This window comes from Zingiber officinale, chromosome 3A, assembly GCF_018446385.1.
Source record: "Zingiber officinale cultivar Zhangliang chromosome 3A, Zo_v1.1, whole genome shotgun sequence".
Taxonomy (NCBI): Eukaryota; Viridiplantae; Streptophyta; class Magnoliopsida; order Zingiberales; family Zingiberaceae; genus Zingiber; species Zingiber officinale.
Genome location: NC_055990.1, coordinates 105425098 through 105497186, shown reverse-complemented (window position 1 = coordinate 105497186; position 72089 = coordinate 105425098). Strand labels below are relative to the sequence as shown.

The 72089-nt window shown below is 39.5% G+C and overlaps 3 protein-coding genes and 1 non-coding gene across 5 annotated transcripts; 3 read left to right on the top strand and 1 right to left on the bottom strand.

Moving 5' to 3' along the window:
* Positions 1-22521: 22521 nt before the first annotated feature.
* LOC122052230 (protein NRT1/ PTR FAMILY 8.3-like) lies at positions 22522-26395 on the top strand. 2 transcript variants are annotated; one of them, XM_042613664.1, is made up of 5 exons: positions 22522-22635; positions 23518-23599; positions 23824-24041; positions 24137-24675; positions 25363-26395. In XM_042613664.1, the coding sequence occupies exons 1-5, from the start codon at positions 22576-22578 to the stop codon at positions 26168-26170; spliced, it is 1707 nt and encodes a 568-aa protein (XP_042469598.1). In that variant the 5' UTR covers positions 22522-22575; the 3' UTR covers positions 26171-26395. The 2 variants fall into 2 exon arrangements, with proteins under 2 accessions (XP_042469598.1, XP_042469599.1); XM_042613665.1 differs by lacking the exons at positions 23518-23599; positions 23824-24041 and having other exon boundaries at positions 22538-22635.
* A 1746-nt stretch (positions 26396-28141) lies between these two features.
* On the top strand, positions 28142-30832 carry LOC122052229. The gene is made up of 5 exons (XM_042613662.1): positions 28142-28328; positions 28417-29038; positions 29131-29307; positions 29413-29823; positions 29882-30832. Exons 1-5 carry the CDS (start codon positions 28215-28217, stop codon positions 30688-30690), a joined length of 2133 nt encoding a protein of 710 aa, XP_042469596.1. The 5' UTR covers positions 28142-28214; the 3' UTR covers positions 30691-30832.
* A 7281-nt stretch (positions 30833-38113) lies between these two features.
* TRNAW-CCA lies at positions 38114-38185 on the bottom strand. Its single transcript has one exon. It is a non-coding gene; the product is annotated as a tRNA-Trp (tRNA).
* An 84-nt stretch (positions 38186-38269) lies between these two features.
* On the top strand, positions 38270-40785 carry LOC122052228 (putative pentatricopeptide repeat-containing protein At1g31840). The gene has a single exon (XM_042613661.1). It carries the CDS (start codon positions 38292-38294, stop codon positions 40728-40730), a length of 2439 nt encoding a protein of 812 aa, XP_042469595.1. The 5' UTR covers positions 38270-38291; the 3' UTR covers positions 40731-40785.
* The last annotated feature ends 31304 nt before the right edge of the window (positions 40786-72089 follow it).

The window sequence follows — 72089 nt, the reverse complement described above, 5'->3', positions numbered from 1 at the left end:
GTGCTGCTGGGTACACCTTATGCACTGGGAGCACAGGTGCCGCTGGTGTCGGGTACCCTATAGGCCCAGGTGGCGGTGGTGCTGAGTACGCCATAGGCTAGGCTGGAGCTGGTGTCGGGTATGTCAATGGTACCCCTGGTGGTACCGGAAATACAGTAGGAGTGGATACTGTCGGTGCAGCTGAGGTAGGTACCTCTAAGGGAGTCATCGGGGTCTGAGAGCCCGACGCGCCCGCAGTACCCTGAGTCTATCCCTGACTGACAGGCTCATCAACAGTAGGCATCTCTGGCATATCCAGAGATCCCGCGGTCCTCGTACATGGTCGTCCAGCACCACGTCTCGCAGCAATACGTGTAGATCTCCTCATATCTGTTAAATTATATCACAGATATTACTACAAGTATCAACAATTACCAAAATAATTTCATACCTAATTGCTGTCTGGAGATGTTCCGTCGCTGTCCAGTCCCTAAATTGATCTCGAAATTCCGTACAAGAAAATCACCGGAAATCCGTATAAATCTGAAACGAAAGTCCAAAACATATACGAATGGAAAACCCGTGCAACCAAAATAACTACCCAGTTTGACTCGCAAACTAGGGCTAGCATAACATATCCAGAATACTAAAAGCAAGTATCACACCCTGCTCTGATACCAATAAATTGGTATCAGATAAATCTCGAAAATCCAACACACGGAAACCAAACAAGTATCGCCAAACTTTGGCGCACTGATACCATATAAATTGGTATCAGGTTATCCCAAATATCCCAAAATACGAAAATAAAGATTGTAAAACTTAAGCTCTGATACCAAATAAATTGTCACGCCCCGGAGGAGTCCCTGTCCGAAGAAATTTCGGCAGCATCTCCCCTGTACGGCGGACAATATGAACTTTCTACAATCACCATATACCTCAGCCACATGCGGCTGGAATAATAACAACAATAGACAAACAATCACACATACATCCACGCAGTTTATATAATAATCAAACTGAACAGTAGTACGATGACTCGAAAACAACCCTACTCAACTACACTCATAAAGCTCAAAACCGATATCCTACTCCACTACACTCGTAAAACTCAAATCCAACAATAAGATCAACTCACCTCTTCTTCCATCCAGACAGGCATGTAGTAAAAAATATCCAAACACCAAAACCATCGACACATACATTCATACCAGATCCATAGTATCAAAACCAGAATAGGTCGGACATAGTCAAAACAATAAAACTAAAAGATCATCCAGCATTTTCGTTGTCTGCAGGGGACTAGCAACTAGAACTCTCTCCTGACAACATCAACCTGAAAAATATCAACAATGGAGGCGGGGTGAGTCCAACGCTCAGCAGGTACAACTGATATACATAGTAAGGAATTAACATCTAGCGCTAATCATGTGTACAGTCTCCTGATATAAGAAGGATAAAATGCAACTGAAGTAAACAGGAGAAAACTGTACTAACCAGGACCTGGGTATAAGGACAAACAGTCCGAGAGGTATAGAAATCCTGTATGCATGTCAATCATAGGCACCCAAACAATATGCAACATATAAATGCAGCAAACACAAACACAAGCAATAAATGCATCATGCATATGATGCCAATGTCATGGTCACCCCTGACGTCAGTCAGCCAACTCACAACAAAAGTGGGACCGAGTGGGTAGGGCTGTGACGACCGTGCACTCTGCATCACTACTCCTGATGAGTGACCGAGTGGACGGGATGCTGTCGGAGTACACACATACTCCTACCCCAAATCATAAATGGGGAAGCGCAATGCTCTCAACTCCCGGTACACGATGACGGGGAGAGGTCCCTAACGTGCTACACGCTGCGTCACACTACCCATGAGCGGACCAACGGAGCACCGGAAGAGCAAACTGACGTGCTACCACGCTGCGTCACGCTATCCATAAGCGTCACAACGGAGCACCGAACAGTGATGAAACTGGCGAGGTGCTCGACAATAATGGAGCAATCCTATCACACAGCAAGCAATCATACGAATGGTGCATGACACTAAGCATGGTAATATACTGAATCAATCTATATACATATATGATGTGCACCATAGCAAATAAATCATATCAAGGGTACACAGATCAAGTAAGGTATCAGATCTAGGTCCTGAACATGGTGAAACATGGTATATCACTACCCCTATAAGCATGTATAAGCAGGTAAGGAATAGTATGAGATGCAAAATAAGCAATCAACTAAGCATATAACAGGTATTGGGTAGTGATTAACCGAAACAAATAAGAAACATAATCTTTGCTATTTGTTAAATTCATTACTGTGCATATCAAATGACATAAGTCAAAAGTACCCGCCTCCGATAGGAAAAATCCAATCGTCCAAGTCCGACGTCGAGATACTCGTCTCGCGTCAAAGTCCTGTGTCACCAATATACATACATTTATTTAGCTAGAACTCAACGAATAGCTAAATAAAATCTCAACGACAAATAGGACAAGATCCTAATCAACCTATACATGATCAACAGCATAAATCCAATCCCTTATGATCTACAACTAAGCAAATGCTTAATCCATAGACCACATCATCTCAATACGTATCCGAATTCCTAATCACATTAAGAAATTCCAAATTATTACACCTTACCTCAAAATCACAGTCGTGATCACTGATCCAACGCCAAGCGATAGTTACTGCTGGAATTAGAACAAGCAAACCAAATCAACAATTCATCAAGATCCTTGAACCTACGGAATTTCCAACCAAAACTAAACCTCTTTGTTGAAAATTTTCCCCAAAGTGCACAACACTTGACTGGGATCCCCCTTACTGCTCCAATTAAGAACAGAAAATACAGATTCATCAAGACAACATCAAGAAAAACCAAATTTGAGAAACTTACTAGTAGCACTAACCTTGGCACCTTCTCCTTAAAAAAAAACCCTCAGCTTTAACAAGATTAGCCACAGTAAAGAGCAAAACTAGGGCACAGTGGCTGGAGGCTAGGAGAGGGGCCGACGGTAATGAACTAGGGCACGGCTCAAGAACAAGGAGTAGGCGGCGATCAACCAAGCAGCGCACAAGGGAGGGCTGCAGTGGCCGATTGCTGATCCAGGGCACGGCTTGGAGGTGACCTCCAGCCGAGAGGTGTGGCGGCGCATGCAGAGGCGCTTGGCGTCGCTAGCGGTAGTGGGCATCGCTAGCGCAGGTAAGGAGAAGGGTTCAGCTCTCGTCGCCGGTGGCAGAGGGGGTCAGCGTCGCCTGTGCTGGATGACTCCGGCAGCAAAAGGGAAGAAAGGCTCGGATGGCAGTGTCGGGGATGGCTAGGGCACTCGCGACGACGGCCAACGCTGGGGTTCCTAGCAGCTAGGGCACAAAATCTGTGAGGAAGAAGATGAGAAGAGGGCGGTTAGGGCACAGGTGGTTCGGCGGCTCGGCGCGAGGAGGAAGAGAAATCGTTGCGCGTGTGAGGCTCGGTGAGGGCACAGGAGGAGAAGAAAATAAATAAGAAAAAGAAAGGAAAAGAAAATAAATAAATAACTAAATCTTTTCCTCGCTTAAATGGGTAACCTAAATAGGCCTTCCCGAGGTCCTGTTTTTATCCCCGTAAACTCGTTCATACGAGCTCCGAAAAATTCCTGAAATTTTCAAAAATTTCGAAAAATTCCCTTATTAATATTCGCCTATTTCCTGTATTTTACAGCTGCGATGGAGCGGTGCTGACATGCAATCGATTGGGGATGAATTCGATCGATTGGGAGCACTGTTTAATGCCTGGACGGAGTGTTTTCTTCACCAGATCTTTGCGATTTCTTTCCTGCGAGCTTACAGCAATCTTCAGCGACTTTCTCCGATCTTCACCGCCAGTTCTTGAAGGCTATTGGGAGTGTTCTCTCAAGGTTCAAGAGGCAACAACAAGCAACAAGTAAGCAAGAAGAAGTAATGTTTTCATTTGTATCTTGTACTCTCTTCTTGTATTTTTGTTTGTGTTGTTGTATGAGTTTGTATGAGACTTCTCTGCCTCTGGCTGCGACCGAGAAGGAGTGTTTCATTAGTGGAGATAGCGTCGTGTGTGGATCCTTGGATTAGTCACCTCATTTTGAGGTGAATACCAAGTAAACCCTAGGTGTTAGCATTGTGAGTGTTTGTCTTCGAGTATTCTGCTGCACAACAAAACGACGAAGCAAACCGACGCAAGCATGATGAAATGCTATTCACCCCCCCCCCCCCTCTAGCAAGCACATCGGTCCCAACATTCTTTGTCGTACGGAGGTGAAATTCAGATATCCCATCCGAGCGGTCCGTCGGACTCCATCTTCTTCCTCCTCTAGCTTCTTGCTCTCTTGGCGGTTAGTCCGTAAAAGAGCGACCTCACTCTAATACCAATTGTTGGGACCAATGTGCCCGCTAGAGGGGGGTGAATAGCAGTTCATCGCGCTTGCGTCGGTTTGCTTCGTCTTGTTGTTGTGCAGCGGAATACTCGAAGACAAACACTCACAATGCTAATACCTAGGGTTTACTTGGTATCCATCTCAAGATGAGGTGACTAATCCAATGATTCACACGGCGCTATCTCCACTAATTAAACACTCCTTCTCGATCGCAGCTGGAGGCTGAGAAGTCTCGTACAAACTCACACAACAACACAAACAAAAATACAAGAAGAGAGTACAAGATATAAATGAAAACACTACTTCTTCTTGCTTACTTGTTGATTGTTGTTGCCTCTTGTGTTAGTTAGAGCCCTATAGCCAATCATTTGATGATTGTTGTATGGACTCATTGTATCATATTCTTGTATATAAATAAAGGCATTTGTTTTTGGTTATTATACTTATTTGTATTGGTGCCAAATAACTAAGTATAATAGCGTCTTTAAATAGAAGGTTCTTGCCTATATCAATCGATTGGTTGAATCGATAGTGAGATGATATAGGGAACACTACTCTTAATCATTCCTAGTCAAGTATTAACATTCAGGGACAATGTTAATGCGACGAGACTAGCATGTAGGTCAACTCGATGACTTGATCTCACAAGTCATGGATATGGAGATATCAAGTTGACACATGGGTATGCATTGGAGAATGTATACTGAATGACCCGCCATGAGAAAGTATCATGGATCGTTATATGAGTGTCATATACTTTCCCATGTAGCTATTAGTATGACTATTAGTCCTTGGACCTGAAGTCACCATGGTTCCCTACATAAGGAGTTGCATACTTTGGTTTCGTCAAACGTCACCCGTAACTGGGTGGACTATAAAGGAGATTACTGGGTATGTAACAAATTATGCGGAGGGATGTGAGTGATGTAGATGGGATCTATCCCTCCTATATGACGGGAGTGACATCGATATTCTTGATAGAGTGAGACCACTAAGTGCATGGACATGCCCAAATGAGTCAATATGAGATGTTGAGCTCATTTGATTGAGTGAGTCTACTTGGGATTCAAGATTCAGATTGATTAGAGGATGACACGGTCTATGTCTCACATTGATCAATCTAGATGTCAAGGATAGAAGGACACTTGTCATATATTGTGAAGAGTCACAATTAGTGTCACAAGGTGATGTTAGATCTCAACATTCTTATAACTTGGGTAGTAATGATGTGTTGCTAGATACCGCTCATTACTTATGCTTCTAAATGGGTTTAGGAGCATTGCCAACGTTATAAGAACCTATAGGGTCAAACACAAAGGGCAATTAGATAGAGATTAGGTTCATTTGATGAACCCAAAGGATTAGGTTCATGTGATGAACCAAATTGGATTAAGAGTAATCCAAATTAGGCTAATTGAGTTGGACTCAAGTTGGTTCATGTGTTAGATGAGTCTAATTTAGACTTAGACTCATTGTGTCAATTTAATTCAATGAATAGAGATTCATTAAATTAAAATTGACTTGAACCAATGGTTAGATTTGATCAACAATGAGAGAGAAGTGGTCAAGTTTGACTTGACTTGAGAGGAAGATGAAGGGTCAAGTTTGACTTGACCATTTGCCACCTCATTGGTGAGTTGGCGTCAAGTGGACTAATGATAATGCTCCACATCATCATGGTTGCTTAAGTGGGATACCACCTCATGGGAGTTACCAAGAGTTGTGACTCTTGGTATCCCATGGAGTTAAAACTCCTCCATGAAGTGGCCGGCCACATTCATTCTTGTGTGGGAGTTTTTCATTTTATGGAGTATCTCTCATCTTCTTCCTCAATCTCTCTCTTCTCTCCCTCTCCTCCACCTTGGCCGAACCTCTCAAAGGTGCTAGCACACCTTTTGTTTGGTTTCTCCATCTCTTGCTTGTGTGGATACACATAGAGGAGTATCTACTTTGATACTGTCGAGATCCGGCGAACCTTAGACGAGCGGGATTAAGCGAAGGGCTTCGCACCAAGGGTAAATTCTTATCTTGTAGATCTAAAGTAGATCTAGGCTTAGAAAACTCGTGCGTGAAAGTTTTACGAAATTTTTATTTCTTCGCACGGATCCGGTGGCAGGGTTTCGGGGTTTCCGCAATGCAAAAAGCAATTTTTGCGGCCCGAAAAACCCAACATCTTGAACCTTGAGAGAACACTCCCAAGAGCCTTCAAGAACTGGCGGTGAAGATCGGAGAAAGTCGCTGAAGATCGCTGTAAGTTTGCAGGAAAGAAATTGCAAAGATCTAGCGAAGAAAACGCTCCACCCAGGCTTTAAACATTGCTCCCAATCGATCGAATTCATCCCCAATTGATTGCCACGTCAGCACTGCTCCATCGCAGCCATCCATCACCTGCATCCTACGCAATGGTCACTTCCCAATCGATCGACCGATCGATTGGGACTTCCTGAATCGATCCCCCGATCAATTCAGAATCTTTCTGTGCTCTCGCATCCGCGTGAGAGCTTCTCCTGCCCTATCGATCGACCGATTGATTGGCAGCTCCCAATCGATCGCTCGATCGATTGGGAAAACCTCTGTGCTCGCGATTCCATATCCCAGTCGATCGACCGATCGATTGGGCCTTCCCATAATCGTAGCACACTCCAATCGATCAGTCGATCGATTGGACCCTGGTTTAATCGATCGCCTGCGATTGACCAGCTTGGACTTGACTCAAACTCAAGTCCAAAAGTCCCAAACCCAACTTCTGGTCAACCGTGACCTGTTGGGTCTCCATGCCTAGCATTTGGCCACACCCAACCAACCTCGAACTAGCCTTCTAGCCTCCTCCATCAGTCTTGCGTCCCTCGGATATCTCCCTATCCTTCACACCTTGCCTTCAGGAGCTTCCTTCGGCCTCATCTTAGTTGTCGGGTCTTCCTTGCCAAGTCATACCAGTGTTGGTGCTGGAAGCATCCGACGATCGAACTTGTGTTTTGATAATGACACAGGGTTCAAAGTTAAGCTGCTTTGTGATCTAACAGTTTGAATAAGATTGCAGGAAAGTTCTAAGTATACTTAGGCAAAAGTCCTAGCTGCGGTTAGGCAGGTGGAAAACCCTAGGGGGTGGTAACCCTAGGTCATAGGGGGTGATAACCCTATGTGGAAAGTCTTGGCGAGTCGAGGGCTTCAAGCAAAAAGTCCTAGGGGGTGGTAACCCTAGGTGAAAAGTCCTTGTGTCGCAGACCAGGTGAAAGACTGGACGGGTCGAGAAGCGGACATCCAGCAGAAAGTCCGAAAGTATCGAGCGTCGAGCAAAAGTCCAGTTGATCTGGAGGATCGTGCTGGTATCAGGTAAATCTCCTGAGAGGAGTAGGTGAGGACGTGTTCCCCAGAAGAGGGAACAGTAGGCGTCAGTTCGACCTAGGGTTTCCGATCGAAAATTCAAAGTCAGAACAGGACAATCCGGAGACTATCAGAATATTCTATTGTCATATTTGTACTACTGTTATGTGCTAACTTTGTGTTGCAGGGTATTTTTGGGACTAACGTATCTTGCAGGTATAAAGAAGCAACCTTAAGCCTCAGATGAACAGTACCCGAGGTGCCTCCATGGAGCTTGGAGGCGCCTCAGGTACAAGGCTAAAGCAGGTTGTGAAGCAGGTCTGGAGGCGCCTTGGATGAAACTGGAGGCACCTTGGACCAGAGCTTGGAGGCACCTTGGAGTGGCTTGGAGGTGCTTTGGAGTGGATGAGGTGCGACCAGTTCTGTGCTGATCCATGCGGGCGACTCGAGAGGCCTCACCTTCTAAGTGACCCTTTTGCGACAAGCTGCCAACGAGAAGCTCCCGAAGTGCTGTAGCAACATCCCGACGACCTGGAGCTCTAGATTTGATATTCTTGTTGTTGGTATTGCTTTCTTTACAGTTCAAATTGTAATTCGTTTGTAATAACTTTTCGAGCTTATAGTTGTTGCCCACCGGAAGCGATCAACGATCGTGGGCCTTGGAGTAGGAGTCGCCACAGGCTCCGAACCAAGTAACTCCTCGTGTCTTTGTGTGTGATTATGCTTTTAATTTCCGTTGCGTTTATCACTTGAGTTTTACGAATCGAATGAAATAGACACGAGCGCTATTCACCCCCCCCCCCCCTCTAGCGTTTTCGATCCAACAATTGGTATCAGAGCGGGATAGCTTCGATTTGGTGCAACCACCAATCAAGTAATTTTTCGTGGTATTTTCAGTTTTTTCAGAGTCGACCGGAATTAGTATAATTACTATATTCCGATCTATTTCTCACTCGAATCGATTTTAGCTCAAAGTTGGTGCAACACCACTCGAGTTCGTTTTCTTTATACATCCCGCACTACTAATCCAAGGCCCAGTCTTAGAACAGATTTTTTATTTTTTTGTGTGCAGGTTTTAAAATGGCACTTCAAGAAGGTTATAGCACTGCTCGACCACCGCTCTTCACCGGAGACGATTTTGGGTACTGGAAGGGTCGGATGGAGGTGTACTTGCAAACCCAGTTCGAAGTCTGGATGATCACCAAGATAGGCCTCGAACTCCCACTTGACAGCTCAGGCAAATTAGTATCATACCAGAACTATGACGTATCCTTAATAAAGAAAGTAGAGGCGAACACAAAGGCAACCTGTATACTCTAGTGTGGTCTAACAAAGGAGGAACTCAACAGAGTAGGACCATTCTCAAGTGCAAAGGAGCTATGGGAAAAGCTAATCGAACTACATGAGGGTACATCAGAAACCAAGGCAAGCAAGCGAGATCTGTTTTTCAATAAATTATATAATATCAAGCTGCAGGAAGGCGAGATAGCTACCTAACTCCACGCCCGGATACATGACCTACTCAACGGTCTACACGCAATCGGACAAAAGATAGAGAACCGAGATATTGTGAGGTATGCATTGAACGCCTTCCCAATGAATACCTTGTGGGCATCCATGGTAGATGCCTACAAGGTTTCTAAGGACCTCTCTTCTATAAAATTAGATGAGCTATTTGCCGAGTTTGAATTACATGAACAGGTTAACTCACGTTCGGCCGAGAAAGGTTTGGCTTTGGTTGCAGGTGCAGGTAGAGCGCGCGAGACTAAATCAAAGCGCAGAACCGAACCAAAGCCAGAAGAAGAAGAATCAGTTTCGGACGACGATGACAACGAAATCACAACCAAGCTCGTCAACCTGGTAAAGAATCTGTACAAGAAAAAGAAAGGTTTCAACAAGAAGGACCTAAAGAAGGCAATTCAAACCAAGGAAGCTCAACCAAAGGTGAAGTTCGAGGTAAAGTGTTATGGGTGCAATCAGAAGGGGCACATGAAGGCGAACTGTCCAAACCAGAAAGATCCGAAGAAACCAAGAAGAAAGAAGGCCCTAAAGGCGACATGGGACAAGTCTTTTTAAAGGAGTCCGACGACGAAGAGCTCGAACAAACGAGTTTTCTCACGATGATGGCCCAGGACAACACCAACGAATCCGAAAGCGAGGACGAATCGGAAGCCGAGTCTGAGAGAAGCCACAGATTCGTATCCGTTTCCGAAGGGCCTAACTCCACTGTAAGTATCCCGCGTTTAAATAATCTAGTAAATTATTTAATTCAAAAAATAGCAAAGTCTAATATTAGGGTCAAGTCACTTCTAAAAGAGGTAGTAGCCCTTAAAGAAGTGACTATCTCCAAACCCTTGCCTGATCCAGTTTAGACTGGAAATTCAACTTAAGTCCAAAAGCTTGAGAAAGAAAATTCTAGTATGAAAACTCAGGTCAAGGATTTGAAAAAGACATTAGAACGGTTTTCTTTGGGCTCCAAGAACCTTGACCTAATTCTTGGGACACAAAGAACCGTTTACAACAGATCTGGATTAGGTTTTAAAACCAAAAATAAATATCGATCCTATCTAACCTTAGTCAACAGAACAAATAGAAAAGTGGTCCAAGCATGGGTACCCAAGTCCAACTTGGTCAATCAAGTTGGACTTGGTCAATATTGGGTTCCCAAGGATCAAGTACATTACCTTGATAGACCATATCGAGGCTATGATCCACGGGGAGCCAAAAGGAAAATCGTATTAATAAACAAATAAATAATTAAAAGAACATAATTAAAATATAAGTAAATTAAAAGTAAAAACTTAAATCTAATCTATAAAAATATATATATAATTATCAATAATTTAGGTGGAGGCTCCAGAATAGCTGGCACCTCCAAAACTAACCTACCTGATAGGGTAACCCAAACCAAGCTACCCGGCAGGGTAATTAAAACTAATTAGAAAGGGAACAAGTTTAACTTGACCTATGGTACTGGTGAAATTTTGGATGCTATTACGTTAGGGAAACTTAGTCTATGCATGTCTAGGAAGATATGACTTTGACCTGGTGTATTTGGGTAAGTAGAACTAACCGAAGCTACCCTTTATGGATCCTAACCAGTTAGACTAAGGTTTTGTGTTAAGTTCAGTGGATAGGACTATTTAGAAAACTTCGAAGGCATGATTACTTTAATGATGTCCAAGTGACTCACCATAGCCCAGAAGTTTATCCAAAGAATGTCTATTTGTTAAGTCCAAAGTTAAACCTGAATCTAACATAAAATTAAACCAAACCCTATAACTGAACCCAATTCATCTCGCGAAAATTATAAGATACCCTGATTGAAAATTTTAGATTGGGTGAGATGACTAAGGATAAAATTGAATTATTAAAATCAAATTAAATTAATCAAATTAAATTAAAATCAAATTAAATTATTAAAATTAAATTAAAATCAAATTTAATTATTAAAATCAAATTAAATTATTAATCAAATTAAATTAAAGTCAAATTAAATTATTAAAATCAAATTAAATTAATCAAATTAAATTGAAATCAAATTATATTATTAAAATCAAATTAAATTATTAAAATCAAAATAAATTATTAATCAAATTAAATTAAAATCAAATTAAATTATTAAAAATAAATTAAATTAATCAAATTAAATTAATAAAAACAAATTAAATCAAATTTTAAAAAATGTTAAAAACTTATTTAAAATGTTTTAAAAACTTCTTTAAAAACTTATTAGGTTTACAAATTAACTTAACCAAAACCTAAATCCAATTAGATTTAATCACTAAATCATCTCACAATCAATCATTAGGGAGCTAACTTCAATCAAACTATCATTTCATCAAAATGATTCCAATTCAGATACTTTATGTGCAGGAATTGGATCAATGGATGTTGGATAGTGGATACTCCAGACATATGACTGGAGATAGATTGAAGTTCACAAAGCTCAATTTAAAGAATCTAGGCTCAGTTGCATTCGGCAACGACGATAAACTTAAGGTAATCGGAAGAGGAAACATCGAACTCAATTCAGACTTCATTTTTCAAAAAGTTTTATTAGTTGAAAATTTTAACTTTATTTACTCAACATCAGTCAATTATGTGATAGTGGTTACTTAGTTAAATTTACCAAATTTGGGTGCACAATTAAAAATGCTCATAACCCTGAAATTATACTTAAGGGCATTAGGAGAAATAATGTATACACAATTAACCTACCAACATCCTCAACAAAGTGTCTCCTGACACAACAAGAGGAAATTAAGCTGTGGCACAGGAGACTGTGTCACACTCACACCAGACTTATTTCAAAAATAAGTCAAAATGGTCTAGTTAAAGGACTACCCAAATTAAAATTTGTTGAAAATTCATTTGGTAATGCTTGTCAACAGGGTAAACAAACCAAATCAACCCACAAATTAACCAACTTAAATAGAACAACATCTATATAGACTTGTTTGATTCGCATGGAGTCAAGTCACTAAGCAAAAACCAATATTGCTTAGTAATAATCGATGACTACTCAAGATTTACCTGGGTAAAATTTATAAAAACTAAGGATGAAACTTTTAAAGTATTTAAAATCTTTTGTAAATTAATAGAAAATGAAAAAGATACTCAAATAAAAAGAATTAGAGACCATGAGGGGGGGGGGATTTGAGAATCATAACTTTACTGAATTTTGTGAAATTAATGGGTACAAACATGAATATTCTTGCCCTAGGACCCTTTAACAAAATGGTCTAGTAGAACGAAAAAACAGAACCCTACAAGAAGCTGCTAGGACCATGTTAAATGAATATAAACTATCTAGTCAATTCTGGGCTGAAGCAATCAATACAGCTTGTTACATACAAAACAGAATTTTAATTAACAAATTTCAGAATAAAACACCATGTGAAATATACTATAATAAGTTGCCTAATGTGAACTATTTAAAAGTATTTGGATGTAAGTATTTATTTTAAACACTAAAGATTACTTAGGGAAGTTCTCATCAAAAACAACCCCAGGAATATTTTTAGGGTATTCAACAACTAGTAGGGCTTATAGAGTTTATAACAAAAATACCTTAAAAGTTGAAGAAACAACAAATATAATATTTGATGAAGATAGTAATTTACCCAAACTAATAAAAGAAAATGATAATCCAGAAAATTTTGACTCAATAAACATAAAAGATGATGACGAAATTCAACCTGAACCTAATGAATCTGAAGAACCCACTACTAGTCCAAGTATAAAACCAACAAGAACAAGCACCGATCACCCATCTGACCAAATTTTGGGTGACCCAACTCTAGGGGTCAAAACTATGTCATCTTATAGGAACCTAAGCCAAATAGCCCTAATTTCGAAGATTGAACCCAAAACTATAGATGAAGCTCTACCAGACCCAGACTGGACTTTAGCAATGCAAAAAGAATTAGCTCAATTTGAAAGAAACCAAATCTGGGAACTAGTACCTAAACCAATTGATAAAACGATAATTGATACTAAATGGGTGTTTAGAGACAAATTAAATGATCAAGGTGAAATAGTTAGAAACAAAGCTAGGCTAGTAGCCAAAGGGTTCAATCAAGTAGAAGGGTTAAATTATGATGAGACATATGCCCCTGTAGCTAGACTTGAATCTATTAGGATGTTGCTGGCCTATGCAGCACATAAAGGATTCAAACTCTATCAAATGGACGTAAAATCTACTTTCTTAAACGGATTCATTAAAGAAGAAGTATCTTAGTCAACCCCCAGGATTTGAAGACCTAGAACATCCGAATCATGTCCTTAGGTTGAAAAAGGCCTTATACGAATTAAAACAAGCCCCTAGGGCTTGGTATGAACGATTATCTAACTACTTGATATCAAAAGGATTTGGCCAAGGTCAAATAGATCCAACCCTCTTTGTAAAGTCCTTAGAAAATGACATTTTTATTGCACAAATTTATGTAGATGATATAATATTTGGGTCAACCAACTCAAGATTTTTAAAAGAATTTGTAAAACTAATAGAAAGTGAATTTGAAATGAGTCTAGTAGGGGAACTTAACTTTTTCTTAGGTTTACAAATTAAACAAACAAAAGATGGAATTTACATCTTCCAAACAAAATATGCTAAAGAACTAGTTAAAAAATTTGGAATGGAAAACTCAAAACTTATCAATACACCAATGGCTACCAATATTAAAATTGACTCAGACTTAGATGGAAAACTAGTAGACTTGAAATACTATCGAAGTGCGATAGGAAGTCTACTGTACCTAACTGCTAGTCGACTAGACATTCTCTTTACAGTAGGTATGTGCACAAGATACCAATCTTGTGCAAAAGAGTCACATCTAACTCACGTTAAAAGAATACTTAGGTGTATTAAGGGAACCCTAAATGTAGGACTTTGGTACCCTAGAACTTGCACCCTTGATTTAACTGGCTATTCTGACTTAGACTATGCCGGGTGCAAGCTAGATAGAAAAAGCACAAGTGGTAGTTATCAATTTCTAGGTCAGTGCCTAATAAGTTGGTCAAGCAGAAAGCAACACTGAAGCTGAATACATAGCCCTAGGAGAATGTGCATCCCAATTATTATGGATGATGTATACCCTAAAAGACTACCAGCTAGAATATCAGAAAACTAAAATATCAATTGACAACATAAGTTCAATCAACCTGACAAAGAACCCAATTCACCACTCAAGAACTAAACACATAAAAGTAAAACATCATTTTGTAAGGGATCACGTAGCTAGGGATGATATCGTACTTAACTATGTTGAGTCCAAATCAAACCTAGCTGATATATTCACAAAGCCCTTACCTGAACTCGAGTTCAGTGCACTTAGAAGACAAATAGGAATATGCTTAGTAGAATATAATTTATTTGCTCATCTTGCTTTTACTTATTTTTCAAACTTCTAGGAAAATGTCTTCAAAATCCCAACTTTATTAGACTTTCAAAATTTGGATTTAGACAAGGCATCTACCTTTAGATATCATGTTCCTCTAGATTTCAGCAAGAGCATCTCACAAGCACACTATGCATAACTTGTTTGTGTATGAAAAACTTAGAACGACGTGAGATGCATAGGGTACAGCCTAGACTTCAGAATGCTTATTTTTATGCATCACAGTAAGTCTAGGCGTTAAATACCAAAAATACAGTAATCAAGTTAAGTGATCCTGACCTAGTCAAATATAACTGGATTTTCAACTTAACTTGACTAACCAAGTGAAAGTTGTTACCTTCTAGGTAAGAAGTTAGTAACTAATGGTTAGACACTTGGCCCAGAGGATTAAGTGATTAATTTTAAATTTTTCAAAGTTACTCATGCTTGGACTTTAGGACTACTTGAATAACAACCTTAATTAGAGTTTTTACGAGTTAAGCTCCTCCCTCTTAGCAGCTAAAATTTAACTAAGTCTTTTAAACCAAAATTATTTAAATATTTTCAAGTTCAAAATCAAGCTAAGTACTTTTCAACTTCAGTTATATTTTCTAATAACATTCTCAAAGCTATTTTTTTTAAAGGCTTATTAAAAAAAATTTTGTATAGCCGTTTTCAAATATTTTTTATCAAATACTTTCAAACTTAGCTAATTTTTGAGAAAAATTCTATAAAGTCTTTCAAATTTAACTTTTCTCAAAAATGTTTTGCTTTCAAAAGTTACCCAAGTAATTTCTCGAATTTTGTTTTTCAATATAACTATCTTAAAAAGGATCCTCTCTGAACCCTTAACATTTACTTAGCTTATTGGTTTACAACAAAAAATATCTTAGTTTAAATAGGTATTTTTTTCAAAATATTTTGATATCACAAAATTAGCTAAGTTATTTAAGACTTAGTTAAAAGTCTTACAAGACCATTTCTTCTAAGCTAAGTTCTTCTTCTCTTCAAGGTATAACTAAACATTACTTCTTAAAATCTTTTCAAATATACCTAAACATTATAGTTTTTCTTTCTTACTGATCTTATATTTTTTATATATGGAAAAGGGGGAGAGTAGGCATAAAATTAAAAAATTCAATTCAAGAGAAAGCCTTAATTAAGGGGGAGCCTTAAACTTTAAAAGTTTTAGCTTAAAAGTTTTGGTTGCATCTAAAATTGTTCACTTATGCTTGCTTATACTAAAACTTTAAAAAAAATTGTTACCTATGCATCTATCTTTACTTAACTTTGAATTTCAGTTGTCATAATCAAAACGAAGGAGATTGTTGGTGCTGGAAGCATCCGACGATCGAACCTATGTTTTGATAATGGTAAAGGGTTCAAAGTTAAGCTGTTTTGTGATCTAACAGTTTGAATAAGATTGCAGGAAAATCATAAGTATACTTAGGTAAAAGTCCTAGCTGCGGTTAGGCAGGTGGAAAATCCTAGGGGGTGGTAACCTTAGGTCATAGGGGGTGGTAACCTTATGCAGAAAGTCTTGGCGGGTTGAGGGCTTCAGGCAAAAAGTCCTAGGTGGTGGTAACCCAAGGTGAAAAGTCGTTGTGTCACGAACCAGGTGAAAGACTGGACGGGTCGGGAAGCGGGCGTCCAGCAGAAAGTCCGGAAGCATCGAGCATCGAGCAAAAGTCCAGTCGATCTGGAGGATTGTGTTGGCATCAGGTAAATCTCTTTAGAGGAGTAGGTGAGGGCGCGTTCCCTGGAAGAGTGAACAGTAAGCGTCGGTTCGACCTAGGGTTTTCGATCGGAAATCCAAAGTCGGAACCAGACAGTCCGGAGACTGTTAGAATATTCTATTATCATATTTGTACTACTGTTATGTGCTAACTTTGTATTGTAGGATATTTTTGGGACTAACGTATCTTGCAGGTACAAAGAAGCAACCTTAAGCCTCGGATGAATAGTACCCGAGGCACCTCCATGGAGCTTGGAGGCGCCTCAGGTACAAGGCTGAAGCAGGCTACGAAGTAGGTATGGAGGCGCCTTGGATGAAGCTGGAGGCGCCTTGGAGTGGCTTGGAGGCGCCTTCAAGTAGATGAGGTGCGACCAGTTCTGTGCTGATCTACGCGGGCGACTCGGGAGGCCTGGAGGTGCCTCGGACAGGCTTAGAGGCGCCTCCAACAATGTATAAAAGGGGACCTCGAGGCAGCAGTTAAGAAATCACCTTCTAAGCGACCCTTTTGCGACAAGCTGCCAATGAGAAGTTCCCGAAGTGCTGTAGCAACATCCCGTCGACCTAGAGCTCCAGATTTGATATTCTTGTTGTCGGTATTGCTTTCTTTATAGTTCAAATTGTAATTAGTTTGTAATAGCTTTTTGAGCTTATAGTTGTTGCCCACCGGAAGCGATCAACGTTCGCGGGCCTTGGAGTAGGAGTCACCACAGGCTCCGAACCAAGTAACTCCTCGTGTCATTGTGTGTGATTGTCCTTTTAATTTCCACTGCGTTTATCACTCGAGTTTTACGAATCGAACGAAATAGCCACGAACGCTATTCACCCCCCCCCCTAGCGCTTTCGATCCAACAACCAGGACTTACCTTGCCAAGACCACATGCTTGGACTTACACCCTTTGTCAAGATCACACTTGGACTTTCCAATTGCCTGGCTCCTCACTAGGACTTTCTCCTTTGCCAAGATCACACTTGGACTTTTCAACTGTCTAGCTCCTCACCAGGACTTTCCACTTGCCTGGCTCCTCACCAGGACTTTCTCCTGCCTAGCTCCTCACTAGAACTTTCCCGTTGCCTGGCTCCTCACCAGGACTTTCCCTTGCCTAGCTCCTCACTAGGACTTTCCCGTTGCCTGGCTCCTCACCAGGACTTTCTCCTGCCTAGCTCCTCACTAGTACTTTCCAAATGCCTAACATCCAGTTAGGACTTTGCCAGTCAAGTCTCTTATCAACCTTGACCTACTTGACTTGTATTCTCATCAACCTGGTCAATCCTTTGACCATCTCAATAACCGAACGATTGCTCCAGCAATCTCCTTATATTGTCAAACATCAAAACTCAAATCCTGACTCAAGCTTGACTCAACTCAAGCTTAGTCAAACTGGTCAACCTTGACCTAGGGAAATTGCCCCAATAACAGGTGGTTGGGTCGCCTAGGCGTTCCTCAGCGGTCCTCGTCGGGCTTCGGCGAACTTCGGCGGGCTCGGCGGGTTAGGTATTTTTGGCATATAAAATCAATTTTTAGGTATATGTCGAGGGCTCGAGGCTTCGTTTCTTTCATCGCGACTCTTCGCCGACTCTTTGTCTTCTCCGATCGCGGCTTCTGGTAAGTTTTTTTTTGTTTATGTTAATGTATGTTTTTTTTGTTTCTCGATTCTTCGTTGCGACAACGCCGAACGCATCGCAAGGCGTCAGACGCCGTCTGAAGCGTCACCGTACGCGTCCGATGAAGTCCGGCGTTGCTTCGAGCAACGCCAGTAGAGTCGCGATGCCTCTGGCTACGCCAAAAGCTTTGCGCAACGCTACCGGCGCCGCTGGAAGCAACGCCGGACTTCGCCGGATGCACTAGACTCGTCCGGCGAAGCTTCCGGCGGCGCCGGAAGCCTCCCGCGAGGCGCCGGTGGCGTCTGCACCGTCGTGCGAGTCGCGACTCGCGATAGAGAGACGGCATTTTCTCTTTTTTATTATTTTTTTAGATTTAATAAATTAAAACAATTCCTAAAGAGATCATTTCAATAATAGGGTTAATTCATAAAGCCTAATAAAATTATAATCCCAACAAATTTTATAATTTATATAATATTATAATAAGATTTAAATATATAAATAATATATTTTTTTAAATAAATAATATTAAATATTAATTTATATATTAACAGATTTAAAAATTATAATAAATATTATCTTTATCAGATTTAAAAATATAAAAAATATTTTACATTTAAAAAAATATAATACATATTATTAATTATATAAATCATATTTATAAATTTTATATAGTATTAATTTACATCAATCGGATTTATAAATATTAAAATTATATTAAAATTTTAAAAATTCTAATAAGTATTATTAATTTTATATAAATCAGTTTTAAAATATGAAAAATTAAATTAAAATTTTAAAAATTCCAATAAATATTATTAATTTATATATAAAAGTATAAAACAGATTTAAAAATATAAAAAATATATTTAAAATTTAATTTATTTAACCAAATATCTTATAAATTTTATTAATTAGATTAAGATATATAAAAAAATATTTTCAGACTTGTTAATGACTTAATGTTATATTTCATTATTTTGTATTGTATGCATGTATGTTGTATGGTATAATTAAATTTTATTATCATGTTATGTCTTATTATATATATTTTTTCAGATTATCTGTTATTAATAGCAAGCAATCCATCTTCGACAGCATTTGTCACTCAACCCGAATCCGGGATTCTTAGAAGAAAGTCAAATGACATCGGATGGCAGTTTGGGATATTAATTGATCCTAAGAACTTCGACAAAATTAAATGTAAGTTATGTGGAAAAGCAATGTCAGGGGGGGAGTGTATAGGATAAAGGAGCACATTGGAAATATACTTGGAAATGTATCTGGTTGTCGAAAAGCATCTCAAGAAGACAAAAATAAGTATAAACATGCTATTTTAGAAGGGAGGAACATAAAGAAGATCAAAATAATGGAAGAACAAAGTTGTAGAGCAGAGGTGGCTATTTCTCTAGACAAAGAAGAAGGTCTTGAAATTGAAGGGATGGATGGAATTAAAAAACCTCTTCCATTTGGCCCCATGGATAGATATGCATTAGCAATTGCTCTAGAAAATGCAGGCTCCAGTGGAAGTAAAGCGCTTTGCAAAAAAGATATAAATGAGGCTCTTTTCAAAGAGAGAACTCAACAAGTTCAATAATATGTTGGGAGATGGGTTTATGAAAATGGAATCTCATTCAATGTTATTGATAATGATAGCTTCAAACAACTAATGGAGGTAGTGGGTCAATTTGGATCAGGATTCAAGCCTCCAACTCAATATCAACTTAGGGAGCCACTATTGAAAGCCGAAGTTGAAAGAACAAAACAATTGATGAAGAAACATGAAGAAGAATGGGCAAAGAATGGATGCTCGATCATGACAGATGCATGGAGTGATAGAAAAAGAAGAAGCATCTTAAATTTGTGTGTTAATTGCAAGGAGGGTACTACATTTTTAGAGTCTAAGGAGTCTTCAGACGAGGTGCATACAGATGAAATTATTTTTGAGTATGTTGACAAGTGTGTTGAACAAGTAGGAGCTCAGAATATTGTTCAGATTGTAACAGACAATGCCACCAACAATATGGCTGCAGCTATATTGATGAGAGAAAAGCGACCTGGGATTTTTTGGAATTCATGTGCAACTCACACGGTTAATCTTATGCTTGAAAATATTGGCAAACTTCCACGATATAAAAAGGTTATTGAGCAATCCAAGTCTTTTACCATTTTCATTTATGCTCACCATAAGGCTTTGTTGTTGATAAGAAGTTTTACGAAGAAGAGAGACATAGTCCGACCAGGAGTTACCAGATTTGCATCAAATTTCCTCACATTGCAAAGTTTGATTGAAAAAAAAAGATAGTTTAAGGGCTATGTTTACAAGTGATATGTGGGAGAAATGTAAATGGTCAAAAACAAACAAAGGAAAATTGGCTTACTCTACAGTGATGAGCATGCGTTTTTGGAATGGTGTGATACTTTGTTTGAAAATATTTACTCCTTTGGTAAGAGTTCTTCGATTGGTAGATAGAGATAGAAAGCCATCGATGGGGTTTCTATATGGGGAGCTTCTTCAAGCTAAAGAAGATATCAAGGTAGCTCTGAACAAGTGGAATCAAATTATCAGCCTATTATAGCTATTATTGAGTCAAAAATGAAGGATAGAGTTGATACATCATTGCATACCACTGCTTTTTTGTTGAATCCTTATTTTTACTATAAAGATAGTTCTATTGCTCTTTATGAGGAGGTCGCGATGGGGATTTTTGAATGCATGGAAACATTGCATGCCAATGAGTTAGATCTACAAGATACAATTATTAACAAATAATTTCCAAAATATAGAGATAAGACAAGGTTATTTGGAAAAATATTGGCAGTAAAAGCATGTGAAAAAAATGATGATACATTTGATCCATATGCATGGTGGAGTACATACGGTGCTCACACACCTAACTTGCTAAGGGTGGCATTGAGGATACTTTCATTAACTATAAGTTCATCTGGGTGTGAAAGAAATTGGAGTACATTTGAATGAGTAAGTTTTAAACTTTCATTCTTTAATTAAATTAGCTATAATTTTTAACGTCTATACTCTATATTCAGGTACTAACCATAATATTTACTTTCTCTGTTTTTTTAGATTCATTCAAAGAAAAGAAATAGGTTGGATGCCAGCAGGTTGAACAATCTAGTATTTGTCCAATTTAATGCTAGATTGTTGAACAAACAAAAAAGAGAAAAAGAAAGGAATGTCGATATCCTTCTTGCAAAAGACACTTCAAATGCACAAGGTTGGATTGTGGATTGTGGGGAAGATGATGAAGTTGAACTAGGTTCCGGGCTCACTTGGCAAATAGTTGATGAAGCAAGTGGAGCAGATGAAAATCTACAACCCCGAAGAAGCTCTGGAGTGAGAGAACTTCATGAAGATGATTTTGAATCCGAAGAAGAAGACGAGGATCACAATAATGATATTGAGTTTGTGCCCGATAAAGAACAAGTTATTGAAAATTATGGAGAAAAAGAAGTAGAATAAATATGAGTCTATGAGATATTATTAGTTGTGTAATCTTAAACTCATTTTGTTAAGACATGATTTATATTATTCAACAATTATATTTTGCTTAGTGGTTACTGGTTCACAATGCATTGTAATCTTGAATTGAACTTTGCTACTATTTTCTAATGTTTTCCACCACTAAAGTTGTTTTAGCTTATAGCAAGGTTTTAAAATTTGAGTTGGATATATGTTCTACTGTTTACTACATGATTATGATAACTTACTCCATGTTCTACTGTTCAACTGCCCACAGTCTACATGAAACAAGTGTGATACCGAGGAATCTGTCTAGCGGCACCTAGTCCCCGCCTAGTCGGCCTAAGTGCTAGGCACTGGTCTGTCGCTCGACTAGCGCCTAGTGAATTTTAGAATCGTGATATATTGATAATTACTTGTTATTATCATTGAGTTAATATTGTGATAAATTATGACGAGATAAAAAAGAAATATATGATATGCATATTAAAATAAAATTTTAATTAATTATGTAAATCATACAATATACGATTAATTAATTAAGAGAAAAGATTCTATATAAATAAATAAAATATTTATAAATATATGACATATTTATATTCATGATAAAACATTTCCAACATAGTAAAGATCAAATATCTGGGAAAGAATAAAATTACTCATATTTTAAGAGATACTTTGTCACCATTATTTACCTCCCTTTCAAATACCCTAGGAAAAATAAGTATTTAATCATGAAAATATAAATAATGGGATACATGTATTAAATTTGGAATATTTTTATTTTTCTAATAAATTTTTATAGGAAGGATATTTTTATTAAAAATGGCTTGTTTTATTCAATCCTAAGCACAGCTGATCCGCTTCTCAACCATCCGATGGCTCTTCGCCCATTGGGCGGACGAGATAGAAATCTCCATTACCAACCCACTGTTGGCAAGTGAGTTTTACCGCATATAGCTTTGTCTGAGTACCATATTTCATAGCGTTGGATATTCGGGTGTGTTTTGATCAGACGGTTATTATTTCGACCGCATGTGTGATAATCTGTGGTGACTCCTATCGTGTTACGTAATAACAATGAGAACGCTATTTATATCGAGTCGAGCGCTGCGAAAGAGGGCGCTTCATCCTCTCGCGCTTGCTTCAACACTCGCGGTTTGGCATGGCGATGGAGGGAGATGATGAATTGGAGAATGGCGAACTGAGTCCTTTGAAGCCTCTGGTAATCAGCTTCATCTTTAGGGATGCTACATTTTTCTGTTTTTCGTTTTGGTTCTACTTTATGGAGAAGAAAGTTGTTCAATCTTGGCTGGAAACTGGAGAGGAGAGGTTTAGGGGTTTTGTTTTATTTTTATCTAGATATCATGAATTTGTGGGTGTTTGAATTTATACTGAAAGTTCAGAAATGAGTGATTTGGGGAACCCTAGAATGTTATTTGGCCTGTGAATCAGTTCAGTGACAAGAGAATCTCCGACATCCTCTACCTGGTGAGTTCCTTGTTGAGATATAGTGAATAAAACACGCAAGTGATGCTCCTTGAAGATTTTGGGGATTGAGGATGCTTGTGTTTTTTACTCTGATACGGATTCCTGCAAAACTCATGTCTTTAATATATTTCAGTAGAAGTTTTTGTTTTTGATTAGAACATATCTACTTTGGACCAAATAAGTAGGAGATCAATAGTAGATGTTGTAACTTGGTACTCAAGAAGTCACATTCATAGTTGCTCTGATATAACGTGACAGATAGTTTCTGCCTATGAGAATGAATTTCCTCTATCTTTTCCTCTGCAAAGAAATCAAATTTAGCTAAAAAGAAAGATTTTAATTGCTTCTGGAAACGTTGGCGTCTTCTAGTTTGCTAGCTCATACAGTTGAGAATTCATTTTTCTATATCTACTCGTCTTCAAGAGAACCAACATTATGATAAATCATCTGTTTATTTTTGTGTTTATTGTTTTAGTTTTTCTCACTATCTATTGGAGCCTTTAAATTCTGACAAATAAAAGGTTTTAATCTTGCACCATTCACTGACCTTAAGGAGAAATGATTCAGTAATCTTTTCAGCGAAGAAGATGCTTTATTAATTTAGCTATTATTTCAGAGTTTGGAGAATGAATCTAGCCTCCATGGTCCTCACTTGAATCATAAGCCTAGCAACTCAAAAGCACTAGCTACCATTTTGGGTAAGGTTTCAAGTCGAGTTATTGTCTTTGTCATTTTTAATCATCGCTTGATTTTTCCATTTTTTCCATGATAATTTTCAATTTCGCAACATTCATGTAGTACTAGAAGCATATGATCAATTGGCATTATCAACTGAAGTTTTTGTTAGATGTATATGTCAAAGTCATAGATAAATATGCACAGAGAACAAACATTTTCCCATTATGCAAATGCCGTCATGCAGGATTCCAGTACTTGGATGGTGTTGCCTTTAATGGTATTGGAGCAAACTTGATTGTTTACTTTCGTACTGTTCTCCATGGAAACAATGCTGCAAATGCAGCAAATGTGGCTACTTGGGGCGGAACATGTTTCACGACACCGTTGTTTGGAGCTATTTTGGCCGATACCTATTGGGGGAATTACAAAACAATATTGATCTCCCTTTTTGTGTATCTCATAGTAAGATTTAGGTTCTATATCTTTGTTACTGATGGATTGCCACTGTCAGGTTCTCATTGGATGCCATTTACTAATTCACCTTTCTTTTTGGGTAGGGAATGGTTACTGTCACTTCTTCTGCCTTTTCAGCAACATCAAAATCATTTAATTGTGAGGGAAATTCGTGTCAGTCATCAAGCACCTTTCTATTTTGTGGGTTATATCTTGTTGCAATTGGAAGCGGTGGAATCAAGGCAACACTGCTTCCTTTTGGTGCAGATCAATTTGATGATGAGATTCCCTTAGAAAAAGAAAGAAAGGGCACCTTCTTTAGTTGGTTTTATCTTTGCATCACCTTAGGAGGACTTACCTCAGGAACCATTATTGTATGGATACAGGAGAATATAGATTGGGGGCTTGGCTATTGCATTGCTACATTCTGCTTGGCTACAGCTTTAGCAGCATTTGTGTTGGGTACACCGAATTATCGGCAACGATTGCCTACTGGAAGCCCCTTGGCGAGTATTGTTCAGGTACTGGTTGCTTCCTACAAGAAGAGGAATGCAGAACTCCCCAGGGATAGCAGCCTATTGTATGAAGTCAACAAGAGCACATCTGGTGTGCAACCGAAATTACCACATACAAATGAGTTCAGGTATTTTGAACATGTTCCTCCTGTAAATGAATCAAATTAGATCGCTCCTACCAAACATTCCTTGTAAACTAGCTCTCGAAAAAAAAGTAGACCATATTTTAACATCAAAGTACAACATTTGACAGAGAAAACAAGAAACAAAGAGAGCAAAACATCACACTTGCTCCTCAAAGTACAACTTTTGACAGAGAAAACAAGAAACAAAGAGAGCAAAACATTTCACTTGCTCACTATCTTAAGAAATATATTGGTTTTTTTTTTAATTTTGTATATCCTTGTTTTCATCAGCACTGCTCTATGGTGGACTGTTCTATTTGAAAAATGGCAGCATTCTGTTGTTGGATAAATGTCTTCTTCTTATTAATATTAGTTCTTAGGGCAACAAAAGTAAATGGCTGGTAGAATCACCTTGGAAATGTTTACCTTGAATTCTTGAAACAAAGTGATGACTCTTATAACATTTTTCCTCATCATTGGCAACAGATCTAGTGGGATAAGGTTCGGTTGTTGTTATATCATTGGCAACAAGAATAAAGCTCTTATTGATTACATGTACAGACATGATTCTATGTAGAAAATCTTAACTCTAGTCTTCTTAAAACTATTCGATATTCAAATCCATTTCTTTCTCTTCATTTGATTCTTCCTTGAAATTTAAAAAAGACAAATCTTTCATCATGTTCTCAGGTTCTTGGATAAAGCAGCTGTGGTTTCTGCCCTAGATTTAAAAGATGGTTCTCCTCAAAACTCATCGAGTCTGTGCACTGTCACTCAAGTGGAAGAATTGAAGCTGTTCCTGCGTCTCCTACCGATATGGGCTAACAGCATTGTCTATGCAGCTGTATTTGTTCAAATGTTTACCACTTTCATTCAGCAAGGGAGTACAATGAACATGAAAATCGGATCATTCTCTGTCCCTCCTGCATCCCTGTGCTCCTTCGAAATCATAAGTGTCATGATCTGGGTTTTTGCCTACAACAACTACATAACTCCAGCATCTAAGAAATACTTAGGAAATGGAACAGGACTTTCCCAGCTGCAGCGCATGGGAATTGGTCGTTTCCTACTGATCCTGACTATGTTAACTGCTTCTTACAATGAGAGCAGGAGATTAGCAAATGCCCATGCTGGTGAAACTTTGAGCATTTTGTGGCAACTCCCCCAGTTCTTTATCCTCGCCAGCTCAGAAGTCTTCAATAACATCACACAGCTTGAGTTCTTCTTTGCCCAGGCACCCGACAGAATGAAGAGCTTTTGCACAGCGATGGTTATGCTATCAATGGCTCTAGGCAATTACTTGAACTCGTTCATCATCACAGTTATCGCCAAGGTAACATCGGGCGAAGGAGAGCCTGGTTGGATCCCAGATGATTTGAACAAAGGCCATCTTGATTACTATTTCTTGGTACTAGCAGGTATATCGGTAGTGAACTTGTTTGCGTATCACTCTTTAGCAGCGAACTATACTCTGAAGAAAGTCATTTCAGAGAGTTAAAACAGTGGTAGTGAGATTGTTGTGTGAAGAAATAGTTCGCCGACACCAATTTCACTGCAAACCTTATTTCTCTAAGTTAAAACTTGCTTGCGGTGAATCCCCCATAGGAGTATCGAATGAGAATGTAATATGTCTACCGCTTGCATTGGACACCGTCTCTTACTCTTAAATCTTGTTTCTGTAATCTCATATTTCAATGCAAGGTGTAAAAGTGTCTCTCTTTGATATCTTCGATGTTAAGTTTGCTTATAATTGTCGAAAAAGATTCAGAAACTCATTTCATAACTTAGGCGCTAAACACATGTTTCATTTTCGTGTAAATAAAGTTTAATGATTGAGGGTGTCTTGATTCGGTTGAAATAGGATGATGGCACAATTCCTTGAAGGCTCTCGATAGAGCACCACAAGTAGGTCAGACGAGAATCGCTCGTCCCTGATCAAATGCTTCTTTATTGGGTTAGTTTCTATCGGACTGGCTAGGCAATGAGAACTCGGGATCTGAAGAAAATCAATGGAATGATGAATGTCAAAGATTGAATCTAGAGCTTTCCCATGACCGACAGACGAACAAGAAGGTTGCAATCACCAAACAGAAGCTAGAAGGAAGGCCAAGGTGAATCTGGGTAAACTCCTCCGATGCTCAAAGTCCGATCTTCCGATATTCAAAGTCAGGTGCATAGAAACGAGAGAATAACTCATATTGAGTGCATAGAAACGAGAGAATAACTCATATTGAGTGAAATGGCTAGCTAGTAGAAAAACAGTATCCCCTACGAGAAAATTATATTTTCAGTCCTGTAATTTATATCTTTTTTAATTTTAGTCCTGTTAAGAGTTAATTTACGTTTTTAGTTCTGTAATTTGTAATATTTTTCAATTTCAATCCTTTTTCCTCCAAAATTGAATTTTTTCAACGAAAAATGTCTAGTTTGTAGTTGGAATATAAAAAACACATGGGTCATAAAAAATCAAAATCCCCAAATTCAATTTACAACTCATTATTTTCCGTTGAAGAATTTTAATTTTAGAGGAAAAAGAATTGAAATTAAAAAATATTACAAGTTATAGGATTAAAAATGTAAATTGACTCATAACAGAATTAAAATTAGAAAAATGTAAATTATCCTGTGTTCTTTTATATCAGATTGAGAGAGTGGGGGGAGACTCTACCGCGTTCTCCCCGCACATCTACTCATGTTCTCAGAAATTCTGATCTCAACGACCCTGTCACTCGCCTACCCCTCCGATCAATCCTCCCTTTGTGCTCAATCTAGGTCAGCCCTGGCTATGTGACCCCTCACCCTTGGGTCAGAGGACCTGACGTTGAATCCTATGTTGGGTCAGACTCGTGTGACTCTGGTTTGATCAAGTTCTGCACCTGCCATGCGGTGTATGTCAGCTCTGCCAAATCATTTCTAGAAACTTAAGTAACAAATTAGTTTGCTTCTTGAAAAAATTAACTCTAAATAGATAGAGATTGATTTGAATTTAAATCTAACATTGAAATTTTATCACTTTGAAGCAGTTAGAGAATTTAAAATAAGATAATTATGTTGAATTAATATTATAAAAGATTAATGAGTAGCAATTACTAATAATCTTTTTATATATTTTGTCATTTTAATAAAAAAAAAAGTAAGAAATAAAGTAGAAACAATTAAGAAAGAGAAAAAAGGTAAAAAAATAAAATTATTTGAAATAAAGTGTTTTTATTCTTGAGAGAATATATTTAAAATTTTAAAATATAAATATATTTTCTTTACAAATTTATAGGCATTCAAAGACTTTCCAATGATAAAATTAAATAAAAATAAATCTAATGTGATAAGGCAACCCCTCAACGGTCGAATATTCGAATTAAATTAAATCAAATGCGGTAAGACAGGCATGCAGGCAGGCTCCAACGGTCGAAAAATCTCGAACTATCCACGTGTCTATATATAGGCATTCAGCGGATGCCCCTTCCTCCAAGAAAAGGCCGATCGAAATCCCGATCGAGAAGACCGCGATCGCAGCAGAAGAGAAGAGGAGGAGGAGAGCAGCCATGGATTTCTACAGCATGCCCAGGCGACAGCTTCAAGCCCTCTGCAAGCAGAATCGTATCCCTGCCAACATCACCAACGTCGCCATGGCCGACGCCCTCCAAGCTCTCCATGCAGTAAGATTGATCTCTTCTAAATCTTCTTTTGTTTTTCTTCTTTTCCGCATCTTGATGCCGTAATGAAATGGATTGTTTGATTCTCCAGGATGGATTGTTGGAGAACGCCCAAGAAGTGCTTCAGGATCTGACTCCCTTTGTCCCCTCTTCCCGCAAGGCCTCCTTGCGCCGCGAGGCGCCGGCGCCGGCGCCGGCGGTGAATTTTGAAGCTTCAATCGAGCCCAGGGAGCAGCCCGCGAGCCCCCTTCCTCGGGCACGCCGTGTGACTGTGAATGCCTCCGAGATCCGGCGATTGGCTGTTGAAGGAGAAGAAAATGAAAAGGAGGAGGTGGAGAAAGAAGCCGAGGCCACATCGATGACCGTCACTAAGGGCAGCTCCATAAAGCCGCCTCCAAGGAGCACTAGAAGGGCGAGCAAGAAAAATGACATTGAAGCTCAGGAAGAAGAGCCCGTAGACGCAATGAAAACTCCAGCACGCCTAACTGGTCGGAGGACAGCAGCCAAAGCCCCAGTTGCGGTGGAGCAAGAGGCTGCAGATACGGTTGTTTCGGCTAGAGTTACAACTCGTCGGAATACAAGGCAGTCTACCAGGGCGACTATCGAAGATAGCACCACGTCCACCGTGAGGAGGAGCTCAAGGATTAGAGCTAAGACGGACGAATCTGGTTTCAAGATGGGTTCTTCATTCCAAGAAGTAGAACCGGAACAAGGTGGAGAATATGAACCAAGTTTAAGCAACTGTTTCCTCTCTTTCAAAAGTTTAATCTTTAATCTAACTATATATGAGACATGGTGGTGACAGGTATAGTGATAAGCAATGCTCTGGTAGAGAAAGACGATAATGGTGATAAAGATTGCGATTTGGCGGTAGTTGATTCTGATGTTCCACAAAATTCTCTTGAAGAAGCTGTAATAGCTCCAGAAGCTAAAGAATTTCCTACTATAGCTGTGGTGCCAGAGGAAGAGCAACTGGACAAAGGTAAAAATGGTACCATTTTGTGATTTATTCCTCTCGTTAGATTTTTGTGTTTTTCTTTTTCTTTTAAAATATCTAATCAGAGGTTGATCCTGGATTTGTTTACAGTGGAAGTCGACGATCACTGTGAAAAAGGTTGCACTTTGGTGGTAGTTGGTGCCAATATTCAGATGCATGATCTTGAAGAGGACAGAATAACTCCAAATGCCGAAGAGTTAGGTGTTGTCAAAGACGAACTGATTGTTATGCCTACAGAAGAAGCTCCAGAAGCTGATGTGAAGGAGGTTTCTTTGCAACTCCATTTGTTTCCGAAAAATGATGAAGACAAACCGATGGACATGATTACAGAAAAAGACGATTTAGTGGAAGAAATAGCTCCAGCAGATGAACAATTCACTAATGTGAAGGAACCGATGGATATGATTACTGAAAAAGACGGTTTAGTGGATGAAATAGTTCCAGAAGATGAACAATTTACTGATGTGAAGAAGTTGAGAAGTATGGTTCAACATCATGAAGGTATTAATTCTTTTTTCTTCACTTCTCCATTTTATCCTCTAATCTTTGTGCATTTTAGGTGGTGATACCAAAGATGACTCTGATACAAATGAAGATGGAGGCATCCATGGCGATCAACACCAAGTTGTGGAGGTGATTCAAGAAAGTGAAGTACCTGAGACCAAATGTGATTTTGAAGGTTCACCTGTCCAAGGACTCATAACTTCTTTAGAGAACCTAGAGATAACCAAGGATCTTCACCTTGAAGATCTTGCCCCTAAAGATGATGCATCCGAACATGCTGCAGATGAACATACCCATGAGATAGATGAAAATTTTCACCTTGAAGATCTTTCCTCCGAAGAAGATGAAACCAAACATGAGATTCCTGATGCAACAGTATATTCCTTCATCCAGAATCAGGATTCTGATACTCCTGATTGTGACAGCGAGGTAGAGACAATAGTCGAAGTCATTGCTGTCACAAAATGTCAACTTTCTGGCGCAGACAACGAGGATGATAAGCAAAATGAAGATTTTCACCTTGAAGATCTTGCCCCCGAAGATGATGAAACGAAACATGAGATTCCTGGTGCGACAATAGATTCCTTCATCATACAGGCTTCTGATATTCCTGAGAAAGCTAAAGCAGGCGAAGTCATTGCTGTTTCTGTCTCTGACAAAGAAAATGATCAATATTCTGCCGAATTGTCCACAGATGTGGTGGTAAATGAAGACAAGAAGAAGCAAAATGTGCAGGGAAACTTGGATTTAATTAGCCTGAGAAAGCTGAAGAAGATGTACAAGGAGAAGATGAGCAGCAATGTCGACAAGGTGGAAACAAAAAGGCAAGCTCTAAATGATGTCAATCAGAACATTGTCTCATGAAAGATGGGAGAAGGGACACACTGAAGAGACTAGCTCAAATAATATGAAGTTTTTTGTCTTGCCTTGTTATTTTGCTAAGAATGATAACAGTAAAAGTTTGGTTAAAAAGAAAAGTGCTAAGGAATGAAGCACTTGCCGTTGATTCTCTTTGGCATATGAAAAAATATATTTTTTACATTTCTAAAGTTCTTGGAAATTTCTTTAAGTTGACTTTTTGGTTAAGTTTCATCAGTTTGAGAGCTGACTAGTAATTTTGATACCCTCAAAATGAAAGGGGTTTACAGATCCTAAAGAAACTGTTTCAATTTTAAAAGGTAAAATGGAGGTCGTCGAGTCTTGCAATATTTTTGAAATCCCCTAGGAAGGGGATATTTTAGAATCCCCTCATGGTCGTCGTGTCTCAATTTTCGTTTTCTTGTAAAAAAACTCCTAACGAATCTTCATCGTCAAAATCGCCAAACCCACGTGGTCTCAGCCGAAGCAGGGCATCATCGGTGTCTTTGTTCTCCGACAATTGGAAGTCCAGACTGGTGTGTTCCAGACTATCTTCACCGCATTAGCTCCTTCTCGTTTCACAGCATTAGCTCGTCCTTTCCATCGCATGACCTTTGTTTTTCGATTGGTAATCCAATTACAATGTCGAACAGCAGTCGTCTCGAAAAGTATATAGTTTTTCTGTGTTTTTATTTTTTATTTTTATTTATCTGAACATCCTCATTATAATTAAGGAACGTAGTTTTTTTAGTTGTGCTTAATCTAAATAGCGTGTTTTCCTTAATTTAAATAAGTTATATCATCTCTAACTTATCCCATATGTGTGTATAAATTTTATCGTGTTGTTTTGCTTTGTTCATCAACTTAATTTAGCTTATCTCTAATTTTAATATTTTATAGATTATATGTTATAATCATTCATTGTAATTCCCTAATTGTTCTGGTAAGTAAATTTAGTTTAGCTTAGCTTTATAAAAAATATTTGATTGAAATTTACAAAACTTATTTTTTTAAAATTAACATAGATCCAATTATCAATATTGGAGGAAAAGTTATATTGGATGTAAGTTAGAGCATTTTATAGATTTTTTCCACAAAGGGAAAGGTAAAGGGAGAAAAGAGAGATCTATGAAAAATACATGATTGTTATAAGGAGTACCTACCTCATTTACATTATGTCTCATTATACCAAAAATTTGACGATTACTAGGTTATATTTGAGAATTAGGATTCTGAAGCAAAGATATTCAAATTCTTCGACCAGTGTTCCTGTGCCAAGACTTCCAGAGAATGATCACTGGTGACGTGGCAAATGTCTAGATTGCTATTGTTGCTTGGAACCACCAAAGAGGTAGAAGGGAGGAATCACCATTCCGGAGCACCAAGGGAATGACAAAAACTCAAGACAAGCACGGAGGGTTAGAAGGGTGCCAGGGATTGCCCCGGCGTTCCTGTGAGTGCAGTTAACACTAATAATTGAAATTTAATTTTGATCAACGACAAATGGTTAAAGTTAGATTATGTGTGATTTGATACTTTTACTGAGTGTGCAGAAATTGACTGGTCTAGCAGACCTGACACCAGAATGAGTCAATTAGGTCTGAGGACCTGATAATTGGCACGAAGTCCAGATATGTCAAGGTGTGACCTGATATCTGATAGGAGTCCAGCTGGATTTGCGGGGCCTGACAACTGGTAGAAAGACATAGTGGGTCAAAGAGGTAAGTGAAGGTAAGTCACTGTAGGAGAGTGATCTAGTAAAGATGAGTCCCAATTGGATTTTATTTAGAAGTTTAAGTTAAGACCATAACTAGATCCTTGATCTTAGTAAGACATTATCTAATTAATAATTTTATTTTAACTGACTCTATTTTGCAGATTATTTTTTATTTTTGGACTAACATGAATTTGTAGGATTGAATTGCAAAGATGAATAATATCCGAGCGCCTCGGAGCTACAAGGAGGCATCTCAGAACTATGCGGAGGACAGCATAGGTGTGTAAGAACCCCGTGGTAGTTTTAATATGATCAACCAAGTCCGAGTTAGGTCATGTTGTCTTTTGATGCCTTGTGTCTAAGTGAATAACGCAACTAGCGAGAAGGATGACACGAGAGAGAGTCGACGGGCTCAGTGTGTTTGAAGGACGAGGCGCAGAGGAAGAGTACACTAGCGGACGAGAAGGAGGCGCGCGATATTTTCGAGGGGCGAGAAGCTGTAGTGAAAGGTTGCTCGAGAAGGTCAAAAAATGGGTTCGAGTGAGCCCTACTTTGGATGGCCAAAATCACTCAAACGAGTGGAGCCGGAGCAGAAGACCCGGACACAAAGTCAACTTAGAGTTGACTAGAATCCGGGCGCCTGGAGCAATTCTGGGCACCCGGACCTCTTTAGTCCAGCGAGGCACCTTGGCAAGGCGCTCGGGGCACCAGGACCTAGTCCAGGCTCTTGGACCAGGAAATTCTAGCAAAATCTTGTCCATTAGAAGATTTTGATAAATTAAAACTAGAAAATGACAATTTGTAAAAAGAAATAAAAAAATTGAAGAATCATACATGCACATATAGTACAAGTATTAGAAGATATAATTTAAACTGATATTTTAAATATCACAAAGGACAAATTAGGAAAATTTCTCAGAAATACATTTCAAAGAAATTCCTAATTAACCCAGTTGGAAGGAACCTATATTGGGTTCCAAAGACTTATCTTAATTAAAGTTTAATTAGGACTTAGGACTTTCAGAGAGTACATTAAACATTTAATTTACTTATGAGATTTTGTTTAGAAAGTGGTTGTTGCTCCAATAACCAAGAAAGTCTAGTGTCTCGCCACAGCATGGAAGCTAAGTATTGAAATAAAATATTTAATTAACTAACTGACAGAATATTAAATTGAAATTAGATAATGCTTTAAATAGTTACTCAAACATTTTTTTTAAAAAATTTCTCAAAAATATTTTTGCTCGCAAATTTGTTTAACTTAGATTTTTTTTAAAAAAAAAACTTGTAAAACTTAGAAAAATTTCTCATTTTTTTCAAATATGTTTAACTTAGAGTTTTTTTTTCGGTTTTCCTTTACAAAAACTTGTAAAACTTTCAAAATATTTTAAGAGTCAAACTTTATTAATTTTGAAAAAGTACCCTTAGACTTTTTAAGGAATCCCACTTTTTTTTTATGTGATCAAAGGGGGAGTAGGAAATATTAATTCTAAGGAGAGGTAGTAGTTAAAATTTTAAATTTTAAATTTAATTTGAAAATCTTTTTGAATTTTATTGCATACTTGTATTTTTATTGCTTTAACTTTATAGTTGTTTATCCTAACTTAACTTGGGTTACTCGCATTTAAAAAGGGGGAGATTGTTGGAACCCCAAGGTTATTTTTGGTGTGATCAACCAAGTTAGGTTAGGTCATGTTATTTTCTGATCCCTGTGTCTAAGTGTGCAGGAGCTTAGGAGCACAGGAAGTCGAGCGGAAGACGTAGCTAGCGAGAAGGACGACACGGGAGAGAGTTGACGGGCTCGTTGTGCCCGAGGGACGAGACGCTACAAAATAGTACGTCGGTCGACGAGAAGAACGTGCGATACGTTCGAGCGACGAGAAGTCAGAGCGAAAGCCTGCTTGAGGAGAAGGCCGAAATTGGATTCGGGTGAGCCTTATCTCGGTTGGCCGAAATCACCCAGGCGATTGCAGCAGCGGAAGATCTAGAGTGGAGTTATGGAGCTACTAGAGGCGCCTTCAACCAGGGCCGGCTCAAGGCATAGGCCATTAAGGCCTATGCCTAGGGCCCCAATTTTAATGGGGCCCATTGATTAATTAATTAAAGATATTTAAAAAATTAAATTAGCATCATTAATATTAATTAATTATAAATGTCTTGCTAATTCATTAATGACACCTTATCAATTAATTCATTATCGATTCCACTTCCTATTTATACCTTGTACTTATCTTTATTTTCTCATTAATTGTCTACCATAATTTTATATGAGATTTTATTCTACCTTAAATATAATTCATTTTTAAATTGACATATTTCTTTCTTTTTTTATTATTACTCCGATTCCCATTTTATTTTACAATTAGTAATACTATTCTTATAAAACCTAATGAATTCTTTTCTTCTCAATATTTCTTAAAAATCTTAATAGTTCTATCATTAGTGCATTGCATTGTGCCCTTTTCTTTTTTCATCAGCGATTTTGCATGTTTCTCCTTCCTCACCGATGATACTTGCAGAGAACGTTCTTCTCTTCCTTTGCCGATAATATTTCTTTCTCGCTCTTTCTTTTTATTTCTCGATAATAATATGAATTAGAGATTTTTTTTATCATAAAATACAAAGTAAAATGCATTAGCAAAAATAAATTTTTTAAAATTAAAATTAATAAAATCTATTTGACATTCTAACTAAAAAGATTAAATAATTTAATAATTTTATTAATAAAAAATAAAAATATTATCAAAATACCCATCAGAAAACTAAATTTTATATAAAAAATTATCTTTTTTTAAAAAAAAATATTTAATTCTTTTTAATAACTAATTTTAAAAATATTTTTTTAATTATTATTTTCGGTCCCAAATCTAAATGAAAAATGTTTAAAAAAATTAAAAATATATTAAAAAATTTTGTTTTTAAATTTTTTTTGCCTAGGGCCTCAAGGAATCTTGAGACGGCCCTGCCTTCAACAGAAGTTGAAGGTGCCTCTACGACCTTCAGGCAGAACGTGCCTCTGCGACCTTCAGGCAGAAGGCTTCTTCAATGGCTAAAGGCGCCTTCAACCAGCCATGGAAGGCGCCTTCCATGGATGGAAGATGCCTTCAATGAACAGTGCAAAGACACCTTCAAAGTCTATGGAAGGTGCCTTCGACCAAGCAATTTGGCCGTTGCGGAAAAGGATAAAGTTTTATCCTTTAACCTCGCTGGAGGCACTTTCCAGCTCTATGGAAGGCGCCTTCAGCCTGTGGATAACTTTTCGGAAGGACTATAAAAATACCCCTGGACATAGGAAAAAATGTAACAATTTTAGTATTCAGTTTCCTAGTCTTTTTGAGCTATTAATAAGTGTAAAAGGATTCTCCGTCTTCAGTGAAGGTGATTCTTAGTAAGCGTTCATTTGCCTTGGATTAACAACCATCTAGGTTTTAACCAAGTAAACTCTGCTACCTTTTATTGATTTTTTTAAGTTATTGTTTATGTTATAATTGCATTACTAATCCGAGTCGAAAGATTGAGAAAGGTTTATTTTTGTGTTTTAGGCAACTCAACCCTCTTCAGCTGGCCTACCCGGACCAACAATATATACGTGAGTCATATAAGTTAGTATACTTTTATTTAATACTAGATAGATTTTATAAATGTTAAATCCCATATATTACTTTTATAAAACTTAATGCTAAGTCTAAATAGAAACATATATTCATGATTATACAATTCCATATATATATCCACATATATAAAATTAAGTTATAGATTTATAAATGCTAAGCCATTTACATTATTTTTATAAAACTTAATACTATGTCTAAAATAGAAACCTATCATGATTATATAAAATTATATATATATATATATATTAAATCTAACTAAATATATATTTAAATTAATAAATTAAATCTGAATTCTAATTAAATATAATTAATCTAATAAATAACCTTAATTAAATAAATTTGAAACCTAATTAAATTGTAATTAATCCAATAGATCCTCTTAATTAAATAAATCCATATTCTAATTAAATTATAATTTAATCCAATAAATATCCGTAATTAAATAATCGATTTCATACACTACAATTTCAATCAACTCTTAACTTAAATAGGGTATTCTCAAACAGGTTTTCTATCTTACCTGTTTACCTTATAAAATCTAAAATGACTTTTTTAAAATCCAGAAAAATTATAGTAAATTTCATAAATTCCTATAAACTTATTTTATGATAAATTATCCACTGGAATATATTTATTTTCCTTAAAATAATTTAATTATGCCATATTTGAATTATATTCAATTTTTTATTATATTTTTGGTATATTACACCAGTATACACTCAATCCTTAAAATGATAGAGAATAAAGAAAGTAAGAATATCAGAATCATCAGGTGCACATACTGAATTTCTAATCCTAACACTACTATTAATGTGAAGAATAGAGATGCTCAATCTTGTTCAATGCGATAGAAAGTAGTAAAGAGGAAAGACAAAGAAGAGTAGGACCTAAATTGATATATTGAATAAGGTTGTGCAACGATTAGTAACACATTTAAAGGAGTATAATAACAATAAGAAAATGTACTAACTCATCTAAATACATCAATTCCTCGTAATGGATATACGAGACATGACAAATAAACAACTTCATGACACTCTAGTAATATATAAGTAATTGAAGAAAAGTTTAAACATATATTAAATTTTTTTATCTTATTAATTAATTATAGTTTGTAATTTCTATGATTTATTATTTTATGTTTTATTAACGTGATTTATACTTCCATATTTTAATTTCGAACTTATAAAATATACATTCGTGTATGTTGTATTTTTCTTTTAAAAAAAATATTTCTTAATGCATATGATAATAGGGTGTTATAACATCCTTTGGTGTCAAACAACATTACGAAGGAGTGTCATAACACCCCTTCACATAAACGCGCTTATGTGTTTATTTTTTTAAATTTTATTTATTAAAAAATATAAATTTTAAAATTAAAAATTAAATATGGATTTGGTGGCCCACAAACAACTATTTTATTTAATAAATATATTCTAAAAATTAAATATTATTTTTGGAAAATAGTAAAATTATTTTTTAAAAAGTAAGATTATTATTTATTATTATTATAATAATAATAATAATTTAAATATTTTAAAACATATTTAAAATATATTTATTTAATATGATATAATTTTAAAATAATTGAGTGGACGGTGAAACTCATAAATAATGAGTGTTAATGTTAAAAGGAATATATGTGAAGAAAGAGATATGTTGTTATAATGAGTATATGATAGTGAATTCATAAATAATGAGTGTTAATATTAAAAGCAATGTGGGTGAAAGAGATATGTCGTTATAATGAGTATGTGGTAGTGAAACTCATATTTTTTTTAATGAGATGATAAGTGTTATAATGGTAATATATTATGAATGCTCTTATATTATACTTTTTTTTTTGTTTAAAAAAATATATTATTCAATTAATCATAATATTTGATTATGGAATTTGAATGGGGTTAGTAAGATATTTGATTATGAAATTTGAAAATGAGATATTTAATAGATAAAATCTATAAATATTTAGTGGTATCTAAAATTTAAATATCATTTTTAGAAGTAGACCGGTAATAGGAGGAGGAAAGACGGTAATTAGTAATTACTAGATTTGATTGGATTACCTAAAAATAAATTGCGACGTTAGGAAATTTGAACCCGACGTGAATCGAACACGCAACCTTCTGATCTGGAGTCAGACGCGCTACCATTGCGCCACGGATCCTGTTGTATGCATTTACATTATTTATTTATATTAAGTTTTTATTTTACCCAGCTTCAAATCGGAATATCTTCGCGAGAGCTCACCGATCGATCCAGTGACCGTCCACATGTCCATGGTCGCATCTCACTCTCCTCCGCCGCGTCGGCTCCTGCTCCGTCACTTTTTCCCCCTTCGCCGCTTCTCCTCCGACCACCCCGCCGCCGTCGCCTCCGCATTCCTCCGCCAGATCGCCGCTGCCTTCTACCGCCACCGCGACCCCGACCCCGGCCTCCTCCCCGTCTCCGCCGCCCTACGCACCACCCACGTTGAATCCTTGCTCCACCTCCTCCGCACCGACCCGCCCTCTGCTGTCCGCTTTTTCCGATGGTCCGAGCGACATCTTGGCGCACCCCCTACCCTCCTCTCCCTCTCCATCGCCGCCATCTCCTCGCTACGCTGCCGCATGTTCAGCGAAGCAGACAGTATCGTCAACTGCATGGTGCGGGAGTTCGACCTAAAGGATGTTCTCTCTGTGTTCCCTGCACCTCCTCACCCGGAAGCTGGAATGGCCTGTACATGTTTGATGAAATGCTACAGTCGTGCTGGGATGATCGACCGATCTTTCCAGGTTTTTTTGTGGGCTCGCAGGGTGGGCATATCACTTTCTTGGGTCGTTGTCTCAGAGGTCTTGAATTCCTTAATCAGTATGGGTAATATGGATGTGTTACTGAGCCAGGAAAGTTCAGACCTTTATAGCACTGTGATGAGTACTCTTCTGAAGAAAAGATGCACTGAACAGATCATCTCGTACCATTGGAACTTGGCGAAGAAAGGGTTTGTACCTCCCGTTCATGAATTGACCAAATTTCTGAATACTCTGTGCAAAGAGAATCAGATTGGCACGGCATTTGATCTGTTTTACTTGACTTTAGAAGTTGGTCCAAAGCCGAGCGTGGTGACTTATAGCACTTTGATTCATGCTTGCTGCAAAGAGGGCAGGTTGGACGATGCCATTGAGGTTTATGAGCTGATGGTAGAGAGGGGCATAAAATCTGATTTGGTTGTGTATAGCATCTTGATCCATGCGTTCTGCAAGCAAGGAAGAACAGAGGAGGGGAATAGTCTGTTTCACAAGGCCTTGACTAGTGGGATTAAACCTGACGCCATTGTCTATAGTTCACTTATCAATGGCTATGTTAGGCTTCGGGAGGTGCAGAAAGCATTTGAGTTCTATAATAGGATGGTTGATGATGGTGTAGCGGCAACAGCTATTACATATGGCATTCTGATCCATGGACTGTGTCAGGATGATAGAGTTGATGAGGCTTATGGGGTCCTATCTTTGATGGTGAAGCAGTTGCTTGAGCCAAATGTTATGACATTTAGTGGCCTCATAGATGGTCTCTGCAATAGTGGAAACTTGAGAGAAGCATTTGCACTATATAACAAGGTGATACATTCGAATTGCAAACCTGATATGATACTTCAGAATTTGCTTATAAAGGGTCTCTGTCGGTGGGGCAAGATTGATGATGCACTTAGATTATTTTTCAAGTTTGGCTTGGTAACTAACCTTGTTACGTATAATATATTAATAGATGGATCTTGTTCAGTTAGCAGATTCAAAGATGCAGTTAGATTATACAGATTATTGATATTGAATAATGTTGAAGCTGACATAGTTACTTTTACGGTGCTTATCAAAGGAATGGCAAGTGGTGGAAGGTTACATGATGCTGTAAATTTATTCTTTCAAATCTTAAAAAGGGGCTTTGCACCGGATGCATTGATGTATTGCAGCTTGATTGATGGTTTCTGCAAGCTTGGTTATCGACTTGCTGGCTTTAAAGTGTTTGACATGATGCAGAGAAATGGTGTTCAGCCTGATATTTTTATTTATAATGTTCTCATCAATTCTCTTTTCAAGGAGGGTCAAGTGGATGAGGCACTGAAATTGATCACCCAACTAATAAAAGAGGGCTTCAAGCCTGATGCTGTTACTTGTAATACAATAATTTGTGGCTTATGCTATCTAGGAAAACTGGATGAAGCTGTTGAATTATTTGGAAGATGGATTGGTAGAGTATTTAAGCCAAATACTATAACCTATACGATTTTGATTCATTCATATTGCAAGGAAGGGAGAATGGAGGAGGCACAACAATTGTTCAGTAAGATGGTTGATCATGGTGCGTGGCCTAATGTGGTGACCTATAGCTGTCTGGCAGATGGCTATTTCAAAGCTGAAAGAATGGAGAATGCCATGGAGCTACATGAATCTATGTTGGAACATCGAATCCTCCCAAACATTATTAGTTACAGTGTCCTGATAGATGGACTTTGCAAGAAAGATTGCATAGAGGAAGCATGGTTGGCTTTTCAATGTGCTACTAGCAGAGGTTTGTTGCCCGATGTTGTGGCATACACCATTTTGATCACTAAATTATGTGAAATTGGAAGATTAGTCGAAGCCAAGATGTTCTATGGTAGAATGATTCAAAATGGTGTCAAACCAGACAATTTTTTGTATAGTAAACTTTTGCATTGCTTAAAAGGATATGCTTGAACAACAATTGATGACCCTCAGTGATTTACAGAGAGATTAGAAATTCCTTTACCTATGTATAAGCAGCATTGTGTTGAATTTCAATTTTTCATGGCTTTTTTTACTTTTGTTTTGCTGCAGACATTTTAGTCATTGAACTAAAGAGAAGAAGAAAGATATCAAGCTAATATCTCAGTGACTCCTCTTGGTGATTGATCATCCTCCGAAAGAAACTTTAGGACCTTCTCTTCTCTTCAATATGCCTCTTCTTGAACTATTTATCTCGCAATTGCTGATAGCTTACATGCTCTTTCAAGTTTATCCTACGTGTTGCAATGTCACGATCATGAATACTTCCTACTGGCAGCACTAGCGACTACCTTGCGTGGCTGATGGATGATGTCTCTTCCTTTCGGTCGGAATTCTCTTGGGTAGTCTATGACAGGGTAGTAATCGATACATACCATCATTTAACTTTCTAGTAGTTACATTACATGCCGATCAGCTTAGTAAAAATATCATGTATGGTGATATGGCGTGTTGTAAGTGGTCCAAAGATAAGGTGGGGTCAATAGTCAAGTTGATGTGGCGAATAAAGTCAAGGTGAGACGGCAATCATAGGTAGGGTATACGTATCCGAACGAACTACCTCTCAAAAGCAGAGTTTCCAACATAAACCCGAGCGGTTACAGAGCCGGTCGGACTGACAGAGCTCAGCTTTCTGCTTCTCCAATATAAGGTTCTTAGCATAAATTTGATCGGTCCTACTGTTGATTGGACTTACGGGGCCCAGCTCCCCGCTTCTCCAGTGTAATGTTCTCAGCATAAACCCGGTCGGTCCCAACATCGGTCGGACTTATTGAGCCTTACTCCTTGCTTCTCTCCAATGTAAGGTTCTCATCATAAACCCGGGTGACCTTAGAGTCAGCCGAGCATACGGGCTCAGCTCCCCCACTTTCTATGTGCAAGTTTATCGGCATACAGTTGGCTGGGCCCTAGAGCCGGCCAGGCATACGAGCTCAGCTTTCCACTTTCTCCTATTCAAGTCTCTCAGCATATAGCCGGTCGAGTCCTAGAGCCGCTCGGATATATGAGGCTTATCCCCCCACTTCTCCTGTGTAAATCTCTTAGCATCCATCCGCCAAGACCTAGAGCTAGTCGGATCCCTGCTAGGAGACAACATTGTCAGAGAATCGTAACAACTTGTTAGAGAATAACAGCTACTCACCATAGAGTATTCCTTTATTCTAACATATACACACAATTGAACATTCCTCTGCCAAGAGGAGGACTACTATACAAACTCCATCACCTGACATATTCTGACACCAGATATTGTCTATTGTCTCATTATTATGGAGGGTATGAGAGACACTATAAAAAAAAAGTCTTCTCCATTGGCTAGATACACTCACTTACGCAAATGCATCAAAGGCACTCAAATACCATTGTTTTACTATTATGCTATTCATCTTGTTCTCCATTTTGCTCAGCTACTATTCTAACTTAAGTGTCGAAGTACCTGCGCTAGGGACCCCCTCCCTGGTCTCTATCTAACATTTTCATTGGCTCTATCTGTGGTATGCATAGGTGATAAGCCGAAATAATTGAGTGTCACGAATGGACTTATCAAATTAACAAATGATATCCACTGAATCCCTTAATTACACAATGGTGTTGTAATAACGAGCCCAGGATTGATCTCTCGAGGAACTAGCAGTCGGATGATAACCTAGGATTGCACATTATTCTCGTTTTTGGGGGGTTTAATATGAAAATGGGGGGTTTTAAGCTTTGAATATAAATCTAACAAATGAAAAGCACAGAAATTAAGAACTAATCTAATGCATAAAGAAAATCTAACTAGGTGCCAATAATCAAATCATAACGCATTGTCACCTTACGTTGTGATTAAACCATCAACACTCACTTAAACTAAGAATAAAATAGCAAGGCACAAATGGAATACAATCTAAAGCAACATTTAAATCTTAACTACAAAAACTAAGCTACTCAACAGTGCTACGAATTAAACTAAAGTAGAATTAAGAACAATTTCAAACATCAATTGAAACTAAATTACCCAAAACACTTGAATTAAAAATATTAAACTAAAAAGAACTATGATTACTGAATCCAACAACATAAACTGAAATATAAATCTATCAACAGTAAAGAGAATGCAAAAATTAAAATCGAATCCATCACAATACCAAACCAATCTACACGGCAACTTCTCCTTGCCGTCACACAAGGAAACATCCATGAAACCTCACTTCAGCAATCGGGGAAAACAATCTCAGTAGCTAAACTCAACTCAACCTTTACCAGATTCACCGAACACCTCTCCAAGCGAAACTGACAAAGATCGGAGCTACCAAACTCTGGAAAATTTGCAATTCTGTGAACTGTGGACTCGGATCTGCTGTGGAGAAGATGGTGGATGGAATGTCATCGGGAACGGTTCAGTAGCTGTGGAGGAACGCCGCCAATGCTCACTGATGGAAGCGGAACCACCGATTGGAGGAACACCTCCAAATCAGCAGCAGCAGAACAGAGTATCGCAGAGCACAATTCTCGCCGTAGGAATGCCTTGGAGTGAGGTCAGATCGCCGAAAGCTGGTCGCAAGCATATGAGAGCATCGTCGCCAATGAAGTCGCCGGAAAATGGATCTGGAAGTAGAGATGGGGTCGGAATCTCGGAGAACGCCGTGCGACGCGAACGCTATGCTGCGGAGGAGATCGACAACCATGAACACTGTAGCTTCCCTGTTTTAAATCATATCCAGATCTGAACGGACGGCTGTGAGCAATTCGGGTCTTGATCAACGGTGAAAAGTCGCTCAAACTCCTATCCGAAGGTGCTGATCTTGATCAAGGGTCTGGATCTACTCTCCCATAGGCTGGATTGACCAGATCTTCACTGGATGGTTCAGATCTATCCAATCTTTGATGAACAGTCCATAATGCTTTGCAACTTGATCTTCTTGTTTAAACTCCGATTCGAGCACAGATTCGGTTCAAATAGATCCAAATCCAAGATCTTTTGATGACTACAAAATAAGAATAAAATATTAGCATCAAATAACACGAAAATAAAATAATTTGTAATTAAGTCCAAAATCGATACAATGCATAAAATATGATGTAACCATGATTTAAACCTATGAAATCAACATCAAACCATGTATATATGAATCAAAATAATATAGTAAAATCATGGTTATCAACAAGTCCACAACTCCCAGCTCTCAATCCGCAGCGTCCAACTCAAAGTCTCTCCTCTGTCAACATTCTAGCCACATTGACAGCCCCTCTCTCTACTCAGCTTTCGGACAAGATCAAATTTAACACTGTCTGTGAGAATCTTCGTGAGTTTTGAAACGTAAAGATGGACACAACCGATGCAATCAACATCGTCATGACTTTATAGGACTTCAACAAACACATCACCACTACAGTGCAAAAGTAGTGAATTAGAATTTCCTGGTCTCTCCCCGACTCCGTGAATATTTGAGAATCGAGGAATTGAGACAAATATTTCAAAGCATAATGCAATTTAAGCCGATCGGCAGCCCCCATCAAAATGGAATTAAATTTAAATCCGAGCAGATTCATCCAAGCTCCAAATGACAGTTCAATCGTCCCAAGCAGCTGATTTGTCCTGATTGGCAGCTTGAGATTATCTGCTTAAGCCATCTTGACAGATAAGTCTAAAACTTGAGTTTTAGAGTTTAAATTTAGATTATATCCCTATACTTATCAGGTAGGAGGCTCGTCTCTTAATGGTCACTCAGCGATTGTTATTTCTAAATAGCCACACAGCTAGTAGCTTCAAATGGCCACATAGTCAGTAGCTCCAAATGGCCACATGGTTGTTATTTCTAAATGGTCACTTGATCGGTATTTCTAAATGGTCACTCGGCCAGTATCTCCAAATGGTTACATGGTCGGTGATGCAGTGATAAGGAGAGGCCCCACCCCACAGAGGGTAGTTTTCACGGTGGAAGTCAAAGTCAAGGTGATCAACGTGCAGATAGTCTTGGCCAGTCGAACAAGCATGCCCCGACCAGGGGGAGAAGGTCCTGGTACTATCCCTCCTTCGACACGGGGAGGTGTCAAATGACGGATGCTCAATGGAATATGAGATGCTGAATGGAGGAGAAGACGATGTGCAAAAGCTGGGCCGAGCGGCTACCTCGCTCGGCCAGGCAATAGAGCTCGACATTGGCAGAGCTCAACTTCAACCGAGCGGCTACCTTACTCGACCAGGCAACAAGTTTCAACATTGGCAGAGCTCAACTTCGGCCAGCGGCTACCCCGCTCAGCTTGGCAGCAGGTCTCGACAGTGGCAGAGTGGAACTTCTGCCAAGCGAACATGACACCAGCATAGTAGAGTTCCGACCAAGCGGATGTGGCACAAGCACGGTTGAGTTCCGGCCGAGCAGACGAGATACAGGAACAGTGAAGTTCCGACCGTGCGGTCAGCCCGCTCGGCCTAGCAACATACTCTCTCTGGTCTCCATCGACATCCCTTTGGGAGTTAGTGTCGTCGACATTAGGCATGGACAGCCAGAAGATCGTATGACAGAAGCTTCCACTGTCACCTTAGATATATGCTCGACCTATTACGGAACTATGTTAGGGACACTTTACTGACAAATTTTTCAAGGGAAACTTGGGAAAGCGTGCTCACCTTAGGGAGCGTGCACATGCGCTACAGGAGCTCTATATAAAGGGGGGGTCCAAGTATCGGCGAAGGTACTCATAACGTAATAGGCGATACACTATGCTCGCTACTATTCATTCTTGCTCCGCCTTCTACTTCATCGTCGGTGACTGACTTGAGCGTCGGAGGGCCAACGCTGGGGACTCCTTCCCTGGCTCGACACTGACATAATTTGTGTTGCAGGTCCAAGTGAAGTCTATAGACGGTCAACGGGAGTGCCATATCCCCAACTTTCTATCTCATCGACTTCCGGATAAGATTATATTTAACGCTGTCTGTGGGAACTTAACCTGCATCCGAGTTGAGAAGATGGAGGTCCAAGCGAAGTCTATAGGCAGTCAACGGGAGCGTCATATCCCCAGCTTTCCATCTCATCGACTTCCGGATAAGATCATATTTAACGCTGTCTGTGAGAACTTAACCTGCATCTGAGTTGAGAAGATGGAGGGACGCTAGACGACTCACCACCATGACGCTCACCAAGGAGGAGCTCAACATACTCATGTAAGCCCGAACAGCGAAGATGTTTTTGTAGCAACAACAACAAACACTAGCCGATCGGCTAGTACAACAGTCGGTGACATCAGCAGCAGGAGGGCGAGCGGGATTGGAAGACCGATCGGAACCAGTTTCCATATGGAGATAGAATAGAGGTCTGACCGGCACGCAGAAAGCGCCGCTCGTGCCTATCCCATTTTACTGCACCCTGCTCGAAACCCCCTAAAAAATAGCTCAAGTGAAGCAGGAGAGGGGATCATCTTCGAACAATGCTCTCGTTTGGGATGCGCGAAAAGGAAAGGCGCCCAGAAGTCACGCTTCACTCGAGCGGATCAATCTGCAGTTCTCTCAAGTGATCTTGAGTGGCCCTCTACCCAGGCACTATACCTCACTGGTGATTGGGGAATACAACGGGACAATCAATCCAGATGATCATCTGGATAAATTTAATAATGCGGCCACGCTGCACCAGTACATGGATGCATGGGGTGAAGTGTCGAGTCTCTCACCACTTTCTCCGATTCGGTGCAGCGGTGGTTCCAAAGATTGCCAGATGGCTCAATATGTATCTTCAAGGACTTCCGAGCTGCATTCTAACACCATTTCGCCAATAGATGACGCTATCAGAAGATGAGCGCCAGCCTCTTTGCCCTGAAGCAAGGGCCCAAGGAAGCGCTCCGAGCGTACATCAGACGCTTCAACAAAGTAGCCATGGATATTCCTCAGTCTCATCCGAGACAATGATGAACGTCTTCACTCAACGACTCATCGGAGGATAATTCTTCTGGTCGCTCATCTAGAAGCCGCTCAAGGACTTCAACCACTTGCTTAGGAAGGCTAATGAATACATAAATGTTGAAGAAGCCTAGGCAGCAAGGAAAAAGGAGACGTCAGCTGAGCCCGCGCCGACACTCGAGCGGCGACTGACAAGCAGCCACCAACCTCCCAAAGGGCCAAGAGCAGAGGGAGCGTACACATGCCATGCAGCATGTGGTCGTCGGTCAGCAAAAGATGACGAAAGACAAGGAATGGTTGCCAATGTTCTGCTCCTTCCACCAAATGGTGACACACAACACCCACAATTGCTATGATCTAACACCAATCAACAACCAACCGGCTCCGAGAGGATTCCACCGCTGATCTCCAACACACGATTGGCGACATCAACAACGATCTACCAAGTGATGAGAGGCGAAAGAAGGGTGCCAGGCGCCCGAGTGGCACCATCAGCATCAGCGAAGAGATAACACTGATCCCTCCTGAGACTCGGTCAAGCGAAATAGACCCTCCACTCGAGAAGAAGAGAACAGAGGCAATCACTCATGAGGAGAAATAGGCATGATCGTCGGTGGGCCGACCAGCGACGACTCCAACCGAGCCAGGAAGTTGTACGTTCGGCGACTAGAGATCCATGCCGTAAGGTGCAGCAAGGAGAAGGCAGAAGGACCCGAGATCAACTTTGGCCCAGTGATTTGGAGGGAGTTGAGATCCTTTATGACGACACACTGATCATCCAAGCAGTAATTACTAATTATACTATTCACCGAACTTTTATTGATATAGGGAGTTCGGTGAACATCATCTTCAAGAAGGCGTTCGACCAATGACAAATTGATCGAAATGAGTTGCTGCCCATGACAACCCCACTATATGGCTTCATAGGCAACGAGGTACTACCACTCAGACATGCTCAATTGGCCATCTCGCTCGGGGAAGAGCCACTGAGGAGAACCAGGACCACCAACTTCATCATGGTGGGCACACCGTTGGCCTACAATATCATCTTGGGTCGATCGGCGTTCAATGAATTCCAGGCGGTGGTGTTTACCTATTGCCAAAAGATCAAGTTCTCGGTGGACGACTGAGTGGGTAAAGTCAAAGGCGATCAGTTGGCCGCTCGACGATGCTACGTTGAAATGGTAAAGAACACAGCGAGAAGCGCTCGGAAGAATCCATGCTTGGAGGTGAACGCAACCACCAAACTTCATGGGTTGGTCTACGGGAAAAAAGGAAAGTCTAAATTCACCCAAGCCAGATGGGGGCCACCATATTAATCACAGTCGATTGGGAATCTAAGAAGAAGGCAGAGCGGCCGTGGAGCACAGATCATCTCGAACCCTACAGGGCCGAATGAGAGGTGCACGAGTGAATGTATTTTTGTATGTTTCCTTAACGCAGGGAAAAATATGAATAGAATGCCTCTTGAGATGCGTCTTCCTCAACGGTCAAGCGGCGTCCTTAAATCCTTGTCGTCATCAACGGTCGAGCGACGATCTTAAACCATTGCCGTCATCAACGGTCGAGCGGCGACCTTACACCCTAATCTACACCAATGGTTAAGTGGCGACCTTAAATCCTAGTCTATGTCAACAGTCGAACGACGACCTTAAAACATGGTCCGCGTCAATGGTCAATAAGTGACCTTAAACCCTAGTCTGCATCAACGGTCGAGCGGTGACCTTAAACCCTCGTCTTCTCAAACGGTTGAGCGACGACCTTAAACCCTTACCTCGATGATTGGTCAAGTGACGATCTTATAACTCAAGAATGATGAACGATCGACCAGAATATACGGTGACCATTCGCCACTATTCTTTAAAGTACTCCATGACCAAGCAGAAGCTCGCAGAGTCATACGGAACCACTCTCAAAACAAAATGAGTCGATCGGCTAGATAGACCAGTCGACACCGACCGGAGGAGTCATGAGGCACGAGTTTATGCAATGTTTGAAAGATGAGTTCAAAAAACAAGTACTAGCAGAAGATAAAAGACCGCCAAATGGATGATCATTCATTAATACTTAAAAAGATTACAAATATCGTGCAAGAGGGTTACAAACGCTCACTCGAGGGAGGCTCACTCTAGATAATCCAGGGCATCATCGAGCAGTGATTCGGTCAACTTGTCCCAACTGATGACCTTACTCGATAAAGCATAGGAGATGTAGTCGCCTTCCTGGAGTTGGCCGAACGCCCCTTCGATTGCCAGATCGAACAGGCGAAGGACTCGGTCAGCGACCTTATCATTGAAAGCGTCCGAGCGGATGTAGTTCCTCTTTATAGCCTCGAATCAGCTAGGCTTGGCGCCTTGATATGTTTTCAAGGCCGCTCGGGAAGCCTCCAGCTCATCCTTCGTAGTGGCCAGCTCATTATTTTTTACCGTGGGTTGGCCTCGAAGGGCTATTTCTTCGGCTGATTGGCTATTCTGTCTGGCGACCAAAAAATCTTCGGCTTCTTTAAGATTCTTGGTGAGAACCCGGTTCTCTTTATTCTTCAGGTCAAGGTCTTCGATGGCTCGGAGCTTCCTCGCATTGGCTGATTTGATCTTGGCATCGAAGGTGGTGACCTGCTTGTTAAGTCGAGCTAGAAGAGAGGCCTGCTCTGCACTCTTTCCCCACTCGGCCTCGAGCATCTTGGTGCTCTTCTCCAAGTCGGCCCTCAGTTTAGCCACATCGATGTTCGTCTGCTCTTGGGAGGCGGACGATTAGCCACTCGACACCTTTATCTTCTTGACTTCCTCATCCAAAAATGTGAGCCTATGGCACATGGCCAGGCTCTCTACCCAATACTGCGAACTAGGAAAATATAAGTGCCAAGCGGAAATAGATTAAGAAGAATATAACATTTACCCCAGTCGACATCTGGGTATGGTTGTCCGCTAGCGCCCCAAGAAGCATCACCACCGCACGGGTTCAGGCGTTCACCCATATCTATACGAGCAGCCCCTGGATAATTATTTAGTGCTCTGGCGCTTGGAATGCAGTGCTCACCGACTCATGGCATTCTTCAGTCGGTAGATGGAGAACCGCCATTATATGCGCTGGTCGCTCAGGGTTGACTAGGCAGATGTTGCTCGTCTGGATGGCCGAGAAAAGGACAACGGACGGATGCCAGATTTCTTGACCTTCGAGGGAGGTGGCATGAAGGCCACACGTGGCGCATAGATGGTCCCTTGCGATAGATTGGACAATGATGGCGTCCGATCAGACGACGTGGGGCTAGCAGTCTCTTCGACGGAAGCGGGGGTCGAAGTTTCAACCCGCTCGGCAGGCCGCACCGCCAAGGATGAGGAGCATGATGAAGGCTCCGCCCGACGCCTCTTGCGCCTGATCATCGACTCTCCTGAGGAGGCCAAGCCTGACGCCCATCAACCGGGACAACCGTCTGCCATTCGGAGGGAGGTTGTGATCCACTAGCTGCTCCACCACTCGCCAAGACTGGAGCCACCTCGTTCTCATCTTGGGGATCTTCCTTAGAGTCGATCGGCTGTAGGCTACAACTCTCCAACTCCTCCACAGTTGCCGCATTCATGGCAGAATCCGCTAGTTTAGCCTTGCCATCCAGATGAGCGCGTAGCATGACTTCGGCTGCAAAAGAGGAAGAAAAATTAGTTGAAATCAAAGGAATGAGTGAAGAAGTCGCATACCTAGGCTGGACGGAAGTTGGGTGTGGATCGGACTCAAGCCGAAGATGTAGAGGACACCCTCCAGTAGCAACTTATGGATGTCATATTTCTAACTGACCAACATCGAAGCTGCGTTGAGGTAGTCCAATCGGCTCTTGTAATTTTTCAGGGGAGGCTAATTTACCACTTCGAGCTGGCAGTGAGTCGAGAAGTTTGGCCGCTCAGGAAGGCGTACAAAAAAGAAATATTCCCTCCAGTACTTGTTGGAGGTCAACATTTTATCAAAGAAAATCAAGCCCACTTAGGCTTGGAAAAAGAAAGTCCTCAACTTTGACAATTTTGGATAATAAAAATAGTGGAAGATCCGGAGGGTGAGAGGAATGGTGTGCAGGTGGAATAGAACAACTACCCAGCATAGCGGCCGAAAGGAGTTCAACACTAGTTGATGAAGGGAGATGTGAAAGTATTTACAAACAGTGGGAAAAAATGGATGAATGGGAAACCACAGACCGACGGTAAACTGATCTCTAAAGAAGGTAATACAATTAGGCGGCGGAGAATTTGGCTAATCTAAAGGAGAACAAAGAATAATTTGTATCTAGAAGGAAATTTGAAAGTGGTGGTCAGACTCTCAGCGTCGCCAACGTTAAACCTGGACTCAATAGAAGTGTACCAAATCCCAAGGACGCCGACAAGCGTCTGTGAGGAACTCGCCATCGTAAAAAACACAGGATGTGCGAGGGGAAGGAAGGCCACTGGAATATCGTCGAAACATAGAAACGCTGATAAAACTCGAAGATGGGGGCGATTGGAAGGAAGCTTACTGGAAAAATGTCATCGGAGGAGTAGGAAGGGAGGAATGTCGCCGGAGCATAAAAGAGTTAGCGCCGAAGAGCTTGAAGACAAAGATGCGAAGGAGGTAGCGGCGACGCGCATAGGATTATAAGCCTCTGGGTCGCCCAACCCGAGCCGTCGGATGTGGCACCTCGCCACAGGTCGACATTTAATGAGGGCAATTAAAAGGCATGAGGGTTCGCTCAGAAATAATGTATAGGGATTTGCATGATTTCCCAGAAATATGGGTGACGTAAGCTTGGTTCGCGCTCGCCCAAGATAGCCCAAGAACAAATTTCAGAAGTATAAATGTTTGTGGTACCGATTGACTTGAGGGAGCAGACCTACAGCCGAATGACAAGCTTCAACAGGTCGACCAACAGAGAGCGGTTACGTCCCGATCAGAAACCAAGGAGTGTCTAAGTCAATCGGGCGGCGAACTTCGCACACAATTTTTGTCTAGTCAGTCGGACTTGCAGCTTTTGTTGACTAGACTTGAGGGGGAGGCATGTGATGCGGTGATAAGGAGGGGCCCCACCCCGTAGAGGGTAGTTTCCATGGTGGAGGTCAAAGTCAAGGCGATCAATGCGAAGATATCAACGGTCGGTCGGGTGAGCATGCCCCGATCGGGAGGAGAAGGTCCCAGTACGATCCTGCCTTCGACATGAGGAGGTGTCAAATGGCCAACTCTGAATGGAGTATGGGACGTTGAATGGAGGAGAAGATGATGTGCTAAAGCCGGGCCGAGCGGCTACCCCGCTCGGCCAGGCAACAGAGCTCAACATTGGTAGAGCTCAACTTCGGCCGAGCGGCTACCTTGCTCGGCTAGGCAGCATGTTTCAGCATTGGCAAAGCTCAACTTCGACCGAGCTGGATACCCATCTCGGCCAGGCAGTAGGTTTTGACATTGACAGAGCTCAACTTCGGTCGAGCAGCTGCCCCGCTCGGTTTGGCAGCAAGTCTTGGCAGTGGTAGAGTGGAACTTTGGCCGAGCGAACGCGACACCAACATAGTGGAGTTTCGGCCGAGCAGATGTGGCACAAGCACTGTTGAGTTCTGGCCAAGAGAATGAGATACAGGAATAACAAAGTTCCGACTGAGCGGCCAACCCACTCGGCCTAGCAGCATACTCTCTCTGGTATCCATCGACATCCGTTTGGGAGTTAGTGCCACCGACAATGGGCATGGACAGTCATAAGATCGTACAGCGGAAGTTTCCACTGTCACTTCAGAGATATGCTCAACCTATTAAGGTACTGTGTCAGGGACACTTTACTCACAAATATTTTTAGGGAAAACTTAGAGAAGCATGCTCGCCTTGGGGATCCTGCACGCGTGCTACAGGAGCTCTATATAAAGGGAGGTCCAAGCATCGATGGAGGTACACAATATTCAATAGGCGATACACTGTTCTCGCTACTATTCATTTTGCTCTGCCTTTTACTTCATCGCCGGTGACTGACTTGAGCGTTGGAGGGCTAACGTCGGTGACCCCTTCTCTGGCTCAACACTAATATAATCTGTGCTGCAGGTCAGAGCGAAGTCCATAGGAAGTCAGCGAGAGTACCACATCCCCAACTTTCCATCTCATCGACTTCCGGACAGGATCATATTTGGCATCGTCTGTGGGAACTTAACCTGCATCCGAGTTGAGAAGATGGAGGATGCTGGATGACTCACCATCATGACGCTCACCAAGGAGGAGCTCGACATGCTCGTGCAAGCCCAAGTGGCGAAGATGTTAGAGCAGCAGCAACAACAAGCACTAGCCGATCAGCTAGCACAATAGCCGACGACGTCGACAACAGGAGGGTGAGCGGGATTGGAAGACCGACTGGCATACAGGAAGCGTCGCCCACGCCCATCCCATTTCATCGTGCCCTATTCCAAACCCCCTCAAAAATAGCTTAAGCGAACCAGGAGAGGGGATCATTTTCGGACGACGCTCATGTTCGGGATGCGCGAAAAGGAGATGACATTTTTAAATGGTCACTCAGCCTGTATCTCCAAATGGTCATATGGTCGGTATTTCCAAATGTTCACTCGGCCCGTATCTCCAAATAGCCACATGACCAGTATTTCTATTGCTCGACCCGTAAAAAGGTAAATTTCAAACCAATGGTTAACTGGAATCTCGTTATAGTCAAAATAAGAAAGGCTAAATTATTCATGGAAATGAAAGTAACAACGTTCGACCGACTCCGAGAAATTCCTATCAAAATTAGCTCAGCTTCAATCGATCGAGCAGTTTAATCAGCAGTGTTTAAAAGTTTTATTAACATCAATTAGCAATGTTAGTCAACGAATTCTGACTTATGAAAATCCAAACTCTCACCCCTGTTGTGAGTTATAAGCGAGAATGGCTCTCATGCCCAATAACCATCTGGTTGGCTATCCTAGACTCTCACCCCAACTGCGACTTATAAGTGAGCAAGGCTCTCGAGCCCAACAATCATCCGGTCGGTTATCCTAGACTCTCGCCCCAGCTGCGAGTTATAAGCGAGAATGACTCTCGTGCCAAATGACCATCCAATTGGCTATCCCAGACTCTCGCCCCAGCGTCAAGCTATAAGCGTGCAAGGCTCTCACGCATAATGATCATCCGGTCGGCTATCCCAAACTCTCACCCCAGTTGTGAGTTATAAGCGAGGAAGGTTCTCGCGCCCAACGACTATCCTGTCGGCTATTCTAGACTTTCGCCCTAGGATAAAGTTATAAATAAGTAAGGCTCTTACGCCCAAGGACCATATGTTCAGCTATCCCAGACTCTCGCCCCAATGGCTAGTTATAAGCTAGCAAGGTTCTTACGCCCAACGACTATCTGGTCGGCAATAGTGAGCAAGACTCCAATGATCATCTGGTCGGTTATGCCAGACTTTCGCCTTAGTGGAGAGTTATAAGTGAGTAAGGCTCTCGTACCCAAGGACCATCTGGTCGGTTATCCTAGACTCTCGTCCAAGAAGCAAGTTATAGGTGAGTAAAGCTCTTGCACCCAATGACCATCCAGTCGGCTATCCCAGACTATTGCCTCAGCTGCTAGTTATAAGCGAGTAAGACTCTTGCGCCTAATTACCATTTCGTCGGCTATCCCAGACTCTCGCCTTAACTACAAGTTACAAGCAAACATGGCTCTTGCGTCCAACGATAATCTGATTGACTATCCCAGATCCTCACATCACTCGACCGAGTTATAAGCGAGCCTGCCCTTGCATCAATGTCCCAGACTCTCGTGCCATCGAGCGAATTATAAACGAGCATGCCCTAGCGCCAATGTCCCAGACTCTCGTGTCGCCCGACCGAATTATAAGTGAGCCCACCCTCGTACATATATCTCAGACTCTCATGCTGCCCGACCTAGTTATAAGTGAGTCTGCCCTCGCGTTTGTCCCATCCTCTTGTGCTACCCGATCGAGTTATAAGTGAGCATGCCCTCGTGCCAATGTCCCAGACTCTTGAACCACCGGGTTGAGTTATAAGCAAGTCTGCCCTTGTGCCTGCATCCCAGAATCTCGTGTCGCTCGATTGAGTTATAAGCTAGCCTGCTCTTGCGCCTGTCCTAAACTCTTGCACTGCCCGACCGAGTTATAAGCGAGATTGCTCTCATGCTTATAACCCAAACTCTTACCTCAGTTGCGAGTTATAAGCATGCATAGCTTACGTGGCCACTGACTAGCCGATTGGTTGTTTCGACTCTTGCCACTCATTCACTTGGGCATAACTCCCAACACTCATCCTCTTGGGCATGGCCATCGCCCGCTCGGCACTTACATATCACCGCTCACTCGACATTCCTCACATATCATTGTTTGCTTAGCACTTACATATCATCACCGGCTCGACATTCCTCACATATCATCGTCTACTCGGTACTTACATATCGCCGCTCGCTCAGTACTCATATATCATCGCTTGTTCATCCCTTACATTTTGTCGCCCGCTCAACATTCCTTATATATCACCGCACTCTCAGTACACGCATATGCTGCCTGCTCGACCCTTACATATCACCGCCCGCTCAACATTCCTTACATATCACCTCCCACTCGATACTTAAATATCATCTCTTACTTGACACTTACATATCGTCACCCGCTCAACATTCCTCATGTATCACCACCCGCTCAGCATCATTTTCATTACTCACTCGGTACCATTACTGTCGCTCGCTCGATCTTGCCACAGCTACCCATTCAATGTTATGTGACAGGCCCAATGGTCTAAACTTTGTGGTCAAGAGTGATTCTATCTTAGCCATAAGTTTTCTAGTTAGTTGGACTCGGAGCTCCTTCGACTAGACTTGAAGGGGAGACTTGTAATACGACGTGTTATGAGTGGTCCCAAAGGTAAGGTTGGGTTGATAGTCAAGCTGATAGCGGTCAAAGTTAAGGTGAGGTGATTGGTTGCTACTCGGAAAACCTATAGGTTCCACTGTACAAAAATTTTGTACAAAGGTCTGAACCTTTTCCTAACTACCATGTGTTCTTTTAAATTAAATTTTGGATCGCCTGCGGAACTTAACACGTTTGATCCAAAACTTAATCTATTTGTTCTTTTAGGTTTTGACTTGGATCTCCTGCGAAACTTAACACGTTCGACCCAAGTCTCCTTAAGTTATTAATTCCATAAATATTAATTTCCATAAAAGGTTCCCAGTACTGACGTGGCGAGGCACATGGTCTTCTTGGATATGGGAGCAACCACCACCGACTAGACAAAACCTTTAATAGAAAGCTAATATTTAATTTCCTAAAATAACTTTAGGTTAACCAAAGAGAACAATCAAATCACAAGGAAAAGAAAGAAACAAAAGAACACAACTTCGAAAAACATATTCAAATACTAGAACGTAAGCCTCTTGTATTTGGTATTATTTCCATAAATAACTAGCATGATGCGGAAATAGAAATTACTAGTTATACCTTGTAGAAAAAACCTCTTGATCTTCTACCGTATTCCTCTTCTAACCTCGGACGTTGTGTGGGCAACGATCTTCCAAGATGAGAAACCACCAACCACCTTCTTGTCCTCCAAGCAAGGTTCGGCCACAAAAGAAAAGCTTCACCAAGGAGAAAAACCAAAATACTAACCAAGCTCCAAGATATGCTAGCTTTCTCTCCTTCTTCTTCTTCTTCTCCAAGTAGTATCCGGCCACCACAAGAACTCCAAGGGAGAGGGAGAGGTTCGACCACCACAAGAGGAAGAGAAGGAGATGATGGCCGGCCACACCAAGGAACAAAAGAGGGAGAGGAATAATAGATGTTGTGTCTTGTGAAGGCACCCTCACCCCTTCTTTTATATTCCTTGGCCTAGGTAAATTAGGAAATTTAATTACTATAAATTTTCCTTAATTTCCTTGACATGATTTAATTGAGAAAAATAAAATAATATTTCCCCAATTAAACAATGATGGCCGGCCAAATCAATAGGAAGCAAATTGGACAAGTTTCAATCAACAATTAAAACTTTCCTTATTTGTTTCCGGAAATTTTAAAAAATAAAATTTCTCTTTAAAATCTCTTCATGGTTAATAAAAGGAAATATCTATAATTTTAATTTTATTAACATGTGAATAATTTTAAAGAGAAAATAAAACATCTCTCCAATCTACAAATAAGGAAAGAGATCTAATCTCTTTCTTTAATCTTTTGTAAATCTTTTACAAGAGAGATATTTTAATTTTAATTCTCTTTTAAATTAAATCTTCCACATAATAATAAACATTAAAATTAAATTTTATTTTTAATTAATTATGGCCGGCCCTACTAGCTTGGGTTCAAGCTAGGGCCGGCCACCTTAAAGCTTAGGCCGGCCCTAGCTTGGTTCCCAAGCTAGCTTGGCCGGCCCCCTTTAGGTGGGTATAGAAGGTGGGTATATGTGGGTATAGTACTCTATAAATAAGAGGCTACGATAGGGACCGAGAGGAGGAATTGGTTTTGGTCTCCCGATAAAATTAAGCATCCCATGTTCGCCCCGAACACACAACTTAATTTTATCAATAATAATTCATTCCACTAGAGAACTATCATTGAACTACCGCACCAATCCCAAATTACATTTTTGGGCTCCTTCTTATTATGAGTGTGTTAGTCTCCCTGTGTTTAAGATATCGAATGTCCACTAATTAAGTGAGTTACTGACAACTCATTTAATTAATATCTAAGTCCAAGAGTAGTACCACTCAACCTTATTATCATGTCGGACTAAGTCCACCTGCAGGGTTTAACATGACAATCTTTATGAGCTCCTCTTGAGGACATTATCAACCTAGTATCACTAGGACACAGTTTCCTTCTATAATCAACAACACACACTATGAGTGATACCATTTCCCAATTTATCGGGTTTATTGATTCATCGAACTAAATCTCACCCATTGATAAATTAAAGAAATAAATATCAAACATATGTGCTTGTTATTATATTAGGATTAAGAGCACATACTTCCATAATAACTGAGGTATTTGTTCCTTTATAAAGTCAGTATAAAAAGAACGACCTCAAATGGTCCTACTCAATACACTCTGAGTGTACTAGTGTAGTTATATAGTCAAGATAAACTAATACCTAATTACACTACGACCTTCTAATGGTTTATTCCTTTCCATTCTGGTCGTGAGCTACTGTTTATAATTTATAAGGTACTGATAACATCATCTTCTGTATGTGACACCACATACTATGTTATCTACAATATAAATTAAATGAACAACTACAAACAAATGTAGATAATTAGACCAAATGTGATTCTTTATTCATAATGAATGTTTACAAAGCTTAGGCTTTCAGTATACACTCCAACAATCTCCCACTTATACTAATGACTAAGCTGCCATATCTTCTACCATACATCTCATTCCCATTCCCTCCACATGTCGATCGAAAGCTTTCGCCGGAAGGGCCTTAGTGAAAGGATCTGCCAGGTTATCCGCTGATGCAATCTTGGCGATGACAACTTCTCCTCACTTCACGATATCTCGTATCAGGTGGTACTTGCGCTCTATATGTTTACTCGCCTTATGAGCTCGTGGTTCCTTCGAGTTTGCAACTGCACCGCTATTATCACAATAAATTGTGATGATCTTGGGCAAACCAGGAATCACATCTAAGTCCATTAGAAAGTTCCTGAGCCATACTGCTTCTTTAGCTGCCTCAGAGGCTGCTACATACTCAGCTTCCATGGTTGAGTCCGAAACGCATTTCTGCTTAACACTCCTCCATGAAATGGCTCCACCTCCTAAAGTAAACACATAGCCTGATGTAGACTTACTATTGTCCCTATCTGATTGGAAATCTGAATCCGTGTAACCCACAGGGAGCAAATCATCTGCTTGGTAAACTAGCATATAATCCCTAGTCCTTCTCAGGTACTTTAATATATGCTTTACCGCAGTCCAATGTCCTTGTCCAGGGTTACTCTGATATCTGCTAACCATGCCTACGGCAAAACAGATATCAGGTCTCGTACATAGCATTGCATACATTAGGCTTCCTACAACCGAAGCATAAGGAACTGCTTTCATGTCCTCTATCTCTTTTGATGTCTTTGAAGACATCTCTTTAGATAGAGCTACTCCATGTCTAAAAGGTAAGAAACCTTTCTTGGAGTCTTGCATGCTAAAACGAGCAAGGATTGTATCTATATATGAAGCTTGGGATAGACACAACATTCTTTTCTTGCGATCCCTTATAACTTTGATCCCAAGAATGTGTGCACATTCTCCTAAGTCCTTCATATCAAATTGTTTGGACAACCATACCCTTACGTTTGATAATACCTTGACATTGTTGCCAATTAACAAAATATCATCTACGTATAGTACAAGAAATACCACCACGTTTCCGTTACACTTCTTATATACACAAGACTCATCCGGACTTTGAATAAATCCATATGACTGGATTACTTCATTAAACCGGATGTTCCAAGACCTTGAAGTTTGCTTCAGTCCATAAATGGACCGATTGAGCTTGCAAACTAGATGCTCTTTGCCTTTTTCAATAAATCCTTCTGGTTGCTTCATATGGATGTTCTCTTCAAGACTTCCATTAAGGAAAGCTGTCTTGACATCCATTTGCCAAATCTCATAATCCATATGAGCAAAAAATGGATAAGAGTATCCTGATAGACTTAAGCATGGCTACCGTGAAAAGGTTTCCTCATAATCGATTCCTCTTTCCGAGTGTACCTTTCGCAACAAGCCTAGCTTTGAAGGTTTCTACCTTCCCGTCCTCTCTTTTCCTTTGTAGATCCACTTGCATCCAACGGCTTTTACACCATCGGGTGGTTCTACAAGCTCCCACACCTTATTAGAGTACATAGACTCTATTTCAATTCATCACATTTTGCCAAGATCTTGGATCTATATCTTGGAGTGCTTCATCATATGAGGGATCAGGTTCATGTTTTCCGGGATCAAGTCCAAGACTCTCCCAAAACATGAATCTTCAGTCGCCTCACAACCCTCCCACTACGACGAGGCACTATCCGTGGTTGTGTATCATGTGTGACACGTGTTGCGCCTCTTGTGGTACTTCATCTTGTATCGTTGGTATTGAAGTAGACATGTCCTCTCTAAGTTCTTCTAAAACGACTTTACTATCGGGCTTGTGATCCATTATATAGTCTTCTTCTAAAAACTGGGCATTGGTGCTAACAATGACCTTCCGGTCTTTAGGACTATAAAATAAACCACCTTTTGTTCCTTTGGGATATCCTACAAACACGCGAACTTCTGTATGAGATTCTAACTTATCAAGATCTGGTTTCAACACATGTGCTAGACTACCCCAAATCCGAATATGTCTTAGACTGGGTTTTCGCCATTCCACAATTCTATGGGAGTAGAAGAAACTGATTTAGAAGGTACTAAGTTCAGAACATACACTGCTGTTTCCAGAGCATATCCCCAAAACGAATTTGGTAATTCGAATAACTCATCATTGATCTAACCATCTCCATAAGAGTCCTATTCCTTCGCTCGCCACACCATTCTGCTGGGGTGTTCCAGACAATTGGGATTGAATCCCGACCTCGATAAGTAATTCCTAAACTCTCCTAAGAGGTATTCGCCACCACGATCCGATCGTAGTGTCTTGATACTTTTACCTAGTCGTTTCTCCACATCGCCTTGTATTCTTTGAACTTATCAAAGCACTAGGACTGCGCATTAGGTAAATGTATCCATATCTTGAATAATCGTCTATGAAAGAGACGAAATATTCAAACCTCCTCTTGCCCGGACGGACATAGGACCACACAAATCGAGTGAACCAACTCTAACACTTCTTTGGCTCTATACCCTTGGCCTTGAACTCTTGGTCATTTTATCTTCCAAGCAAGATTCACAAGTTGGAAAATTTTCCAACTCAAATGAACTCAAAGTCCATCGGCTATAAGCCTCTGAATCCTACTTAAGTTAATATGTCCAAGCCTTAGATGCCAAAGATATGCTTGGTTCATTTATGAAGGTTCTTTTCTCTTATTAGAATTAGAAGATGAGTTATAAATTTCCATGTTTTGCTTTGTGGAAGAAATTGATTTAAAGTATACAAATTGCCAACTAATGTACCGAACAGATAATCACTTTATTTCTTTTAATAACTACATCATTCTTGAAAGAAACCGAATATCCATCTAAAAACAGTTTAGAAACTGAAATTAAATTCTTTCTAAACCGGGTACATAAAGACAATTTCTTAAAACCAAATTTTATTTCTACTAAAAGATAAGTAGACGTCTCCCACTGCAATAACCGCCACCTTAGTAGCATTGCCCATGTAGACTGTAATCTCCCTTCATGAGTCGTCGGGTTTCCTGGAACCCCTGCAAGGAATTGCAGACATGATCAGTGGCTCCCGTATCTACACACCAGGTGCTGGTAGATAACACCGCTAAACATGTTTCAACAACTAGAGTATGAGATATACCTTTGTTTTGGTTCCTGCGAGGACAGTCCGCCTTCCAATGTTCTGCCTGCTTACAGATGAAGCACTTGCCCTTCGGCTTCTTCATTCCAGCTTTAAATCCCGTACTCTGAGATTTATTCACTTTCTTTGCTGAACCAGCTTGTTTCTTCTTCTTCTTTCCTTTCGGTTTAGAAGTAGAACCATTTTCAGCATAGTGAATTTGAGCATTGTGACTAAATAATCCTTCTGCTACTTGAAGTTCTGTCAGTAGTTCCGCTAATGAATAAACCCTCTTATTCATATTATAGTTCAGGCGAAACTGTCCAAAACTTCTAGGAAGCGTTTGGAGGATCATATCGATCTGGGTTTCCCCATCAATTTCTCCTCCAAGGATCTGTATCTCGTTCAGATAAGCCATCATCTTTAGGATATGATCCCTTACAGGAGTACCCTCTTGCATGGTGGCTGTCATTATCTTTCTCATGGCTTCTTGCCTAGAAGCCCTATCCTGATGACCAAAGAGTTCCTTGAGATTGTTCATAATATCATAGGCTGTCGGAAAATCTTGATGCTGATGTTGCAATACATTTGACATTGAAGCCAAAATGTAACACCGCGCCATCTCATCTGCTTTTACCCATTTCCTATGATATTCAATCTCCTCTTGGGTAGATTCACCAGTAGGTGCATCAGGGCACTGCTCAGTCAGTACATATTTATAGCTTTCAGCAGTAAGAACAATGTCCAGGTTTCTTTTCCAATCTATGTAGTTTGGTCCAGTAAGTCTATTCTGTTGAAGTATGATGGACAGTGGGTTGAAAGACATCCTAAGAATCACAAATAACTTTTGGTCAGAACTCTAAATTTAGAATAATATTGATTCCTCAAACAATACTATTTTAAATTAACCAACACCTCATCACACCATGAATTTTGTATGCCACGTTAGTGTGGACGTATACAAATTCAACATTTGTAAAAGGAGGGTTTTAGCCCATTAATTTTATTATCTTGTCAACCTAACTTTTTGACAAATAAAATTAATAGTTGGTATTATTTGGTCACACAAATAATAATAGTGACTCCGTTGGGGAGGATACGATTAGATGTGTCTAAGTGTATACCATTACTTGACACTAAGTCCATTAATAAGATTATGCCCCTTCCGTTGGGGAAGATCACACGCTCTTAATTAATTTCCTATAGTCATCCAAAAATGGAAGTCTGTTCTAGTGATCCACAAACAAGCTCATCCGTTATGGAGGAAGGCACTCAGAGCCAACGCGCAAGCTTGTTTGCATCACTTACAAACCAGTAATGGAGACCATGAGATTTATTTAAAAATCCCTCTCCCACTTAGTTATTTATAAATGAGAAATTTTAACTATGCTAGCCTACTAAACTTGTAAACTAACATTCACACACAGCACAATATAAAAGCAATAAATAGAAAAATTTAATTTTCAACTATTATGGCTTTTATCTCTAAATTGTCCTCCGTGTGTTGTCATCCCAAGCTGCTGCCATATTTGGCCACCGCCTCCGGTCTAGCTGTCGCATCCATCTTGCTCCTAGTTCCGCTGCGCCTCTGGTCCTTAGAAGGTTCCACGCTTTGCAAGATTCGATCCGCGACATAAATAAAATTTTACATTTTGATCCTATATTCCATAAAAGGAATGTACATGTATTTAGATCAAAATAAAATCCTAATAAAACTAAATACATCCTGCCGTATTTTAATACAATCATGCACACACATATAAATTGCCCTTGACATGTCCAAGGGTCCAATCACACACATAATTAACTAAAAGCCATAATAGTTGGATCCTGCGATCCACAAAGTTAGCACATCCTACTATTATCCCGCCTAAATTATGTATGACATGTGCATAATTAAACTAAATACCAAATACACGGAGGCAAACCCTAGCTCGATACCAATTGTTGGTTGCTACTCAAAACCTATAGGTTCCACTGCATAAAAATTTTGTACAAAGGTCTGAACCTTTTCCTAGCTACCATGTGTTCTTTTAAATTAAATTTTGGATCGCATGAACTTAACACGCTTGATCCAAAACTTAATCTATTTGTTCTTTAGGTTTTGACTTGGATCTCTGCGGAACTTAACACGTTCGACCCAAGTCTCCTTGTTATTAATTCCATTAAATATTAATTTCCATAAAAGGTTCCCAATATCGACGTGGCGAGGCACATGGCCTTCTTGGATATGGGAGCAACCACCACCGACTAGACAAAACCTTTAATAGAAAGCTAATATTTAATTTCCTAAAATAACTTTAGGTTAACCAAAGAGAACAATCAAATCACAAGGAAAAGAAAGAAACAAAAGAACACAACTTGAAAAACATATTCAAATACTAGAACGTAAGCCTCTTGTATTTGGTATTATTTCCATAAATAACTATCATGATGCGGAAATAGAAATTACTAGTTATACCTTGTAGAAAAAACCTCTTGAGCGTCTACGTGATTCCGCTTCTAACCTCTGACGTGGTGTGGGCAACGATCTTCCAAGATGAGAAACCACCAACCACCTTCTTCTCCTCCAAGCAAGGTTCGGCCACAAAAGAAAAGCTTTACCAAGGAGAAAACCAAAATACTAACCAAGCTCCAAGAGATGCTAGCTTTCTCCTTCTTCTTCTTCTTCTCCGAGTAGTATCCGGCCACCACAAGAACTCCAAGGGAGAGGGAGAGGTTCGGCCACCACAAGAGGAAGAGAAGGAGATGATGGCCGGCCACACCAAGGAACAAAAGAGGGAGAGGAATAATAGATGTTGTGTCTTGTGAAGGCACCCTCACCCCTTCTTTTATATTCCTTGGCCTAGGTAAATTAGGAAATTTAATTACAATAAATTTTCCTTAATTTCCTTGACATGATTTAATTGAGAAAAATAAAATAATATTTCCCCAATTAAATAATGATGGCCGGCCAAATCAATAGGAAGCAAATTAGACAAGTTTCAATCAACAATTAAAACTTTCCTTATTTGTTTCCGGAAATTTTAAAAAATAAAATTTCTCTTTAAAATCTCTTCATGGTTAATAAAAGGAAATATCTATAATTTTAATTTTATTAACATGTGAATAATTTTAAAGAGAAAATAAAACATCTCTCCAATCTACAAATAAGGAAAGAGATCTAATCTCTTTCTTTAATCTTTGTAAATCTTTACAAGAGAGATATTTTAATTTTAATTCTCTTTAAATTAAATCTTCCACATAATAATAAAATTAAAATTAAATTTCTTTTTAAATTAATTATGGCCGGCCCTACTAGCTTGGGTCGGCCACCCTAAACCATGCTTAGGCCGGCCCTAGCTTGGTTCCCAAGCTAGCTTGGCCGGCCCCCTTTAGGTGGGTATAGAAGGTGGGTATATGTGGGTATAGTACTCTATAAATAAGAGGCTACGATAGGGACCGAGAGGAGGAATTGGTTTTGGTCTCCCGATAAAATTAAGCATCCCATGTTCGCCCCGAACACACAACTTAATTTTATCAATGATAATTCATTCCACTAGAGAACTATTATTGAACTACCGCACCAATCCCAAATTACATTTTTGGGCTCCTTCTTATTATGAGTGTGTTAGTCTCCCTGTGTTTAAGATATCGAATGTCCACTAATTAGGTGAGTTACTGACAACTCATTTAATTAATATCTAAGTCCAAAAGTAGTACCACTCAACCTTATTATCATGTCGGACTAAGTCCACCTGCAGGGTTTAACATGACAATCTTTATGAGCTCCTCTTGAGGACATTATCAACCTAGTATCACTAGGACACAGTTTCCTTCTATAATCAACAACACACACTATGAGTGATACCATTTCCCAATTTATCGGGTTTATTGATTCATCGAACTAAATCTCACCCATTGATAAATTAAAGAAATAAATATCAAACATATGTGCTTGTTATTATATTAGGATTAAGAGCACACACTTCCATAATAACTGAGGTCTTTGTTCCTTTATAAAGTCAGTATAAAAAGAACGACCTCAAATGGTCCTACTCAATACACTCTGAGTGTACTAGTGTAATTATATAGTCAAGATAAACTAATACCTAATTACACTACGACCTTCTAATGGTTTGTTCCTTTCCATTCTGGTCGTGAGCTACTGTTTATAATTTATAAGGTACTGATAACATCATCTTCTGTATGTGACACCACATACTATGTTATCTACAATATAAATTAAATGAACAACTACAAACAAATGTAGATAATTAGACCAAATGTGATTCTTTATTCATAATGAATGTTTACAAAGCTTAGGCTTTCAGTATACACTCCAACAAGTCAAAGGCCGGATATACATATCCGAACAAACCACCTCTCAAAAGTAGGGTTTCCAACATAAACTCGGGTGGCTACAGAACCGATCGGACTTATGGGGTTCAACTCTCTACTTCTCCAATGAAAGGTTCTAAGTATAAAATCGATCGGTCCTAGTGCTGGTCAGACTTATAGGGCCTAGTTCCCCACTTCTCCAATGTATGGTTTTCAGCATAAACCCGATCAGTCCCATCCCCAGTCGAACTTACGGGGCTCAGCTCCCCGCTTCTCCAATGTAAAGTTCTTAGCATAAATTTGGGCGACCTTAAAGTCGACCGGGCATACGGGCTCAGCTCCCCACTTCCCCTGTGCAAGTTTCTCAACATAGAGTCGACCGACCATACAGGGTCAGCTCTCCAGTTCTCCTATGTAAGTCTCTCAGTATACAACTGGTCGGGCCCTAGAGCTGGTCGGACATACGGGGCCTCGCTCCCCACTTTTCCAATGCAAGTCTCTCAGTATACATCCGCCCGGACCCAAAGCCGGTTAGACTCCATTAGGAGACAACATTGTCAGAGAATCGTAACAATTTATCAAATAATAACAACTACTTACCAGAGAATATTCTTTTATTCTGGCATATACACGCAATTGAACCTTCCTCTGCCTAGAGGAGGACTGTTGTACGTACTCTTCACCCGACATATTATAACACTAGACATTGTTTGCTGTCTCATTATTACATAGGTTATGAGAAGTGGTATAAAAAGGGGTCCTCTCCGTTGGCCAGATATACTCACGCATTCAAAGGCACTCAAATATCATAGTTTTACTGTTCTACTGTTCATCTTCTTCTCCATTTTTCTTGGCTCCTATTTTTTGACTTGAGCATTAGAGTGTCTGTGCCAGGGATCTCTTTTTTTTGGTTCTTGCTCTAACATTCTCATTAGCTCTGCCTGTGGTATGCACAGGTCCACAGCTTCCAGCTCCCGATCTGTAGCTTCCAGCTCAAAGTCTCTCTCTTGTCAACATTCCAACCTCAACACTGGCCCCTCCGTCTACTCAACTTATGAACAAAATCACATGGTTTATTAGCAATCATCATCATCATCCGGCTGTATTCGTTCCATATGTTTGGAGCCAGGAACACTTTGCCTATCTTTCGTCTATCTTTCTGCAAAATCTTGAAGTTACTTGCATAAACACTTGACTATAGTTGGGTTATCAAAAGAGTCGTAGAAACTTGTCCATTTTGAGATGTCAAATTATTTAGGTCACTCCACATTCTTTGTATAATAACTGAAACTCGAAAACATGAATTTTCTTGACCTAGAAATTTTGTTCCAAAACTTGTTTTGTTCTATCAGTGAGCATTTGTTATGTACAATGTCCGTCCTTCTTTTGTTCTATGCAAAACACGGCTACTTCAAACTTTTCGATGAACTTGAGTTTTTTTAAACAAAAACTTCATTGGTTGAGAATCATAAAATGTTCAATTTTTCTATTATGTTATTAGCATTTTTTAATGGTCTGAACCTCCTCTATTTTGATAGATATAAGTAGATCTGACTATGATTCGAAATTGACAATTCGATCGTTTGAAATTGTCGGTCAACCCTTAAGATGGTTACATTCACGGTGCAGAACCATAGGTTATGGTTCAGTCACACGACCGTTCAAAATTATTATTATTTTATTTTAAAAAATATTTTAAAATTTATAAGAAAAGTGAGAGGTGAGCAACATTAATGATCACCACCACCCTCTATTTCATCTCCTCCTTCCCCCCACTTCACATTGCCTTCGTCGCCCATGGCCCCATACCATATCAGCTGCTTTAGTATAGCGACGCAACAAAAAATATCAGTAAAATGGGAAAAAATGGTTAAATCGGTGGTTTGAACCACTAGTTAGAATTCGGGTCATAGTTAATTTTGAGTCAAAATCGAGTTTCAACCTATTTAACCAAGTCAATCGGTAACTAGCCTGTTGACCTAGATCCAGATCAAGTCTAGATACAAGATGGACGTGCCCACCTATTTTCTGTTATATGTTAATTTACATGATCATTATATTTATTATATGAAACGAACCTTGAAATTTATATATTTTACATACTTGAGCTTGATGAGGAAACCATTGTAATGCAATTATTTTGCATATATGATTTCTCTCTTCTTTTATTTTTTTTTATGAAAGCACACAATTCATGATATGATGGACATTATTATGCTTTCAATTTATAGTAGAGAAAGGACCAATATATGTATATAACTTCTTTATTTCTGTACATCCATCATGCATCAATTATAATGATTATTATTATTTACATATGTTATAAATAATAATCATTATTATTTTAAAGGTGAGTTACATTTGATTAGTAACTTCAATTGCATGAAGTTAACATTCTCTACTTGGCCTAAAATTGGATAAATTAAAACTTAAAGTATTAATATGATGCATTATAACTTTAAACATAAAAAAACTCATCCTTTTAAAATATTATAATCATCTTAGAATATAGAACACTAAATACGAGTGATAGCGGTTGTACATTATACATTATACTTCCATCTATATACCATAAACATTAACATCCTATCATACTAAGTCTCTAAATGAACATATAATTTCATAATGATCTACAATAATGTTTCTAGACAATTCTGTTGGAGTGTATACTGAAAGTCTAAACTTTGTAAACATTCATTATGAATAAAGAATCATATTTGGTCAAATTGTCTACATTTAGTTGTAGTTGTTTAATTAATTTATATTGTAGATAACATAGTATGTGATGTCATATGCAGAAGATAATGTTATCAGTACCTTATAAATTATAAACAGTAGCTCGCGACCAAAATGGAAAAGAACAAACCATTAGAAGGTCGTAGTGTAATTAGGTATCAGTTTATCTTGACTGTATAATTACACTAGTACACTCAGAGTGTATTGAGTAGGATCATTTGAGGTCATTTCTTTTATACTGACTTTATAAAGAAATAAAGATCTCGGTTATTATGGAAGTGTGTGCTCTTAATCCTAATATAATAACAAGCACATATATTTAATATTTATTTCTTTAATTTATCAATGGGTGAGATTTAGTTCGATGAATCAATAAGCCCGATAAATTGGGAAATGGTATCACTTATAGTGTGTATTGTTGATTATAGAAGGAAACTGTGTCATAGAGATACTAGGTTGATAATGTCCTCAAGAGGAGCTCATAAGGATTGTCATGTTAAACCCTGCAGGTGGACTTAGTCTGACATGACGATAAAGTTGAGTGGTACTACTCTTGGACTAAGATATTAATTAAATGAGTTGTCAGTAACTCACTTAATTAGTGGACATTCGATATCTTAAACACAGGGAGACTAACACACTCATAATAAGAAGGAGCCCAAAAATGTAATTTGGGATTGGTGCGGTAGTTCAATAATAGTTCTCTAGTGGAATGAATTATTATTGATAAAATTAAGTTGTGTGTTCGGGGCGAACACAGAATGCTTAATTTTATCGGGAGACCAAAACCAATTCCTCCTCTCGGTCCCTATCGTAGCATCTTATTTATAGAGTACTATACCCACCTATACCCACCTTCTATACCCACCAATAGGGGGCCGGCCAAGCTAGCTTGGGAACCAAGCTAGGGCTGGCCTAGGTATAAATTGGGGTGGCTGGCCCTAGCTTGAACCCAAGCTAGAGGGGTCGGCCATATTAATTTAAAAAGGGATTTTAATTTTAATTTTTATTTTGTAGGAGATATAATTTATTAAAGAGAATTAAAATTAAAATATCTCTCTTGTAAAAGATCTACAAAAGATTAAAGAAAGAGATTAGATCTCTTTCCTTATTTGTAGATTGGTGAGATATTTTATTTTCTCTTTAAAAATTATTCACATGTTGTAAAATTAAAATTATAGAAATTTCCTTTTATCAACCATGAAGAGATTTTTAAAGAGAAATTTTAATTTTAAAAATTTCCGGAAACAAATTAGGAAGTTTTAATTGTTGATTAAAACTTGTCTAATTTATCTCTTTTAATGTGGCCGGCCATTAGAGATTAAATTGGGAAATTTTATTTTATTTTTCTCAATTAAATCATGTCAAGGAAATTAAGGAAATTTTATTGTAATTAAATTTCCTAATTTACCTAGGCCAAGGAATATAAAAGAAGGGGTGAGGGTGCTTTCACAAGACACAACCTCTATTATTTTCTCTCCCTCTTTTATTCTTTGGAGTGGCCGGCCATCCTCTTCCTCTCTCCCTCTTTGTGGTGGCCAAAACTCTCAAAGGCTTGGAGCTCTTGTGGCGGCCGGATAATACTTGGAGAAGAAGAAGGAGAGAAAGCTAGCATCTCTTGGAGCTTGGTTGGTATTTTGTTCTTCATCCTTGGTTAAGATTTTTGTGGCCGAACCTAGCTAGGAGGAGAAGAAGGTGGTTGGTGGTTTCTCATCTCGGAAGATCGTTGCCCACACAACGTCCGAGGTTAGAAGAGGAATACGGTAGAAGATCAAGAGGTCTTTCTAATAGGTATAACTAGTAATTTTTCTTTCCGCATCATACTAGTTATTTTTGGAAATAATACCAAATACAAGAGGCTTACGATTATAGAATTTCGAATATATTTTTCGATGTTGTGTACTTTTGTTTTTTCTTTTCCTTGTGATTTGATTGTTCTTTTCGGTTAACCTAAAGTTATTTTAGGAAATTAAATATTAGCTTTCTATAAAAGGTTTTGTCTAGTCGGTGGTGGTTGCTCCCATATCCAAGAAGGCCATGTGCCTCGCCACGTCAGTACTGGGAACCGATTATGGAAATTAATATTTAATGGAATTAATAACTTAAGGTGATTTGGGTCGAACGTGTTAAGTTCCGCAGGAGACCCAAGTCAAAACCTAAAAGAACGAATAGATTAAGTTTTGGATCAAACGTGTTAAGTTCCGCAGGCGATCCAAAATTTAATTTAAAAGAACACATGGTAGCTAGGAAAAAGTTCAGACCTTTGTACAAAATTTTTGTACAGTGGAACCTCTAGGTTTTCCGAGTAGCAACCAACAATTGGTATCAGAGATAGGGTTTGCCTCTGTGTATTTGGTATTAGGTTAATTATGCACATGTCATACATAATTTAGGTAGGTTAATAGTAGGATGTGCTAACTTTGTGGATGCAAGATCCAACTATTATGACTTTTAGTTATTATGTGTGTGATTGGACCCTTGGACATGTCAAGGGCATTTATATGTGTGTGCATGATTGTATTAAAATACAGCAGGAGCTGTATTTAGTTTTATTAGGATTTTATTTTTGATCTAGATACATGTACATTCCTTTTATGGAATATAGGATCAAAATGTAAAATTCTATTTATGTCGCGGATCGAATCTTGCAAAGCGTGGAACCTTCTAAGGACCAGAGGCGCAGCGGAACTAGGAGCAAGATGGATGCGACAGCTAGACCCGGTGGCGGTGGCCAAATATGGCAGCAGCTTGGGATGACAATATACGGAGGACAACTAGAGATAAAAGCCATAATAGTTGAAAATTAGATTTTCTATTTATTGCTTTTATATTATGCTGTGTGTATATGTTAGTTTACATGTTTAGTAGGCTAGCATAGTTAAAATTCCTCATTTATAAATAACTAAGTGGGAGAGGGATTTTAAATAAATCCCATGGTCTCCATTATTGGTTTGTAAGTGATGCAAACAAGCTTGCTCGTTGGCTCGAGTGCCTTCCACCATAACAGATGAGCTTGTTTGTGGATCACTAGAACAGACTTCCATTTTGGATGACTATAGGAAGTTAATTAAGAGCGCGCGATCTTCCAACGGAAGGGACATAATCTTATTAATGGACTTAGTGTCAAGTAATGGTATACACTTAGACACATCTAATAGTATCCTCCCATCGAGTCATCATTATTATTTGTGTGACCAAAGACACCAACTATTAATTTTATTTGTCAAAAGTTAGGTTGACAAGATAATAAAATTAATGGGATAAAACCTCCTTTTACAAATGTTGAATTTGTATATCCACACTAACGTGGCATACAAAATTCACGGTGTTTTGAGGTGTTGGTTAATTTAAAATAGTATTGTTTGAGGAATCAATATTATTCTAAATTTAGAGTTCTGACCAAAAGTTATTTGTGATTCTTAGGATGACTTTCAATCCACTGTCCATCATACTTCAACAAAATAGACTTACTGGACCTAATTACATAGATTGGAAAAGAAACCTAGACATTGTTCTTACTGTTGAAAGCTATAAATTTGTACTGACTGAGCAGTGCCCTGAAGCACCTACTGGTGAATCTACCCAAGAGGAGATTGAATATCATAGGAAATGGGTAAAAGCAGATGAGATGGCGCGGTGTTACATTTTAGCTTCAATGTCAAATGTATTGCAACATCAACATCAAGATTTACCAACAACCTATGATATTATGAACAATCTCAAGGAACTCTTTGGTCATCAGGATAGGGCTTCTAGGCAAGAAGCCATGAGAAAGATAATTGTTAGGATCGATGATCGCGGCTAGAGAGGGGGGTGTGAATAGCCGACCCCAAATTCTTTCGTTTCTTCCTACGATTAGGGTTAGTGCAACGGAAATAAACAATAGAAACGATAAAGGAGAAGCAAACCTCAACACGAAGATGTAACGAGGTTCGGAGATGATACTCCTCT

Bases quoted from the DNA above. Each gene is read 5' to 3' on its own strand.
- LOC122052229 (XM_042613662.1), top strand. From the start codon at position 28,215: ATGGATTTCTACAGCATGCCCAGGCGACAGCTTCAAGCCCTCTGCAAG. The intron at 28,329-28,416 runs GTAAGATTGATC...TTGATTCTCCAG, and splicing joins CCCTCCAAGCTCTCCATGCA to GATGGATTGTTGGAGAACGC. The intron at 29,308-29,412 runs GTAAAAATGGTA...ATTTGTTTACAG, and splicing joins GGAAGAGCAACTGGACAAAG to TGGAAGTCGACGATCACTGT.
- LOC122052230 (XM_042613664.1), top strand. From the start codon at position 22,576: ATGGCGATGGAGGGAGATGATGAATTGGAGAATGGCGAACTGAGTCCT. The intron at 23,600-23,823 runs GTAAGGTTTCAA...GCCGTCATGCAG, and splicing joins AGCACTAGCTACCATTTTGG to GATTCCAGTACTTGGATGGT. The intron at 24,676-25,362 runs GTATTTTGAACA...TCATGTTCTCAG, and splicing joins CCACATACAAATGAGTTCAG to GTTCTTGGATAAAGCAGCTG.
- LOC122052228 (XM_042613661.1), top strand. From the start codon at position 38,292: ATGTCCATGGTCGCATCTCACTCTCCTCCGCCGCGTCGGCTCCTGCTC.